This window comes from Cyanistes caeruleus, chromosome 2 (assembly GCF_971803275.1).
Source record: "Cyanistes caeruleus chromosome 2, bCyaCae1.hap1.1, whole genome shotgun sequence".
Taxonomy (NCBI): Eukaryota; Metazoa; Chordata; class Aves; order Passeriformes; family Paridae; genus Cyanistes; species Cyanistes caeruleus.
In genome coordinates this window covers 35866917-35938680 of record NC_141702.1, presented here as the reverse complement: position 1 = coordinate 35938680, position 71764 = coordinate 35866917, and the positions used below count along the sequence as shown (strand labels likewise).

The window sequence follows — 71764 nt, the reverse complement described above, 5'->3', positions numbered from 1 at the left end:
GTAAATGTCAGCCCTAATAATTTATATGTCACAAGTTGGAAATAGTTTCAAGTGTTCTCACCAGGAAAAGTGGTATTTGGGGAGTCAGGAAGAGCTGAGAATCCCTGCTGCATTGCTATGCTCCTTCCCTTCCCTTCCCTTCCCTTCCCTTCCCTTCCCTTCCCTTCCCTTCCCTTCCCTTCCCTTCCCTTCCCTTCCCTTCCCTTCCCTTCCCTTCCCTTCCCTTCCCTTCCCTTCCCTTCCCTTCCCTTCCCTTCCCTTCCCTTCCCTTCCCTTCCCTTCCCTTCCCTTCCCTTCCCTTCCCTTCCCATTGCAGTGATGCAGCTGAGGGTAAAACTTGGCAAGGTGAATCTAATAGTGAATTAAAGTGTAGGAGGCAAGGGAAAGAGGCTGATGTTGCAGCACAGCTAATATGCAATAGCCAGACCTACTTGGGCTGGTGGAGAGTGAGTTGTCAGGATTTTATGTGGCAGCAGAATGGCTTGTTTTGAAGTGGAATTATTGAACTGATTATGGGCGAGTTCTTGTATCTACATCCAGCAAATAAATAGTGCAAATAATGAGCAGCAAACAAGGCAAGACACACACCAAGCCCAGAGAACAAGGAGACAAAGTATTATCTGTCAGAGAGAGACACAAATTGAAAAAAGGGAGTCATTAAAAGAAGAAGATAAATCTGGGGAGGGGAAAGAGTGACAAGGAAGAGAGACGGTGTTGCTGTGAAATGGGAAGCACTCATTTTTTAATGGTATATATCCCCAGTGAACATCATGAAGATACCTGGCTGCTTTGGTATATCTGAGACTGTATGTGTCATGCCATGATGCTGCTGCATGCACCTTTCCTGGTCTGTATGTGCTGCTGCAAGCCTGGTGCATCCCTGTGAGTGATGAACTACTTTCATCAGTTCACACTAAATGTTGAGAATTAGTTGAGCTATAAGCCATATTTCATGTTAGGTTACAGGGGAAAACAGTAGGAGATAGGATTTATGCTCTCTGTATAAATGAACTTCATAAGCTTTTCTTCGCAAGGGAAAAAGAAATTGTATCTGATAAAGTTCTGCACTAACAAAAAAAAAATTAAAAAAAAAACCCCCCAAACATTTCTAAAGTGGGAAAAAAACAACTTTTGTTATCACTGGTGATTAATTGAATTGATGTGTAACTGTTGTTCCAGAGCAGTGGAGATTAGAAACAGTGACAGACTATGCCCTAGTGGTCCCAATTCTTCTATTACCTGAAATTACAGCCCAAAGTAGACTGACTAGTGTGCCCCACAAATTCATAAAAATTCAAGAGCCACTCTCACCAGTCTACTTTTGATAAATTCTTCTTGATTCAGTAACCTTTCTTAATGGAATTTCTCTCTCTCTTCCTCTCTTTTATTTTACCTTTTTTTTCCACTTCGGTCCACACATTTATTATTATCCCTCCCACTCTCCTCCGTGGGAGTGCAGACCTCTGACTAAACATCCATGTTGTAATCTGTACAGGAATTTACTGATGGTGCATGATAGAAGGGACTTAAGGAAAATTATGCATTTCTCAGGTCTACCCTAGGGCACACAAATCAAAAGTCTCTCCTGAACACTATATGTAAAACTGAAAGTAGCTACACTTTATATGGAAATTAGATGATCCTAGGATATAACACAACTAAACATATATCAAAACACAGTGACAATGAAGGTGGAAACTTCTTTTTCTTTAGTGAGGATGTAAACCTCTATTTTGTTTTATTTGTCCTAAAATATGCCTTTTTCTTTGAGGATGAGAAAAAATCCCACTAGGAATATGCATTCACTGGACAGGCTCTAAAGCTCGTGATTCTTTCTTCATTTTCATTTTGCTTTTAGACCACTTTTATTTTTTTACTGCCTTAGGAAAGATATTTAGAATAGTTCATACAGTAACAAATACCTTGATCTCCTATGGACTGAATCAGAAAGGGAAGGGGCTCAATCAGGGAGCAGAGAGCAATATCTCATGGCACTTTTAGGGAAACCATATCTAATTTTGCTTTCTTTTTCTCTAGGTTTTTGCTTGCTTTATAACAAAACCGAAACACAAAGCATAGCAATGTGATATCCTGTACATAAAGCCTGCTGGTTTTCCTCACACTAGCTCCTTCCTGGGGGATGAGCCATTAACAGCAGAGCCCCTCCAGCTGCTGTTGTTGATAGCTGTGCAAAAGCAGCTGCCACATGCAGGCTCGTTGCAGCTGGGACATAGATCGTACAACATCTGGGTTTGTGTCACTTCCCTCCAGGGCTTCTGCACACCTTTCATATTCCATTTTTTAAATGAAATAGAGAGTGGGAGCTGGAGAGATCCATGTATGATTTGTGCAGTGAAAGAAGGCAAAGAGGGACAGAGAAGGTTTGATGCTGAAACCAAGCAGAAGAATAGATAAAAGGAAGACTGTGTTTATTCCACTAGTACTCCTGGATCAGCATTTGAAGAATTAACTTTCTGCATTCTTTTGTATTGTCATTTTATAGCATGAAAAATCATCTCATTTCAAGGCAGCGTAAGAAAAAAAGGAGATGAAAAAGTTCAGCATCCCTTGGGGCTTTCAGTTTTGATGAGCTGATAGATTAACCCAAGTGCTTTCCTACTTGCATGGGTGTGTGGGATCAGATTGCATCTTGCTGCACATCTCGACAAGAGTGCAGTGACACAAGACATCTCATCCATGAAGGCAACATGACACCAAAATAGAAGCAGGAAAGAAGAAACAGCCAGAACACAGAGCATGATAGCTGAGCAGATATGAGTTCAGGCTCCTATCCTGTCACAGCGTTTCTATCTATAAATCTATTCGTTTCTCCATGCCTCATTTGCATAGTCATAAATTCAAAAAGAGACTGGTTTTCTGTCTCACAGGTCCACTATGAAAGGTAAATGATATTAAATATGTAACCTACTCTGCTGCTGTGACACCAAAGTCTATTTAAGACTATTATTAATGAAAAGGAGGGATATTTTATAGACAGTTTCCCTTTGTGTCAGAGGAGACCAGACAGTGATGTTAGACTTCCAAAGGCCAACATGACACTTGAAGAAAACATTTATGCTTTCCCCCAAAATATGAAGAGGCCTTGAGAATTTGTAATCCATTGAGGACACAACTGGAACAAACAAATCACTAGGACATCATTACCTATCTGCCTGCCACTAGCATATATCATGGAAATGTATTTCCACGTGATGCAGGTGATAGTGGTGAGCGTCTCCCTGCTGGGGAGCTGAAGGCAAGGGATTATTCCTCTTTACTCATGACACCACATCAGTTACTGCATCCAGTCCTGAGCTCCTTGATATGTAGGAAAGGCACCAGTAAATGGGAACAAATTCAGAGTACCAGCGAAATGGTATGGGGCACTGGCCCCTCGAGGATGTGCTGAGGGACCTCACTTTCTCAGCCTGAAGAAGAGGCAACTTTGGGGGCACTTAGGAGCCACATATAACTCTGAGCAGGACATCATGATCCATTCTGGAGTTTCTCCACACCTGAATGACTCCACCAGTCAAAATATCTCTATCTTTACTGACAGTAAAGAAGGAAAGGCACAGTCATCTGCAGAAAGGTATTATATATAAACATATAATATGTTTATCATTATAAAATATAAAAAAATATATATTTGTTTGTTTAAAGAGATAACAATTGGAAAAAACCCTGTCCCTACACTGTATCATGTCAGTATTTGAGGATATAGAATAAGACCTGTTCAATGCCTGGGTCATATTTTTCAGAGGCTGATATCTTTGAATTTCCTTTACATGGCAGATGAGATGCTTCCCCTTCAGTAGCCCACACATTTTTAACAGACATCACAAGTGCCACTGATAAATTGTTTTCCTACTGTATTTTCAGTCTTTCAGTTTTGAACAATACATAAACTCTCCTAGTAAAGAGAGAATAATGGCTCAGAGTTAAAAATGCCCCTATTTACTGCAGTGCCTTAATACTGCTGGCATTAGAATGTTATTGTTCACACAAGCAATGGTGTTAAGGAAGTCAAGGCAATAAAACAGAAATCAGAGATGGTGCTCTGCTAATGAGAAGGGAAATACAGGTACCACAGCAAGTCCCTGGCTCTCCCTCCTGTCTCTTGACCAGCTGTGTGCAGATGTGTCTGATGGGTTGAGGAAGAGGTATGGTGACAGAAGAACCTGTTTTTCTTCACCAGAAAGGGAAAGGGCAGCACATGTACCCCATCCTGGGGTGAGCAGCCTGTACAAATCTGCTTGAGTTCAATTCTGGCAGGAGTGCATGGCTTTCTGCAGTCCCCTACCTTCTCCTGCCAGCTTCCCCAGTGTTATGCTCCTGGTGGAGCATAACCCCATCCTGTGGTACATGCGCTGCCCTTTCCCTTTCCCTTTCCCTTTCCCTTTCCCTTTCCCTTTCCCTTTCCCTTTCCCTTTCCCTTTCCCTTTCCCTTTCCCTTTCCCTTTCCCTTTCCCTTTCCCTTTCCCTTTCCCATGCAGAAAAACAGGTTGTTGTGTGCCCACTACACACAACTAACATTGGCTTTGGGTGTGTCCCTTACCCCTCCAGGGCTTCTCATATATATCCCTGCTTATCTCTGTCTCACTAGTGCCACAGACAAAAGGGGAAGATTCACCCATGGATCTCCATGTAGAGGCACATAAGGACTGTTATTTATCACTCCTTTCATGTGAAAACGGCGGTGCGGCAGGGCGGACAAAATCCCAGCTCAGCACTTGAAGGATCGCTGATGCTATCCTGCATCTCTGTCAGCTGCGAACACCTCAGTGTCCTGCAGGATAAAACCATACAAGGGGTGTGCTTACAGTGTTCATTGTGCAGGCTGGGAGCAGCTAGGCAGTATATCATCCTTCCGGAAAATGGCCAGGACAGCAGCTCCAACATCAGCTACCTTGTTGAACAGCACTCTGTAATACAGCAGATGAAATTCAATTGCTTCCCAAAGAGCAAAGCAGATGCCTTCGCCATCATGACCTGTCACACGAAGAATTATAAGCCATGAGCATGAGAAAGATTCAGCTTTCCTGCTTGGCCAACAAAATAAAATAGTCGCTATTTTTGGGAAAGCAAAAGTGTCGTTCTGGGACGGTACAGACATAGTGGTTGCTCAGAGAAAGAGAGGCTGTCACACAGTTTCTCTGCTGGCACTGCAATGCCAGCAGGACTCTCCTCCCTTGAGCACGTATTTGAAGAGTGTGTGGTGCTTGCCAGCTGAATCACAGCTGTTGGTACAGAGAAGATTGATGGGAGGGCAGAGGCAGGTAAGTTCAGCAGGAAACATGACCACTTTTCTTTGCAAAGCAGTCCTTTGCTGTATGAAGGGAAATTATAGCAAGAACAATGAGTAGAAGGGAATCCTGGACAAACTGCAACTGGAATATGGCATCCATCTGAATGAGAAATGGGAAAATAGATCAGGCAAGGAGCAGAGCAGTAGAGAATAAAGTTTAGAAGACATATGAGGGTTTGTTTAAGGCAGGCAAGGAAAGATTAAGGAGATATAAAGGGGAATGTAGGATTTGGCTAGCAGCTGGGAGGCAATCAGGAAGCCTGTAGTGGGTCTGGGAGAGGAAATAGAGTGAAGAATAAGACAAAAATAGAGGGCAGGTAGAAACAGAAATGAAGATATTGCTGCACCAAGTTTGCACAGGCTCTTGTGATGATGGTTACTGTAGTGCCTATGTGCTGTGCTCCCTAACTCCTCCAAGCTGGGAGCACAGAACAGATACCCACATTTGCCCTGCATGAATCCTGCACAGCTCTGCAGGAATTACAGGCTTCTTGGCCTCAGATTTTCACCTCCCCAGTAAGTCCTGCTTATATATTGGCAGCTATGTGCTATAGAGCCCAGGAGCCACTACCTGAAAGGCAATTATTTACTTAATGTTCATAAATTAATATCCAGCTTTTGAAGTCATCTGGCTCTTTAGGCTTGGGTGAGATGCTCTCTCTCTTTTTTTTTCTTTTTTTTTTTTTTTCTTCCCAGTGCACATGAGATAGTGTGGAGCTGTTGATGTGTTTAGTACAAGTTTATCTTGAAGACATCTGCTTATGCCAGGGGAATAGTATGAACTCCCAGTGACCTGTAGAGCCTGCATTCCTAATTAGCTGAGAAATATTCCATAATCAGGGTATTGCCATTTCAATGGAGTCTAAAGATAGAAAGGTCATGTTCTTGTCTGGGGTCACAAATAATCACTTCTGACTATATAGTTTCATTCTGACCTAGAGTTAACCAGGTGCAAAGCTGGTAAGCAGCAGGACAAGATTACACTGTCTCACAGAGTACATCTACCCCGAGGGTTTGCCTTATGTTTTTCAGTCACTATTTTTTTCTTCCAACCTCTAACAAACATGTAGAAACCCTTCAAGCGTGACTGAGTAAATGCTTTGAAACAATGCTGGCTTTTAGGCTGCTTTGCTGCAGGCCATCCGCCCCAAGAAGGTGCAACAAGCACAAAAAGCTGAGAATGTGCCCTCCAGTGACGCTCACACCACCAGCAGCACCTGCCAGCCCTTCCTGCCACTCACTCCCCATTTGCCTCCTGCCCACCTGTGTGTTGGGCTATTCTGGTTATTTTATTTTATTTTATTTGCCCCCTGACTTTTTTTTTTATTCTCCAGAGCAGCATTCAGCTTCTGGAAGCACCCAGCCTCCTCCATCCACTGCACTGCTTCACCACAGTGAGGAGGCAGAAACTGATTTCTCTAAGGGTTTCCACCACATGGACCCTCTCCACCACAGCAAGACTTTGGGCAGGAGCAACTCTGGCACAGGGAACCGTTCCCAGCTTGCTTCAAATTGCTGACTGTAGTGGAAGCATTTCAGTTTGGAGTTTGGCAATGTTGATTGTAGCTTCCCAGAGGAAGAGCTTGGCTATCTGTGGTTTAAATACCCTGAATGTCTTCTGTGGTGCAAATACAGACACAAATGCACTCGGGGGGGCGTGGGGAAAGGTGAATATACCATATATACCAACATAATATACCATAACTGGATGGATAGCATGTGTAGGAGAAAAAGAAACAAATGGCCATAGACAGTAACAGAGCTGCTCACCCAGACTGCAGGCTGATTTGAAGGGGATATCTTATCTTTCCATCTCTCACACTCTCTGACTGGGCAATCTGTCACTACATCTCTACCCTGGAGGACATCAAAAACTGTAAATCTCTGTACCTATGCCTTGTTCCTTCCTCCAACTGAGTTGTTTCAGGCACAAATGTAGGTTAGAACAATTCTCATATGGCTAAGCATACATTTATGTCTGGGAAAAGGCACTCCACTGATTTGATGCCTTTGCCAGAGGGTTTCTCCCCATCTTCAGAACATCTCTTTCACAGCAGGGTCTGAGAATTGGATTAAGTTTGTGTGATGGATCTGTATGGCTTCTCTACAGAGCAGGCTTTCTCTGAAAGAACACCTTTGGTTACAGGAATGGGCTCCCAAACTGGAAAGCAGTGGCACAAAAGCCACCAAGGAAGTGTTCACCCAACACAAGAATATTTCCTAGGAAGTTGTGTGTTGTTGCTGTGGAAATTATAATTACAGTTCAATTAACACTTGAAGATCAGGGTTTTCTTTTTGCCAGCAGTCAGGCTTCCTGGTGTTACCTGCAGGAATCCTGCTGTGGATTTATAAATAGGGTGACATGGTCTCAGACAGATAGGTCTCTGCCCATCCTTCTCCTCATCTCAGCTACATGCAGTCCAAACTCTGTGAAATTCTCCTGGGAGCCCTTGAGAAATGTTCTTGCTTACCAAAAAAAAAAAAAAAAAAGAGAGAAATTATTCTGAAAAAAAAAAAAAGAAGCATTGGTTGGTGAAATAAATTACATTGTAAAAAATCCCATTGGCAACCTCTGGGAAATTCGCAATGACTGTTTCTTTGTCCAGGGTCAGTGCCTCTTTGGCATGTCCCCTTACAGACTGCATATGTTTGCAGATGCTCACTGTTATATTTGTTGTTTTGTTTGCACAGGGAAATAGTATCAGCATTCCATTTTTTGGGTTGTCTACAGCACAGTGAAACTATGATGGCTGACGTAGTTCTTTCAGGAGTAGTATTCAAACAGTGATTACTGGAACTGAATAATTCAGAATGTTTTCAGATAATCTTTGCTTAGGGTCCTGATCTTCCCAAGAAAATGCTCATACTTCATTTTTTGCTTGCACAGTCACAAAGAATTAAATGGAAGCATGACAGCACATTGAAAGCTATGACTATCATAAATCACCTTTCTGCATCATGGCCTCAATCACTGTGTGTTAATAGATATTTGATGGGGGGAAAATGAGTAAATAAGTTTGCTTTGGCCCCATCTAAATTCCTTTTGTTTTCAGTGATAGTCTGGAAAATAGATCTTTGGTAACAAAATAACGATGACAAAAAAAAGTCAAGAGGAAACAGTTTTTAAAGCCAGATATGGAAGTTCTTCTGAAAACCCAGTTGTATGCTTACATAAACAAGGATTCAGCTGAGGTATCTGCACAGTGTTCCTGTCAGGAAACAGCAGTGATGCAAATGATTTATCAAAGCACTAGCCACTACATGCCGTGGATATTTGCTCTCAGTCCACAGTGTTAAAGATTAGAAAAGGTATCTGTTGAATTCATTTGAATAGCAAATAGACTGGGGAATCACAATCTGTTCTCAGCTATTCAATGGATGAAAAAAGTAATTTATTGAATATATTAGTCTCTCAATTCTAGCAATTATTAGAGCAGAGTTAGAGATCTGAAGACAATTATTTCAGGTTCTATATATAATTTCTACAAGCAACCGATAAGTGATGTTAGTGCAAGCACTTCCTGGCTTCTAGCTCAGTCACAAGTAGTTTGTAACAAATCCTCCCCTCTCCCTGTTCGGAGGCTGGCTGACAGTGCCCTCAGCCAAGCACTGGTGTAAGGATTTCAAAGATCAAAGCACGGGTTAGCCACATTATTCTTGTGGAATTAGATTTTTGACCCCTGTTTGTAACTCACAAATTACAGTTATGAAACTTAGTCACCTACGATGCTTGCAAATGAATTTCAACAACCAATTGAACAGCTGAGCTAATCCATATTAGTAAACAGGGAAAGGAATCTTGGACATTTGCATTTTGCATAAAAGCATGACTTAAAAGTACTTCAAGGACAACTGGTAGAAAAAAAGCACTTTGGGGAGAGGAAAGACACCGGAGTTGTGAGCATCTGGTATTTTCAGGACCAGTGTTCAATTTTTGCATAATTTGGTCAGAAATTAAAGCAGGTTTTCCAACCTTCTTATCAAAGAGCTTTTCTCCCAAGTGTCCATCCTCTTGGCAGCCCCTGCATGGAGACACCAAGCTCCCAGTCATCTTTCCCTTAGAAGCCATTTCATCAACTCAAGTCAGAAGCAGCTGGATGCCTACAGAAGAATCTGGAAAGCCATCATTACATGTGGAAAGGAGAGAGCACCAAAGAGATGGTGGATTGCCATTTTGTACTCACCCAATTAATATGCTCCTTCCTCCATTTGCTCTCTTGGTCTTTCCAGTCTCCATAATGCCTGGTGAACAGATCAAGGGGTGGAGCTGAACTGGTTACCGTCACCTTATAACATCTCTCCTATAAACACATAGTACTAGCACAGGCAGAAGGCACTGTCGTGCTGATCATCATCCTCTGAGTCAGCCATTTACAACCACCTTCTCCAGGCTGTCATCTTGCCACTACAAATTCAAAATCTGAGTCAGAACCCAATTTAAACTGCTATAATTAACAGTCCCAATTTAACCAAACCTAGCAGTTTGTCATGTTGCATTCTCTGCATACATCTGAGCATCTTGCATTTGGGCTACTTTGTTCCCTGCTCATCCCCTTCTGCTGCCAAGCAGCTCAGGTCCGAAGAGCATCAGTGGATTTAGGCTCCCATCAGGGTAGAGTCTAACAGCAGCCAAACTATAAAATTCAGCCATGCTGGATTTCTTTGCTTGTTAAAAAGCAAAGTACCAAATGTCACAGAATGGGTGCTGCTGTGTGCTAATCTATAAATACTGATGAGTCAAAAGGGGGTGAAGTTCTGCAAGTGATTTGTCAGTGAAGAAGAGTTATTGTATAATGGAGTGGCCCACTGCAATGAGGCATCTCTAGGGCAGAGAGCCCAGGCTGGCAAGGAAAAAGCCTGGGTGCTGTTTAAGGGAAAGATAGGTGGAAGCATCTTGCTTGTTGGTGAGCCCCAGGAAACTTGCACAAGCCAGGTTTTCTATGTGGAAGATTATTGTTTATCAAACAAGCTAAAACTGAGCACAATTTCCCTTATCATTTCTATATACGCCTGTTGCTAACAAATGCTTTGCTCTGAAGAGGGCTCTGGTCACTGTGGATAGTTTAGAGTCTTCACTTTAAGGGAATTCCCTGCTTTATTTTTGGGGAATTGCAAATAGGTGACTTACAGATTAACTCATGTTTTTGCAGCCACAGGTGATGCCAAAAGTGTGGGCGTAAACATATTTTTGAAAAATGTGTCTTTTTGAGATTTAGGGAAGGTTTTTTCCCCTCCACCTTCTCTCCGTTGCTTCCTTTCCTTTCTCTCAGCATCCAGTTTGAATGACTTATTTGGTCTTTGCATTTTTGTGTTTGTTTTTGCAGTGCAGTCTGGAGGTCACCACTAAGAGGTTCTGGCTCTTGACCCAAGTGCACTGGAAAACCATCCGCTGCCCATATGTGTCTACAATCTGCATGTGATGTGAATGGACTAACAGAGCTAATTCATACATAATTCATACAGCAGATCAGCAGGCAAGCTGGAATAAACTCCATGTCTCCAAATCTGATTTAAGTAACCTATGCCCTAAGCTGCACCCACTCTGCTCTCTCAACACTCTGCTGTGATCTCACTCCATCCCATGGCTTCCTTCCCACTGTGCGTAACGTTCTGTGAACACATCCAGTTGAGCCCACTTCAATGGACTATTTTTTATCATACTTATACATTGCTCTATGTCCTTACTGAAATACCTACATGTCAAAAATTATAGGAATTTTTTAAGGAATCATTGACAAACCCATGACTCCCATGCTGGCTGTGTCAGACATTTGTGTTTAGGTGCCAATCAATGTGTGGTCTTCTCATGACGTTCTCATTATTATTTTAGCTTCAGTTTCTATCATCATTATATATCTTGGGGGAGAAACATAAATATATTTTTGACATTACTTTTCAAATGTCTACAACTGCACATTTCCACACTGCCTCAGGAAAGTGCACAGTGCTCTTCCAATCAAACTGTTGTTCTTCACTAGCTATTATAGAATGTATGTATACACATAATAGTCATATAATATTATAGCTCTGAATATGTGCTTGCATCTGCAGAAAAAATCCGATGGAGTTCCCATTTATACTCACAGTGACCAAATTGAGAAGTAAAAAAATCTTGCTTCATCCTACATCTTTTTACTTCAGTGAATTAGCTTTATTGATTGTTGCAAGTCTTAATTTTAAATTCAGTTTTGATGAAAAAAGTACCTGATCTTTTGCCTGTAATTATGCAAAATATATTTCTATCAAGTGGAAGGAAATACAATTTGTAAAATTATCAATTGCATAATGATTACAGTGGAGAAATATATTCTCTAATATAATTCGTTAAATGGAGGAATTTAATATGAAATAGTAGATTTCCAAATTTATACAAATAACACCAGATGGTGAGCAGCTAGTTTTAATTAAATTAGGTTTGATAATTATAGCTGTTTAATTTTTAGGTTTGACTCAGATTAGAAAGAATGTATTATTTCCCTGTATATTTATTTTTAGTTTTCTTCCAAGGTTTGGATATTGCATTATTCACTGTGGCTTGGAGCATCAGAGAGCTGTGGTCAACTTTCTGGCAGCTGATTTCAGCCAGCCTTGGTTCTGCTTCAGCAATCCAGAGGATGTGGCGTGCTGGGGTCCCCTGATGGGAGTCAGAGGGAGTTTTGCCAATGGAAGTGGGAGGGAGTTTCTCTACCCGAATATGTTTTCACAGGTCAATCTGTGGACTCCAGCACTTCATTTCAGCTGCTTTTGAGCAAAGGAAGAAGCCTGATGAGAACGATGCCTTTGTGGTTGCCACGTGCATTTCTTCACTGTGACTTGCAGTGATCCATTTGCACACACACACGTGTCTGCACTCCCTGCAGTTTGTGTCCTGCAACATTCCCTCTGGGAGGACCCTGCAAGGGCTCCAGCCTGCCCAGCCTCAGAGCAGTAAAATGATGAGCTCTGGCACTGGTACTCTGCTCTGACACACCCTTTTCCACCACTACTGCTTTCCAAAAGTTCCTCTGGTCCTGTCCCAACCTTGAGCTCACCAGTCACTCAGTGACTCCACTGAGCCATGGAAATATGCTCAAAGCTAAAAATGTATCCAAGTCCTTTTTAGAACATGGATGGAGTCCAAAGCCTGTCTCTCAGGACCAGCTCCCTGCTAATCAATGGTCACAATCCCAAAAGAATCACCTCCTGCCTTTGGAACAAGCTGAGTATGATCAGGATCCATATAATCGAGTCCATTGACAGGTTTGGCAGTTGCAGCCACAAGCCCAAATGAACGCTCTCACCATCTTTGCAGGTCACAGCTGCAAAAAGGGTCCTGGCTGCAGTGATGTCTGTGGACACTCAGCTTCTCCCCAGCAGTGGGATGGTGCAGGTTGAAAGATGAAAGAACAGCTGTGGGGCGTTTGCTCAGTGGATGGTCTGATGCTCAGGGGAAAAAGAACTCGTTCAGTGTGACTGAGCTCGTGGCACACTTCTCGTTTTCTTGAGCTGTTAATCCGTCTCCTGGAGTCTGTACACCATAAAACAGAGGTGGGTGCGAAACAAAGAGGTTTGAGTCATTGTATCATCACAGTTCAAAGGCACTCGGAATATGGTAATTGTAATTGAATACTATAATTGTAATCGAACATATAATTGAGAACTTCAGTGTTGCAGTTAAAAGACGTGTTCAGGATCTGCCTATAACTCCTGGAAATCTTCAAATGCTTGTGACTTCCAGCACAATTTTAGTCTGAAAGAAGCCAGCCCAAGGGCTTACTCCATTTCAGATGACATTAAGAAACTTAAAAGTTTCCTTAAATCATCCCCCCTACTTCAGCTTTCTTAGAGCTGGCACTTGGACTGGCACACAGGCAAGGTGGTGCTGTCCTGCCTTCTCTCTTTAAAGTCCTTTTTCTTTTATCTCAGTTTTCTCTCAGCATGGTTCTTCTTCCATTATCTGCCTAGTGCAAATCCTGTCTTCTGCTCTGCTTTCTCTTTTTGTGTGTTCTGAAAGGCAGCCTCCCTGAATTTGGATGATATTGATTATGTAAATCAGCACTTCTCTTCTAGATTGCTTTTTCTTTGTGAACTGGGAGCATAATTTGCAGTCTTCTACCTGATAATTGTGAGGATAATTTGAGCTGTCTCTTTGTGGAGTCATCAGTGACTGTTTTAATTTCCATATGTGAGCAGTGCTCTTCTATTTTTAATTTTTTTCCCAATCCTGCCTCCTTCTAAACTACTGGATGGATTTTGCTGTTCATAACAGCATCACCTGAAGTCTATTTTGGAATTTCCACTGCCAGCAAGATTGAAATTTATCTACAATGTGGCAGGTTTTTCAACATTTCCAGAAAAGACATTATCCCATAACTATCAGCCTGACAATAAAGTTGTCTATCTGTAATGGAAAATTGAGGACTCATGGTCATGTTTTTCACTGCAAAAATGTTTCAAAATGAAGTAAAACAATACCATTTTGTTGTGAATAGCACATGTCTTTCATCAACTTGAAATACCAACTATAGATTTGAAAATTAAAATAATGAGAGGTTCATGACATATCGTTCCTTTATTCAGCATTGAACACAACCCACTTACAAAGGGCCATGTAGTACATTTCACAGCAAATGAGATTTAAGTAATCTATTCACATTGGTTTCTAAAGCATAGGAGGAAAAATAGAATAGGCTATTACTGGCTGTTGTCTCAGAAAAGGTGACCATTGTGTTTTTATACCATTTTAACAAAGCACTGCAAGCAGCTTCTTCCTCCCTGGGTCACATGATATTGGTGTTGGCTAAGAACTGAAAATATGCTGAAGGTTTTAGAAGATAGAAGTAAAGAGGAACTCTGAGCTGAGGCAGAGACCCAAAGGTAGCTTCCTTTGGTGTCAGCAGCCTCTGGAGTTTGCTCCCAGGGCATCCAAAAGCTTCATGGAGCATAGAGGCAGGACATCCCTACAGTGCCTCAGGCAGGACTAATGATAACAGGACCATGGCCCCCTCTTCATCTTCCAATTTCCTATCAGATGCCTCAAGCCTGCCCTCACAGAAAGTCCATGTAGGATATGGCTGTGATTGAACTAGCTTCTTTGGAACTGAGTTTCACTAGGAATTGCACCATTAAAAGAAAAAAAGTCTCCTAAGCTGCAGCAAAAACTAAAAAACTCTCTCAAATTTCTCCACAAGAAAAAAAAAATAGTTAGGAGTTTTATTTTTATAAACCAACCATATCTCCTTCTATTTTAGTTAATAAAATACTATCAAATGCTACATTAACTTCTCTACATGAAACATAGTTTGGAGGAAGTATATTCTATTCCAAATATGTCCAAAAAGGGTCACATCTGACCCAATCAATATGCTTTTTAAAATTTCCATCTGCAAGAGAAATGTCACAGTAATTAGTACGTTTTCATGAAATAGTTCCCTTTGGGCAAACTGGCATTTTCTAACAGGAAAATATTCTGTTAGAAAATTTCAGATCAATGCTACTGTTAACAGACTGCTCAGTTGCACCTGCAAATAAAGTCACACATCTGGGCTCTGTTGAAATCAGTCATGATTCTGTCAGAGGCTTCAAAGAGTCGGGAATTACAAATGTGGAATGTATTATATATGTCTGTATGAATATATGTATCTGTATAATTTCTGTGTATCATCTATCTTTTACATATCTATACCTAGATAATTATAGATCCTGCTATATTCACACCAGGAAAATGACTGGTCTAACAGATGGGAGTCCTGCAGGAAACCCTAAGAAGAGCCAGTGTTGCAGGATAAGAGAGGCAAAGGCATATGTTTTGTTGTAGCTTGAATTACCAGAGAGCTAATCCCCAGGAAGGGGGTATATTTGACCTTCTGCAGCATGGGGAAAGTTAACCTTTAATATTTCTCAATCAACACATTCCAGGGGAAACTTTCTCTTTCACTGCAGTATTAAAAAAAAATAAAAAATCAAGATATCTGCATTTTTAGCAAGCTGTAAAATCTAGAGGATTGGATTTTTTCAGCACCAGTCATGCAATTTGTCAACACTATACTAGCTGAACAGTCAGTCAAACAAGACTCTCTTAATTCTTGAAATGTGGCCAGTTTCCCAAATTTAAACGAAGTGGCCAAAGATGTTTATTTTCATTCTTGGTTAGCTGGCAAATGGTTTGAATGTGATATTAAGCATCATTAGCAACTGTTGAAAGGTGAAATGATTGAAATGAACAAGAAATGCTACATTTCAAAATGTATGGGGTTGTATTGCTCCCATGAGAATTCCCTGATAGATTTAGGGTGTGGGGAGTCAATCCTTTATCATCATGCCTTCCTGCATCTTAAATATTCTGGCATCAAATTGGACACTAAAGTATATAATGCTGGAATATACCACACAAGAAATAATTTAGTGGTAGAGACTTGAATCCTCGCAGGAAAAATTTCAGAAGTAGGTGAAATTGTTTGTATGGTAGGATTGGGGGAAAAAGGCTGTGAATGGCCCTTAAGAGCACATTTTCAATGCATGCAACAATAGCACTAAAACGTGCAGATACAAATACAATAGGCTAAAAAATAGGCTAACAAATTTTCAAGTCATGAACAATAGTACTAAAAAATACAGATTTAAATGCACTAGGCTAAAAATACAGGTACATCCTCCCTGTTAGCAGTGCATAAACACACATGTCTCTGTGTCTCTGTGTGTGAGTGCATGTCTGGGCACGTATGAATGCAGATATGAAGCAAGAGCATCTCTTTTTCTTTGGCATCTACACAGAAATATCGTTTCTCACTCTGTTTCCAAAAAGTCAGTAATTTTCTTTGTCTCCAGCCTGGTACAAAAATCCTCTGAGATTCATTGTCTGTTGTGACCTTAATTCTGTTAGTCATGTCTAGATACCACAGCAATCTATGGGTTAAAGTATGATATACCACATACATCCAGGGAACAGAAGCTTTAACTTCAAATATTCCTGCTTTTGTGTATTTATGTCAGAGCTCCAGCACTGTGCTTTCAGCGGGGAGAGAGGGAGATTATGGGCTCGTTATCTGGGCAGTAGTGTCAGTACTTCAAAAAATATGGGTTTCTCAAGATAGCAGGTTCTGTATATGCTGAGCATCTGTCTATCTATCCCTCAGCCTTCACTCTAAGGAATGTACACATGCATGTGTAAATGAGTATATGCATGAATGTGAACAAATATATACATGTGAATATTTGTAATTATACATTTTGATAATTAGAGTAACTGTACACAAAGCTGAAATAATATTTTGTTCTGGTTGCCACACTCTGCAGATTCATACTGGAAGCCCTTAGATTTGCTTCCTCAACATACCAGACAGAATTGGCAAATGAGGCTTCAAAACATTGGGCTGATTACAAAAGCAGAATCAGAAAGGTTAAAAAATGTTACTGTGCATCATTAGGGCAGCACAACCTATTGAGCATCAACTGATGAGAATTTATTGTGGGAGTTCAGATAGGCACACACCATGAGTGTAAGAGGAATTAAACTGTATGAGAGTGCTCTTTTGTATCCAGTACTCCTGATAATGTTCTCACGTGCTCACAGTAATAACTATGCATTTGATTTTAATTGTTTAGCTGTCTGGACTGTGATCTCTCCCTGTCAAGCACTTGGATTACTTAAATTCACCACTGAGGTATCTGGGTACCCACAGTGAGCATCTACTGATACAGTTTGCAGTCTGTGAACGTTTACCATAGTTCTCTGATCCCCAAGACCATGCTCTGGGATCACAGGCATACAGGAGGGTCTCTGTTTAACCTGCACCAGGAGATGAAAGAGCAAATCTTGCTAATGCACCCACACTCCCTCTGCCTGGCTGAGGGAACGAGCACGGTGTTTTTGTTATAAAAGACTCCACTGCTCGCGTTAGAAATGGCAGCGAAGTAGCCTGAGGGATATGCTTGTGTGTTGTGCTAACAACATATGTTAGATCTATGCCAACATCCTCCTCACTTGCTCTCCCAGGTGCCTAAACTACAGCTGAGACACAGAGGCTGGTGGTACCTGCTCCAAGGGGAGAAGAGGTAAATGCTGGAGACATCTTTCAGGAACAGAGAACATGAGCTACGTGTCACGCATTCGTTTGGTTTCAGAGCTAGCGGTAAATCCAGACCCCCGGTAGGACCTAATTACCTCCCATCTGAACACTAACTCACAAGCTAAATGCTGTCGAGGAGAGATGGGGACTCATTTCCAAGAACACAGGCACAAACACATTTTTATTGGCCATAGAAAGTGGTAGTGTGTGTGCCAATATAGCATGGATGTCTGACTCAGAACATAAAGTGCAGGTGCCAGCAGCAAGAAGATGCTGCTAAGAAATAGCAGCTCTGTGGGACTGCAAACTATCAGCTGTCTGGGGAGACCAGAACTGGGAAAAAGAGACACTGATGATTGAAAACACGGTTTTTTTTGCCATCTCCACAGGTCCCCTTGAGCTCTTCACCCTGCAGTCGGAGCACAGAACCGTGGCAGTGGGAGTGATGGGGTTGCCCCTTCTGAGACGGATCCAAAAACTCTCACCTCCTCTTCCTCAGGGAAACTCGCAGCTACAGAGACTCTTCATCCACATGGGAGTGGAGTGAGAGGGCAGTGTTAGATAAATACAGAAATCCCTCTTCTCCTCAAGGGATGTTCCTGGCAGTGGATAAGACCTCGTGGCTTGGCTTGTCCTCATTCCTGGAGTCTCCTTTAGGAGGTAATCTTCGGAGAAAAGAAAATCAACAGCATTACTGTGTTTTGTACAGTGCCTTGCACAGTGTATCCCTGATGTGACTGGGCTTTTGGGCACATCAGACCTACAGGTAATACCTACAAACAGTAACTGTCTCTGAGGATACGAGTGGGAAAGGAAATTGTCTTTGGATAAAAATAGTTCCTTTTGATTGTGTATTTTCTGCTGGATCTTTGCCTTCAGGCAATGTATGACAACTTGAGGAGCAGGGAATTTTATCCCCTAGGCAATGTTTTATTGCTCTCTACTTTAAAGTCAGTCAGTATTTGTAATTATCTGTCCATGCCACAGGGAACTGCAGGACTTTTTGGGGGAAAAAAGAATGAAGATGGCAACACAATTTCTGACTAGATTTGCAGAAAAGATAACAAAAAAACAGGCTGGTGGGCTTAAATCCCCTGCACAGATTGCGAAGACTTTCTTGTTTTATACAAGTCCTTTGTACCTTATTGCTATGCTTACTATGCAAAACCTATATAGGTGCTAGTGTATGTCATTCTGTGTGTATGCACTCACATATGACCACATTTGCTTATTTGCATATGTGTATGAATACATGCAACATGTGTGGGTGGTGAGAAGCTAAAGGAACATTTGCAAGGTTGACAAGACCAAAATTTGATCCTCCTTCAACCTGATAGGTTTTCCTAAGTGCATGCTTGGGCAGAAGGAGAAAGAATCCCCTTTTGGGCTGAAAGATGCAGAGAGGCTGAGGCTGCAGGAAGATAAAAACCCCAGCTCAACAGCCTGCTGCTGAAGAGTTAACTCAGCAGACTGGGTTTTCTGCTAACACAGTCATGCTGCTGACAAACAGCGGCAGTGTGGTCGTCCTCTCCTCCCTGGCACCCAATGTGAGCCAGCAGAAACTTGCCTGGAGATGAGTGTCTTGAACTCTGCACACAGCATCCTGGCGGCCTGCATCTCTTGCCAGCTCTCAGTGACAGAGCTGACATGGAGAGGCAGGAGAGGGCACAGCTGGCACGCAAAACCCTGCCATCAGCACGCCCGCATCTGCTGGATCTGTTGTGAGCTGTTCACCCAGCTGGGATTTTAATACGGCTGCATCTCTCCTTTTGGAAAGTGGTATTTTTCCCCCTTGATAATAGAGACGTGAAGAAAAGAACAAACACCAAATTAAACGTTTTTAGGGTAGTACATGCGTGTGAAATTTTAGGCCTGTTGACCTTGGCAGGGTCCCCATAAAAAATTAGAACAAAATTAGCGGCATTTATTGTCCTGAAAGGCCGTCAGCCACGAAGGCGAAGGCAGAGGGAGAAGCAGGATCCTGGAGATCCTGCCTGTGATCCTGCTGTGCTCCACAGGTCTGGGTGCAGGATGCTTGGTGGGTTGTGGTGAAATGAGGGGGCGGATGTGTGGCACAGTCATTCCTACGCTTCACAGTTCCTCAATTGCAGCTGCCATCAGTGGGCGTTTATAGCACCAGGCACCCCACACCCAAACCTGCAAAGTGCTGAAGGAGCTTACAGGTGCTGACAGCTCTTGTCACCTCCCGGGAACTGCTCAGATCCACGCAGGACCGGACACACACACACACACACACACCACTCACACATGGCACCTCGCCTGTCGGCTCCTGACAGATTTTTTTATTTCGTGGATGGACAAACAGCTCTCAACGTGACCCAGCAGATTCCTTTTCTTTCTTACATAGCCTTTGTATTTTAGTGAAAAGCCTTAAATAGCATTTCTGTAATCATGCTTTTCTGCTGACCCATATTCTAACACAAGTTCATCCTGTTGGTAGCTGCTTCAGGTTCAGCTTATTAAATCCTTCCTGGGTAGCTGGGAAAGCAGAATAAGTTATCCAGGAGGAGAACCAGGCATTAGGAGCTGGAGAGGCAAGTGTAAGGGATGACCCCTTACCTGGCAGTGCTAGAGCTGAGCCCATGCGCGGTTTGTCTTCTGCTGATTCTTGCAAGCCAGAGCCTCGCACCAGCAGGAACCTGGCTGCTGATTTAAAGGTTGTATGCTCTGCTAGGGATAGGTAAAGGCTTAGGGCTGGTGATGATTTATGAATCCTGATGCTGGATTTTGAGGTCCTTGGCTCTTGGGGTCTAATCCAGGTCCAGAAACAAGTGCTGAGTTCCCTGCACCTCTGAATAAAATCCATCTGGGGTATACCCTTCTTCCCACCTCCTCTCTTGCACAGTATCCTCATGACAAGTTGGAATGCTGATTGCTGAATGCTGAAGATCCCAAGCAAAAATCCCTTTTCTCTGAATCACCATTCCTTCCTCTTAAAACTGGTCACTCTTCAAAACCAGATATGAAATTTATTATATTTTACTTTCTACCAGCATGGGGATGTGGGTGTCAATCCTTGCTGCAAGAGGCTCTTTTATAGGCAAGATTCAAGAGCAGGGTAATCCCCAGGAAGGTGGAAAAATGCAGATTTGAACTTCTGCAGGCAGGAGAGGAAACTGAGCCTGGATTTGCCTCAGCTAGAGTGAGTGAATTCACCACATGGCCAGCATAATATGACCCTGTTACCTCTGTCCCTACTTTGTGCTAAGAACCACCTGGAAAATACATAGTGGATGTCACTGGATTTAAGCACATGGTAAAGGCTGAGTTGATAAACTGTGGTAAGGTACCCAGGGACTTAAAGGTCCTAGAGAATATAGGTGTTAGAAATGTTGCTAACGATCTGAGGCATCCACAGGCTGTACTGGGTTACCAGAATTTGTCCACATCCTTTTCCAGACTTGAACCTTTCCCTATTCATAGCACAGTAATAAGATTCCACTACCAGTCAGTTTTAATAAATCTCATGAAGCTGCTGAATTAAACTTTGGCCCCAAAGCCATTACAGTATAATAAATGTTTATGTTGTAAACTTGCAATCCCAGACAGTATGGTCTTTCCAAGAGCAACATATTTTCTTTTCAGTCTGATAATTCTTCTAGAAGTGTATAAATCTAGAGGGCAATCACGTATTTCTCCAAACAAGGGGTGTATTTTTTGATTCTCCAATTAAAAAGAGATGCTAAATTACAGACCTCAGAATGAACTTAAGCAGCACTGTAGTTGCAAATATGACAAAGGAGACACAGTAACAATGATCAAATCAAAATGGATACATTAGCAGCATGAATCAATTACACTTCTTAAAATATTTCTAAAATAACTGAGAGTGGAAGCAGACCAGTAGACACCAAAAATCCTGAGGAATCCAGTTGAGCTGGCCAGCTGCTCTGTAGTTCCCAAATCCATTTTTTCATAAACTGGGGAGGAAATAATAGAGCACTAAAACCAATTTTTTTTTTTTCAAGTGCCCATGCTCTGGTGTTGCAGAGATAAAATATGATCATTCATCTCCCAGTTTAAGCAAACCAGAAAAAGTCTACTCTGGTTTAAATCTGCTGAAGAGATACCGCATAAGGACAGATTTTAATTTTTCATGAGATATTGAACCAGACAATTAATCTCTATCTTTAATGATTAAGATGTGGATAATATTGCCTGTAAGTCATTGGTGTTGGATGAAAGTTACTATGGCAGCAAAAGGTAATGGAGTATTTCTTCTTGGTCAATTACTTACAGAAGAATGCTTTGCTGACCTGCAGTAGCACAAACAGAACTTGCAAAAATCAAAGTTCTGCTGAGCTTCAGGAGTCCCAGCACTTCAGATTTTGGAAGACAAAATGAAAAACAAAAAAAGAAAATAACACTTTCGGGTTTGGAAAGAGACAAAGGTTCATTCAGTACTGTCTGGGAAAGAGATTAGGTACTTCTTGGAAAGCCAGAACTGCAGCAGAGCATTGATAATTCCCTTCCCCTTCCCCTTCCCCTTCCCCTTCCCCTTCCCCTTCCCCTTCCCCTTCCCCTTCCCCTTCCCCTTCCCCTTCCCCTTCCCCTTCCCCTTCCCCTTCCCCTTCCCTTCTTTTCTTTTTACACATTCATTTCCAATCCAAATAAATCTTTCTCTTCTCATATACTTTTCTCTCAGGAGGTACTAAACATTGTAAGATTTTGAGGCAAGGTGTCTGCTCTGCTCCTGCCTTCCCCACTTTTTTTACAGAGGTGCTACAGGGCTTCAGAAGTCCCTGCCCTCCTTTTGGAGCAGTCCCTTAGTTCAAGCACTGCAGAGACCCCCAGAAGGTGCCTGTGCCAAGCACTAAAGGCCTCTGCAGAGATGCTGTGGGCAGAGTCTGGAGGAGATGTCATATTTCCCCCCAGGAGTGCTAAAATACTGCCAAGGACCTTACCACGCTCCAGAACAGCCAAGGACACAGAGGGCACAAGCGCAATCCGTAACCATATTGGTCCCTTCCGTGCCACGCCACTCCTCGCCTCCCACACACACCCTGCTGGGCTGTGTGCTCATGAAAAGGGACATTACAGACACTTCTTTAATACCTGAATCCCTGAGCTGGACACACAGACGTGCCTGTCATTTCCTAAGCTCTGCCATGGATGGTTAATTGCCAGTAATTGGCATCTGCCAAGAAGCCCCCTGAGACAGGGGCACCAATAGACTTCTGCCAAGGCCTATGTTTTGTACCAAATATCCCAAGGGAGACTCTCGGCTACGTAAAACCCCAATATCTTGAATTTCTCAGAAAAGCCTCCAACACACTGACTGACACCTAGGAGCAGTTAAGTGCCCCAGCTAGTCAAATGTAATTATAAAGTAACTGCAAGGGTGAATAATGTATCACACATCGCCCTTTGAACATATGGACTCGCAGACTCCATGTAATGAGCAATAGTCTGTGTATTGCTGGGATCTCATATAGCTTGGGGAACAGGTTATATATTCATGTAGTGTGATGTGGCAGTGCCTCAGCTTATCTGTCCCCACAAAAACACAGGAGCTGCTGCAGCCCTGCAGTGATGCTGCTGGATGTTAGGCTGATCACAAATGAAAACTGAAATAAACAACCAGTTTTAGATCTTTGTGCATCAAGTCCCTGAGCCCATCCTAGAAACAGGAGGGCTGAACTGCATCTCCATAGTGTGCTTAAACAAAAACTAACACAGATGTACCTCCTCTAGTGAAACAGGCCCAGGGCACTGGCACAAGGACTTTCATGTTTTTCTTGGCATTGACAACCAGCTAGTAGGAGCACTGAAAAGGTTTTGATGTGGATTGAATAGTGCTCTTCCAGACAGTGGCCAGGGCCAGGGATGGCCACAGGTCAGACTGCTCTCATGGCTGGGCACTGTGGGGGGAAAGAATTTCATTACTCTGATTTATGCACCTGGCATTCCACATACCTGTGGATCAAAGTGTGGGAGCACCTCAGCTCAGCCCTACCTGTGCTTGTCTGCTGAGCTCCAATGCCCCAGGTCAGGCTGCTCCACCAGCACAACCAAGAGTATTGCCTCACCTTGCTAACATCCCAATGGCCAAAAAATTATCCTGGAACTGGGGATTTCTGGGCTCAAGTGCAAGCAGCACCAACCAGCTGAATCTGGCTGCAGCGGGGTCTGCAGCCCAGAACAGGCACAGGAAAGCAGGGGCAGTGAGCAGCAGTGTCCTCAGCAGCTGTTTCTCTAGAAGGGGGAGTGCTTGTGGGTTGCTTGTGCTGAGGACAAGACACACACCTCTGTGTCATGCATGGGCAGAGTGACAGCTGTGACAGCTGTGACCCAACTGTCCAGATCTCCCATGGCAAGTAGTCCTGGCTCCTACCCCTGGGATTCGGGATAGGAAAGCCAAGGTCTGAAGCCTTAGCAGTAGGAGCAGGTGGGCTTTCCAACATATACAAGAGTTGGCTGTTACAAATGGTAACCTCAAACATCCATTCCATGGGGAATTCCAACATTTTCCATTCACTGTCAGCATAAATGGCCCCCAGTACTACAATGGCTGTGAAGAAATATAATTGCCATCAGCTGACAGATTTTGCTTCTCTTTTGACTTGGAGAGCTTTTTAGATTTTGTAATTTAATTTTTATATATTAACAGAGCATAATAATTATTTTAATTATAAACAATATCAGATACGGTAATGCAATAATTCATTAGTATTCTAATTGTTAAGCATTACTGTAACTGATATTTGCTTTGGTAATTGGTATTTTAATTGGTAATTGGTGTTCCAAATGGCCATTGGGGTAATTCTTACTAGTGCCTGGTAATTACAATGGAAAATTTTAATTGGTATTCTAATTGGTTTGGTAATTCATATTTGGTTTTCCATTGGTAACAGAGCAAAGTGGTCATTTGTAATAGATAATTGGTTTGGTAATTGATTTAGCAACTGGCATTGTAGAGATTACAAAACACACTAATTTATTAGTAATGTAAAATATGTAATATTATGAAATTAAAGCTAGTTTACAAAACTGGCAACCAAATAATTTCAAACCAAAAATCTCTTACTAAAATATTTAAATTTTAGAAAAATGCTTGATTGTAAGAACTTTTTTTTAAATCCTCTCGTCTTATTAAGGTGTCTTGGCATGTATGAGATCACATACCAGAGGATCAGTCCCATGACTCAGCTGGTCCTGCTGAAACCCAGCCCCAGCTGTACCCACTGGACACCCTGGGCATGGTCTCCAAAGGAACATTTCCTTGTTATCCTGCTTTGAAGCACCCACTCCTGAACTATCACCTGAACATCGCATCAGCCTGCAGATAAGGCAGAACCTTCCCCAAGAAGTGTTGCATTCCAGGGCTGGAGGATCATGTCCAGGTAGGCTACAGTTACCAGTGACCAACATAAGACTCAATGAGACAGGCTTCTGCTCAGGAAACCATTTATTCAATACAGGAATAAACTCAGATCCAGAGACAGAGAGCCCTGAACAGAAGCAGGGTGATGGGTTTTGTGGGACAGAACCAAAGTGGAGTTTGAAGTCAGGATCTAATAGGAACATAGCAAGGGAGAAACTCCAGGGGTTCAAACCCAACCAGAACACCCTGGGCTGCCACCCCACGAGGATCCAGGGTGGATCAACTCTTCCCAGGCTCATAGGGCACATACCCTGAGACAGAAGGATGGAATCCACTCTTCCAGGCTTTAAAGCCACACCTCTCATTTTAACAATGCTTATCTGCCTCCCTGGGTGGGGGGCACCTCACACAAGACTGGTCTGCATTCAGGATATTTAATGCTGTATGAAGTCAGATATGGTAAAAGCAGCTGGGTCATCAAAAAGGTTGTTCCTCATTTCCCATATATTATATATGATATATTATCTATTCTATATGATTAATTTCTATACTGGAGGTCCTTTGCTTGACATTCTGCAATACAGGGAATACTGCAAGCCACTCGGGGGGAAATCATGTTACTTTAAAAACAAAGGACTTTGGAGTGCTGCTATGCTAATATCATCCATGAAAAGACAGCAAGACTAAGATCTAAAGGGAAGAGTAACTAAAATTGCTCACTACAGCCTTTGATGCAAAAAAATACTTGGTTGCTTATATAACGGATGGTACAAATTTTAACAGAGAAATATCCAGAACTGCCAAGACTATTTCTGTCCTATTATGGCCTTTGGAAAACTATTGATTTTCTTTCAGATTCATCAAGTTGAGCATCCAATGCACATTCTTCCTCTCCAAAATGCTTTGCCCAAAGATGTTTGAATATCTGGCTCATTAGTCTGTGTGCTTCCATGATCAGCATAGAAATCCAAGTCAGAAAAGACCCAGCCCTCAGCACTGTGGAATTGTTCCCTCTTCCTCTCTACACTTTTGACTGTTTTATTCAGGCTGGTTATTAATGACTCAGATAATGAATTCCCCTGGAAAACTGCTCAACACCAGTGACCACTACTGTTATGGACTGGGACTGGGATTACATCCAGTTACAAGGAGGAAGATTTCAAGGTGATATGTACAAAAGGAAAACAGAGGAAGCAGCCAAAGGAAAGCTATGAATTTATTACTAAGAGCCTGTGTTTCGAAGTAAAAAAACCCCAACACTTAACAAGTGAGTATAATTTTTGATACTGTGTCTATTTTCAACAATTAGAAGTTAACCTGGACCTTTAACTACAAACCAGAAATTCCTCAGAGCCAGGTGAGTTTTTTCTATCAGCCAAAGGTCCTTCAGAGCGTAGCAGGAGTTTTGGTAAGATTTCAGTTGTTAAGACTGACATTTTGAGGGTATGACCTTCAAATTGTAAAAATTCTGCTTGTAGTTTAACCTACCTGTATTCCAAGAAAAATTTCCTTGTCTCCTCCACTTCAAGTAACAACAAGGACAGGGAATTATTTTTTAAAGACTCCTTACAAACTGGAATATGAAGGTGCATTTCTAACGTAATTTTTGAGATCACCTTTATCCTTCTTAAATTATTTTCAAGCTCTATGTGGATTTCAGAAAAACAATTCAAAATGCTTGTCCCCACTAATCATAATTCAAGGCTGATTTGTAAATCCTTATGTAGTGTTCACAGATTTTATAGTGTGCAATTATGTTTTTCAAATTATTTTCCTTCCTCATATTCTTTTCCTAAGTCTTTTAATTTAGCCAATCAAAACCCATTTATTTCTGATTTGAAAATTAGTTAATGCAAATAAGGCCTGGCTGACATTTGTAAGTCATTTGCAAATGCCCTTGTAGCCTACAGTCCCTCCTCTTGCCTCTTCTGAAACCACATTTATGCATGTCTCTGTGTGATTGATTGGGCATTGGGTACATACTTTGAGATACATCAAGAAAACATGATCTATTGCTGCTGGTCAGTATATGTGCCACATGTTAATTATTATTCACATGTAAGAGTTTTGACTATCTACATTGGAGCTCACAGCAGAGACTCCTTAAAAACAATGATGAAGATACCTTCAGTTCTTCCTTCCTGTCCCTTGTTGGGGTCAAAAACATGAAGTAGCCCCTGTATGCACCCCTGCACCTAATAAAGTCCATGTGCACTATTCTGGTTCTGTATTTTATTGCTGTACTGCATTGCTTCTGGTTCCAACACAAAAATTAGTATGGGCAAATCACATTACACTCCTTTGCTAGGCTTGTCCTTCATCCAGCTACAGCCAGTGTGGGAGGATTTGCTACCTTATTTCTGCCACAAAAAAATGAAACAAAACAACAAAAAAAAGCATGAGGACTGTAAGCTTTATTAAAAACCCCAACACTAGAGAACTACGTTTCTATATTCTCTCATTTTTCATGTTCTGAACTAACCTCTGCCCCAGCCTCACCAAATGCTCACCTTCTGTCTTTTTGCATATACTTTTGAAGTTATTTTAAGCTTGAAGCTAATCTTAAAGCTAGTAGCAGTGCTGGTCAATGATTGTCAATGTTATTAATTTGGCACTTTTTTGTTTTTGTTTTTGTTTTGCTTCCATCTCCTCAAGAGAAACTGCAGGAAAATACAGGACATTTTGGCTTGAATCCTGTCTTACATGTTTGACAGTTTGACCACCAGATAAAAACTCGAAAGTTTATCTCCTGCAAAGTGCATTAATATCATGATTCCAGAGAATGCTCAACATGCAACACTGGCCTAAGGACCACCACCTTTCAAGTGCACTCCATTGCAGGCAATAACACAGCATGAGGATATCACATAGGTTAAAGCACATTAGCTCAGCTACTGAAAGTTGATTTATTGCAGAGGCACAGGGCTCTACATGTACTAATTCAACTTGCTTCTCAGCTAACAGCTGTGACCTTGCAGGAATTGCTATGACTTCTACCTGTGGTTTTCTAGAGTCTCACTACAACTTTAGTGTGTACATGCAGGTGTTTAGGTGTTAACCATAGGTATCCAAGGCCCAAGATAACTCAGAAGGGAGACAGTCACTGCAGTCAGTGGAATTTTCAGAGTATTTCAATTTGCTCCAACTTACAAACCTTTTTCCCAGCCTGCCAGACAACCCAGACACAGCACCTACCAGTACTCAGTCACATTCAGGTCTCTCAATATGGAGGTGGCCACCACATCCAGCGTGTGATTATGAACAACAAAATGATGAGCAAGTTTGCTGCTGTGATGACCCTAAGGAATTGATGTGTGGTTCAGCCTGTACTGAGGAACCAGACACTCATCTTCTGTTCTGGTGCACAGTAGTGTCTCAGTGCACAAAAAAAAGTACTCCAATCTTCCCCCTTCCTTTTCTCTCAGGCCCCCCAAGATCCTTACCAACCTCATCTTTGCAAATGCTCTCATAGTTTCAGGCTGTGCTACAGAAATAAATTACTCCCCTATTTCTGCTGTTAATGTGTTGTGTCCTTCCCGCATCTCCCAGTATCTAAAATCTCCCCTTCCTTCCTGATGAGGCAAGGAAAGTTTTGCTTCATGCCCTTCATGTGTAACAGCCTAGCCTCTAAATAGAAGAGGTGACAGCCAAATGAGGGTACAACATCCACAGGCAAGTGGATAGGGGTGAAAAAGGACGTGAGTAACCAAACAACAATGATGCAGCACCTCCAGTTAGACTTGTCTTTGCCAGTGAGGCTCAGGGAGGGCGATCAGCTATTAGTGGCTTGTTTTCCTTCTTGTCTTCTTTCGGTGTGAGCTGCAGGGTGGCGAGGCAGCTGGTGTGCTGTGACAGCTGCTTGCCATGCTGTTCATAATCGCCCCATTGATACCTTGAGCTGCCTCTGGCTGTTTGTTGTATCCACCTGTTGCCTTTGGTCTGAGCTCCTAAACCCTGTATTTTAAGGGCTGTTGTTTGCCAGTGTGCTCTCTCCAGCCCTGCCACGGGCCCCTGACTTCTATCATGGGGTGAGCAAAACCTTTTGTTTTGGGCCTTGTGGCTCCTTACTAATGTACTATTTCACCATCTCCCACTACACTACTGTCAATGGAAGTAAAAAAAAGGAGAAAAAATAAATTTATGATGATTTTGAGAGTACTTATGTTTTAAGCTCCTATGTCCATGTATTCCCAATATAGGGCTCTGCAACATTTGCCATCATCAGATCTGAAAAGACATTCATCTGCTTCTAAACACTGCCAACTCAATGGACAGATTGATTACACTTGGGACAGGCAATCACACTACAAAATGTTGCATTTCATAAAAATAAAACTTTGGTTTTTTCTCCCACTTCAGCCAAGTTTTCCAGAGCACGCTATCCAAAATTATGCAATAAAAGCACTGTTTTCTGCAAGAGATGTTACTCCAGTGATCATTCTGCATTGCACTCTCCGGTTTCTCAGAAAGGGAGATGTCAAAAGGAGGGCTTTTTTATATAACATGAAGCTTCACAGTGACTTTACACACAGTTTAAATAAAGCAATGAGAAAATCAATATTCAGAAAATACTGAAGATTCAATAGAACAACTCTAGTTTGTCTGACAGTAAAAATCTGAACCCTTCCATGGAGGGTTTGCCCTTGCCTCAGCATGCATGTGTTTATCAAAACATCATGTTCCTGGAGAATTTGACCTTGACTGTGGTTCTTCCTGGGGAACAAAGGCCTACAGAAAAGAAATCCAAAGTAGCAAGTAATACAGAAGCACAGAAACTCTAGATAGGAATGGATCTCTGAAGGTCATCTGATTCAGTCCCCATTCAAAGCAGATGTCACAGATAGTAGCTCCAGGCTTTCCTGGGGCAACTTTGGAGTATCTACATGTTCTCTGCAAAGCCTGTTCCACAGGTTCACCATTTACACTGTGAAAAAAAGAAAAAGATCTTAATTATTTGTGTGAATTTCCCTTGCTCCAACTTTGCCTTTTTTAACCATTTGTTAAAAAAGACTGAAAAAATCTTTATGTCATCTCATGAAGCAGAGAAGGATTTACCCACCTGTTAGACTGAATAACCTGGGAAAATTTTATGCTGATTCCCCAAGAAAAAAATGTTCACAGGATCACATGTTCAATGTCTTTATGTCTGTTCCACACTATCACTTTTTGAACCTGATAGTTTGTTCCAAGCAAGTATGATGGAGTACAGCAATCTCCCATAGATTTCTACAAGTTTGATGAAAACCATTTTGTGAGCAGATGAGAGGGACCATTGTCAGTACCCTCACTGACAAAAAGCTGCAATTTGAACTCAATTGTTATTAGATACCTGAGGATCCACATGGCACAAAAGCATTCTGAATGTCACTGCTAAAAGAAACGATGTGATCAGACAGAGAGCATTGTATTAGTCATCAGAGAATCCAACCACAGGCTATACAGATCCATAGGGAACTAGGCTTCATTAATTCTGCTACTCATGAAATGCCTTGGGTTTTTTACCTTTACTCCTATGCTTCAGCTGAGCGGTCATAAATTCGTACGAGCGGAAAAAAGCTCCTTCATATAATCTCCCTTTATATATCATCCTACTCTTACATGAGGAAAAGAATGGCTAAGAATAGCTGGTCAGATGATTTACTATTACAATTTTCTGTGGGTATATGGGATTTCTGGATGTCACTCAGCTGCCTTTAACAATAGCAAGGACACAATTGTTTCCATAGTAATGCCCATTCCAAAAGGGGTGAAGGTGTGTGTGTGTTGGGGGAGACAGTACAAAGCAAACAGAAGGCACAGTTACTCAGACTTGCATATAGGACAAAAATCAGGCACAACAGAATTTGATTCTGCAACCCTTGCTATAGAAATTCCTTTTTTAAGGTCATCCAATTACACTGAATTCTGCAGAAAACTGACTTAGCAAACATGCAGGCAAAACTCTTTCACAGTTTAGACAACGTGAATAGGTGAGAAAGCCTTATGTCTTTTGTCATTCTCCAGCTGTGAATAATTTAACCACAAGTGTACCACTGCTAATGAGAGAAGACATCCCCTAGTTTGTGGTGACAGAGTAGTACACACTACTGCCATACTATTTGATTTCTTACTCAGTGCAATAGCTAAGTGTGGTCTCGCAGGGCAGCCTCCCAAATAACCTAACGTGCTAAAATAGATGGTCTCTCTGTGTTGCTCTAAGAAAGAGTTAACCAATAAACAATTTCCTGACAAACAAGCTAAACATGTCTCACACCTTTTCATCTAAAAATACCATCTGAGCAGAGAAGTTCTGCTGCTGCAGCATCTGTCAGGGCTTTTCTGTTGCATTCTAGTATTCTTGGTCACCTTAAAGGAAACAAACATTGCAGAAACAAAGGAAAGCCAACTCTGAAGTAAACAATGCAATTCTGACTCTTTTGTCTAAGGTTTAATAGAAAATGCTCATCACATGGTCTCCCAGCTGCAGCAGGAGAAACACCCAACAAGGTTTTAATGAAAATAGCTTCTATAAATCGCTGAGGGAAGGCGAGAAATTGAAGAATTTATCCATTTATCCAAGATGGCTCCTGATGCTGGTGCTAAAAGCTCTGTTATTGACTCAGTCAGTTATATGACTTTTTGAGTTGGAGCCAAAATACAGACCAGCAGAAGAAAAGCTCAGGCCTCAGAAACAGGAAAAGGGAATTGGATCATAGGTAATAAAATAGTTTAGTCCATATCTTAGTCCTTAAATGATACTGCTGTTTTCTAGTATTTTGCAATATGAACTGTGAATCCAAATATTTGGTAGTTATCAAAAAAACATATTTCATTTCTAAATCTCCTGCCCAGGCTGGAGTTCAGCAGGCAGCTTTCCCAACCGCAGAGAATACTTCCTAGACAGGGCTCTCTTAGGGACACATCATGCTGCTGATTATACTTTTGATAAAACATATATTCTGTTCCTTATTTTTTTAAGTGTTTTCTTCATAATGTGAATGCATAGAATGTTTTGGATTGGAAGGGACCTTCTGGTTCCAACCCCCCCCCACCACCACCACGGACAGGGACACCTCCCACTAGACCACGTTGTTTGAGCCCCATTCAGCCTGATCTTAGAACACTTGCAGGGATGGGGGTCCTCCATCGCTTCTTTGGGCAACCTGTTCCAGTCACTCACTGTCCCCACAATCAAGAATTTCTTCCTAAAATTTAACGTAAACCTGCCCTCTTTCAGTTTAAAACCGTTGCTGGATGATCCAGCAACCTTTGCTCCAGGTTACAATGCGCTGCTTTAGCTGTCCCAGCACCTGAAGCACACTGGAGCAAAGAGGCAGACATTAAAAGGCAAGTAACATCCCTATTTTTGTGCTTTGATGTATTACTCCTTCAGCAATCACCTCATAAGCACAATCAAAAATACATGCCTTAAAAAGCAGCTGGAGAATTGTTACATGGCACAGAAACCCATTCCAGGATGGAAAATGAACGTGTCTAACACATACGTTGGATTTCTGCGATGGCTACAGGGGCACAACCTGCAGCAGGAACATTTCCCAACCCCCGCTTCCAAACAGAGTGATGTGAGAAAATCTAACTCTTCTCAACAGGGCTGCAAGATAGGTGGTGCCAAAACACAATTACAGAAGGATTTCTTTGAAAGAAACCCCATCTCACCAGATGTTTCTCCTATTTTATTCCTTGAGTTGAGCCTGCAAGTTGAGCTGCACAGATTGATCCCAGGCTGATCTGTACTCAGAATCTCTCTGCCATTGATATGAATTTATTTTACTGTGGATCCAGGGACACTGTAGGGCTGTGAAATGAACAGTTAATGGTGTTCAGTTCCCCCTTGCTCTAGCAGAGACAATGTTGAATGGGCTTGAGCTTTGTAATTTGGGTTTTGTTGTTTAAACAAGCAGTTGTAAAGCACACATTTGCACCTTTCCCACTTTACAGAGCTCAAAGTACTAGTGACCTCTGTGTCACACAGGTGCCACAAGATCTCAGGTGAATATTCTGAAGTAATAAAACCTGAACTAGAAGCCCTTCTGTGACCAAAGTGTTTTATTAGTAAAAACAAGCATGCAATTCTACGTTTTATGCTGAATACTATATGACACTACATCAAATTTGTGGAAAAGGCATCAAAAAGCTGGCAGAAGCAAAAGAAATAGCCAGACTGTTTCTTAAGGACCAGACTATGATACATCCTGAGGACTGGCACTGGAAGAAGAAAGAGAAGATCGTATTTCTCTTTTGGAGTGACCACATGTTTCTCCTGAAGCACAGGGATAAGTGGTTTCTCCAGACTTACTATGCTTCCCTGTGCAGAACAAACTGATGGGAAGATCCAGCCCGAGGAGGGAGGGGGACCTTTAAGTACAGCTGCACCCATGCACTGAGCAGAGTGTGCTACAACTGGAAAGAGATTTTCACAATCCTCTGGAACCTGTGGTGAGGGATGAGGAAGTAGGTGATGAGTGCATTTTATCCTAGCTGAGGTTCATAGTCATTACAATAGCAACTGAGCTCTCTCCTTCACTCTCCAATAATGGCCTCATTTTATTAAGTGCCCTACAAACACATACACAGAAAAAGTGCCTCCTCCGCACAGCTACATCTCGAACAAACTGGAGCTAGAAAATGTGCAGTTCTCATGCAAACTCGTAATTGTTTCTCATTGCTGGAACTGAACATCTATGCCATACAGACTGATATATACTGTCCCTATTTAAAAAATGACATAACGGGTTGTTTTTATAGCTTGCAGGAACAAGGAAAATGCGAACAAAAGTCAAGAGAGAAAACAAATCTGTATATTTCCATGGAAGAACCAATCTATTTTAGAGTCATCTTAGGCTGTGTTTTCAGTTGGGTTTTGTTTGTTTATTTGTTGGTTTCTTTTGCCATACTGATGAGTGATATTGATTTGCATCTCACAGAAGTTGCAGATACAATCCTATGTCTATTTCCATTAAACGCAGCATTCAGAGCACCCAACATCACTTGGATACTTTCCTGACTTTGATGCCTGTACACTAGCAAAGGTAGAGCATCAGGAAAAAGCTTTGTCATTTTGTTTTTCTCAATTCCTTCCCTGCACCACACAATTTTGTTTATTTATTTGTTTTAGGAACGCACCTTTTTTTACACTTCGCTATGCATATTTATAATGAAAAGATGATTTGTGTCCTCATTACTGCTCTATTGCTCAATGATGAAAAAAACGTTAACAAAGGAAAATTATTTTCAGCTAGCTCATAACATTCTGTGCAGGTGAACAGGGACTGTAAAGAGTATGATTTAATGAAAAAGGTGAGATGATTAAAAAAACCACTAATATGTGTGTTTCTCTGCATTAAGAGATCACTTAGGAGCAGAGCAATGATTTCCTTTGTGTTACAAAAATACAACGCAAATGTTCAAATGCAGCATCCCCAAGGTCAAAGAAGCCCATCCTCTCTAACACAGTATACTCACTCTCCTCCTTGACAACCTCCTTTTTCCACCTGTATCAGCATTTTGTAATTTTCAGGTAGTGGAAGGAAAATAAACTCATGTGTCTCAACCAGCTTTTAGTTCTGAAGGAATGTGCAAAAATTCCACAGAAGGCACTCGAAGCTCTGTGCACTGTTAGTGGAGCAGCTCATGAACATCTACATAAAGCTGCAGACACAGATTCAAACTCAGCAGAGACTCCAGAATCATGATCTTTAAAATTCTCGTAAGATTTCTGCCATTTGCTCCAGAGACCTGCCATGAAGAGTGAGTCAATACCAAGCCACACGGAGCAGAGCACGCAGTGCAGAATGGTTCAAAACACAGAGCCAGTCAGAGCTGCTGGAGCCAAAAGGTGCTGCTGCAAACAGGAGCACCATGCCATGGCCTCACACTCAGCACAGCCACTTCTGACCAGCGTGCCTGAGCCGAGACTAGAGCAACATACAGAGACAAAAAAAAGGAGGAGGGGTCAGCAGACTTCAGCCCAAAGGAACATTTCTAAGACTCCTTCCCCAGGCATCAGCAAATGTGTGACAAGCAACTGACATCAGATCAGTAATTTCCCGTCTCTGAAGCTGGGAAAGCCTGTGTTTTAAAACAGAGGTTTCTCCTACCAAGTGCTCACCAATGTTCTGGCTCTTTTCTGTTATCTTTGTCAGGAGCTGGTAGATGGAGTGTGACACAGCACAGTATCACTGCCATCAGAGCAAAAGAAAAACCCTTGTTAGTACTCTGCAGTGCCACCTTCAACAGAAAAGGCAAAACATCACAAAATATCAATAGAGCAGAAGATTAAGTTCAATTGTGTTATTACTGGTATGACTACTGACACCTGTCAGCAGTAAACTGAGAAGTTTTTAAAAACCGGCAGTCTTAACTGTTTTACCTGTTTCTTTCCTTAATTTGTTGAGTTCATAACCTAAATTACGTAGAACAGCAGCTAAATTGGTTCATCATTGCTCAACTCCAATTTAAAAGGACAAAGCAAGAAGCTGAAAAGAATAATATTTGGGAAACTGGATAGCTTCAGGGAATAGTTAACGATGGGATAGAGAGAGACTTGAATGTCTGCATCACTGGTTTTAATTTGGTTCAGGGCAGTAGTGACACAAAGCCATTACTGTATGAGAGCTAATAGTGGGCCTTTTGTGTGGGATGAGGTGCTGGTCTTGGTCTGTTCTGTCCTGTTCTGGTGGACATCTGCTTTACAAAACCCAGCAGTACATCTCTCACCTTCAGCAGCTGGCAAAGTCAAAAGGCCAAGGTCAGACTTGGGGATGTACTGTACTACCCAAGTTACAGGCTGAAGTGTATTGTGGGGACAGCCCATAACAAGGACACTGCCATGCCTCATCAGTGACACAAACAGCAACTATCCCCTGGCAGCTCAACCCTTCCAAAAAAGACCAACATTTGACTAAATATGGAGTTGGAAAATTGACAAAAGCTCCGGGTAACCCTCTCACTTTCATGCATTCTGTCATTTCCTGGACTGTATTTTTTTATTTGCTGGATGGCAGTAAAGCTGCTCCTGGACAATGAAATTTCTGATTGGGTTTTTATTGTTATTATTTGCAATGTGTTAGTGCCTGCAGGTCACAGACAGGATTATGACTTTGTTGTGATAGGTGCTCACAAACCACTAGTAAGAGACAGTTCTCACTTTGATGACCTTTTAGTTTAAACAGAAAGGTCTGAGAGTGAAGGAAGAAAAAAGATATTATTATTCTTCTCATTTCATAGTGGGGCAGCAACTGTGCAGAAAGACAAACAGCAGTACGTCCCGAGGGGCTGAGCTCATGTTGCTCTCCCTGAACTCAGTGAAAACTGCGGGTGTTCAACGGTATGGAAAAAAAGTGGCCACCATCAAATAACAAGTAAGGAGGAGAACCAGGACTTGGTGGCTCCCAAACTGCCCTTACTTGTTTAAGGCTTGCAGAGAAAATGTAGAAAAGCTGAAAAATCATGTTGCTTTAGGAGTACTTGTTTGTGCTGCAGCAGCACCTGAACTTGTCGGTTTCTCAGGCTCTGTGGTTTAGGGAGAGAAGGCTACCACAGGAAACGGCCAAAGTTTAAAGTCTTGTTTTTCAATCTTTCATCTTCTTGTCCAAAAGAAGTTCTGTTGCAGTCCTCCAGGTGTGCATGGGCAGAATTGTACTTATAATGAAGACCCTCCTCAACTTTCTCCAAAGACTGTATGCCTGGGAAGTGGTGGAAAGGATTTTGTGCACCCATGGTGCTCATCGCTATCATAGCAGAAAAGTCCCCTAAAATGGATAGATAAAGATAAGCCCTTGGGATAAGCAGACAGCCTTCTAAATTAAGAACTGAACATAAGAACAAATCTTCTCTCTTGTTTGAAAATGATTTAAGAAACTGCCACATAACCCTTGTGAAAATCAATCCTGCCAATCTGGGCAGGAGACCGGATAAGTGTTAAAAACTAGTGTATTGGCTTCTTCCATGAGCACACTTCCAAGTGCATAATTTATGTCTTGTTTGATAGTTTGCTCTACCTATGGATGAAGAGAGAAAGTGAGAAAGACCTCTGAGTTTATATGAGGCAGCAGGAAGAAACAGTCTTGATAAGAATGATGGAGAAATCCTGAAAGCAGACATGGTGCTGCAGGGTGTACAAAACTAGTAAGTCATCTTTCTGAGATAACCAAAGCATGTGACCTGATTGTTGTACAGTTTGTTTCAAAGTAAATCATCAAGGTCTCATAAAGCACCTCTGATCAACCTAAATAGATAAATAAAATGCTTAATGGATGAAGGACAACATTCCTGAAGCAGCAATGTTAATTTTTCATAAAAATATAAAATCAAAGTATTTGGAAAAAAATATCTGACTGGGAAGGCAAAAATTTGCGATTTAGAAAGAGCATAGGATCAGCTGGATAATCTCATCTGTTACCCCCTTGCTTCTTCTTCCTGAAATAAAAACTGAGGGAAATCCCAGTTGCAATATGTCGTGGTTTAACCCCAGCCAGCAACTAAGCACTGCACAGCTGCTCACTTACTCCCTGCCCCCAGAGGGATGGGGAAGAGAGTTGGGGAAGAAAAAGAAAAATTCATGGGTTGAGATAGAGACAGTTTAATAGGACAGAAAAGGAAGGGGGGGAAATGGATTTACAAAACAAGTGATGCATAATAATAACAGCAGTAATAGTAACAATACAGTTAGAGTACACAAAACCAGTGATACACAATGCAATTGCTCACCACCTGCTGACTGATGCCCAGCCAGTCTCTGAGCAGTAACCCCCAGCAGCTTTTTCCCCCCTAGTTTACAAAACGAGCATGACATCGTGCAGTATGGAATATCTCTTTGGCCAGTTCAGGTCAGCTGTCCTGGCTCCATGTTCTCCCAGCTTCTTCTGCCCCCAGTCTACACACAGGTGAGAAGCCAAAAAATCCTTGACTTGGCGTAAACACTGCATAGAAACAACAAAAACATCAGTGTGTTATCAACACAATTCTCATATTAAATCCAAAACACAGCAGTGGAACAGTTACTAGGAAGAAAATTGACTTTATCACAGCCCAAATCAGGAGAAAATAGTATCTGGGGTGATCAATCATGCACTTTAAAAGGCAGCTGTGTTCTAGAATTCCATCATGTGGTTGAGAGACCAGCAAAATTCAGATATTCTAGGTTCACTACTTGTTTGAAGTTTAGAATTTTGCTCCAAATCCATAGAATAGCAGAATTCTTACCTCAAGAAAGCTGTGGAGAACATTAATTTCAGGTTGATTGTAATAGCTTTCCAAATTGTTTATTATTTTGCAGTATATAATATAAAAGGAAATATTTTGAAACCAAAACTCATTTTGAAGGAAAAAATTGAAATGTTTAGCTTGGAAATGTCACAATGAGAGGTTCCCACACTGTTGGAGCTTCCCTTCACCGCTTACTCTTTTTTAAATGACATTTTCAGTGCAACCAACACAAGTTCACAAAGCATTTCAGTTTTGACAAGGTTGCATTTTCCAGTGGAAAGTAATTTTTTCAAAGGTTTTCAAACCAGCTCCACTGGGAATAGGTGTCACAGGATTGCAACAACTTTCCCTTTGCAAAATTGCTGAGTTGCAAGCAAGATCCTGGAAGAGGGGCTGGGGTGTGCAAGGCTTTAAGGGTCCCAGGGTGCCCGATGGTTATGAAAGTTGAGAACCTGCTGCTTGAATCACTTCTGGCTACCCAGAAGTAGTTGGTAAACTGCTGTCAATCCTAGCCATCCTGTTGAACTTGTAGGCTGAACAGGCAGTAGCAACTGTGCAGGATTGTAAGGGGGGAAAAAGCCCTCAGTATGTGGCCATGGCTATATGTTCAACCCTGCGATGTCCTTCTCTACCATCCAAGCTTAGAAGTGATGGAAAGAAGGATTATCCCAAGACTGGAGTGATGCTTAGCTCAGGACGGATGCTTAGCTAAGAACATGGAGGTAGGATGAACAGTAATATGTGCCCTTAAATTCCCTCTGAGGGCAGATTTTGTTCTGGCAATGTCCACTTAATGTGACTTGCAGAGGGGATGTGTCCCTCCATAAACACGGAAGGGCAGTTTAACTCGGTAGGTTCACACTGAAAGCAAAAGTACTCAACTCTTTCAAAGAATTAAAAAAAAAAATCTCAGAGGTTTTAGTCCTCTGAGAAGTCAGTACTTTCTGAAATGCACAGGTAAAGAGAAGTCTGATCTGATTTAATGCAGTCCTAAATAAAGTTCTTTTTACATTCCACCACTTCCGAATGACCAAACAGACAGACCAATACCAGAAACTCATGCTGGGCACAAATGAGTTGGCCTTTTTTATCCCTTCCACTTTTCTAACAGGGAGTGCCATTTGAAATTATCTCTTTTCTTGTTAATTTAACGATTACCATCAGAAAGAGCCAGCGGCTGAAAAATTATAGGCAGTAATTATGATCTTGCAGACTCGCTCTGGGACTCGATGCAGGGAAAACATTGGCTTGTGAGAACGAGGCTGTGCTTCTCGGCAGATGCACTTTGGTGGATGGAGCCTGGAGATTTTGGTTGCCTCAGACCTTGAGGGCCCAGCTTGAGAAACCTTCAGCAGGAGGAGTCACTGTGAGATGGCAGGCACATCTTGAGTTGGACACCCCTAAAAATACAGCCACCCGAAACCTTTAGCCATCACTTGTCAAGGGTTGAATGTTTTTTTAACCTGATAAAGAAGGAAAATCACATTTTCCTCCTCCATGCGTGGATGTACCGGTTCAACTAAATGGTAGATGGACCAGTTAATGCCTTTAGACACTATGTCAAATGATAAATATTTATCATGTTTCAGTATTAATTCGTGTGAAGACAAATACATATGTATGACACTGCAGAGGCAGAAACACACGATCAAAGCCAGCTGTATATTACAGTGTTTAAGAACTGGCTGTTGAATAAAGCTCAGCTTTCCAGTTATGCCCATTGCCTGTCCACCCTTGGAGCCATTTCGCCCCTCAGAGATGAGGGAATCCCCAGCACTTCTGAGGGCTACCATGACGGCTGTGGTGTAAGCCCGAAAACACCGAAGGCGGGACTCAGGGGTAGCGAGAAAAAGGGAAATAAATTATGTCAAACCCCCGGTGTTAAATAGGAAATACTGGGACGGGGTAAGGACGCCCCACGAGGGCAGCCACAGCCGCCAACCTCCGCAGCCTCCTGGGTGCTCCAACCCCGCGGCCCCGGGGCGAGAGCGGAGCCGGTCCCCGCTGTCCCCAGGCGGTGCGGGCGGGTGGCGGGGCCGGGCCGGGTCCCCGAGGCGGGGATGCGCCGTCCGCCCCCCCGGGCCGGAGGAGGCGCTGCCTTCCACATTGGCTGGGGGCCGGCGCGCCGCCTCCCCCGGCCCCGCTCCCCCGCGCCCGGCCGGGGGGCGCGGCGGCGGAGCGCCGGCACGACGGGGCTCACGGCCGGGCAGCGCCCACGGCCGGCGGGGCGCGGGGTGGGGCACGGCCCCAAACGGAGCCGCTGTCCGCCGCCCGCCCCTGCCGTGTCCCCCGGTGTTCCCGTGTCCCTCCCCCGGGGCGAAGTTTGGCCAGCGCCGCCTGTCCGCCCCGGTGCTGCCAGGGCCGGGACAAAAGGCACACACTGACACGTGATGGGCGCCGGGCTTCATAAATGGGACCGGAGCGGGGCGGAAGGCGGGGGGGACGCAGCGGCGGCGTGTGCCGGAGCCACGCCGGGCGGCCGGCGGCTCCCGCGCTGCCTCCCCGCGCCGAGGCGGCGGCGGGCGGAGGCGGCGGAGGCGGCGGAGGAGGGGGCGGGCGGGCGGGCGGCACATGGAGCGGCGGCGGCGGCAGGGCGGCGGAGCCCGGAGCGCCGCCTGAGCCGGGCGAGCGAGGGCGGCGGTGGTCGGAGAGGAGGCGCCGAGGGGAGGGAAGCGAAGAAGGGGAGGCAGCCGGGGGGAGAAGTCTCCCACCTCCTCCTTCCCCTCACCGGCACCGCCTCCTCGGCGCTCCCCAGTGCCGGGGTGCCCGGGTGGGGCGGCGCTCCCGCTCCCTGCCGGGGGTCGGCGCGGCCGGAGCAGGCGGGGATCGCGGCCGGTGCCGTGCGGAGGGTAAGGACGGCGCGGGGCGGGAGGGGGGGGCAGGGGAGGGCGGCGGGTGCCCCCCGGTCGGGGGCCAGGGACCCGTCGTCCCCCTCAAAGTTTGTTGGCGGCGTGGGTGGGAGGGGGGTTTTCGGGGAATGACACCGGCTGCCCCGACGGCGGAACGGGCGGAGGGGAGGCGGCTGCCTGCGGAGCATCCCTGCCCGTGATCCGCCGCCGCGTCCCGCGGCGATCGCGACCCACGCTGCGGCGGGGGCCGGGCACCGCGCGGGTCTCTGCCCCGGGCACGGCCCCGCGCCGCCGCCTCGGGCGGCCGGGGCGAGGTGGAGGTAGCCCGGCGGCCCCCCGGGAAAAGCCGGTGGTCCGGGGAGCGCAGTTTGGCTTGGCGAGCCCGGCCGGAGGAGGGGGCACCCGGCGGCCGAGGGGAGCCGGGCAGCGGGCGGGGGTGCGGGCGGCTGGTGGCGTTCTGGTTAACACGCGTCTATTCTTCTGTGCGCGGAGCCGGTAGCCTCCCGTGCTCCCACAGGACCTTGTCTGACATCCGAGGTTTTTCCTCTCGTCCTGACCCGCTGCTGATTTACAGCGGGTGGCGTTCGGTCCGGCTTGCCCGTGCACTTTTCCTCTCAAAACTCTGTCTTTGAGGCTGTAAGCGAAATAAAAGGCGGTTCGCAATTTTGTGCGCAGTGATGTTCCGTTAAAAAATGTCACTTAGTCGTCCAGCATCCTCAGAATATCCCGGCAGGGTTTGTTGGTTGGTTTGTTTTTGTCTGAAATTTGGAAGCCCGGGGGGGAAAGAGCTGAAAAAGAGTGAGACTTTTAAACTTCACGCAGCGTTTGACATGTGAAATCTTCATCTGTTGAGAAATAATTTTGTGTAACCAGATGGGCTTATTTCAAATGGGCATCTTTTTGTCTCAAAGACGTCTGCAAATCTCCACTGAGAACACCCCTGGATGAGGTATGTACCAAGCCTTTGGTAGGAGAGAGCTCATTACCTGATTGCAGTTTGATTAAGTAAAATGGTGTCAGAAGATGAAGTCCACAGTTTTCCTTCTTTCTCTAAAATTGTCATCGCTGTTATTTTCTCTTTGACGGCAAATGATAATATTAACAGTTTTGTCACATGTTTTTTTTTCTTTCAGAAGATAAAGGGGCATATATAACAGAGCCAGATAGCAAAATTCTCCTTGAGTATCTACTAGGGAGGCTTAAAAAAACCCCACAAAAACAGTGTAGCTTTTATAACCTGCTAAAGGTGTAGGAATTTTTTTTTTTCATTTTTTGTTACATGTATCATGTTGTTTTCATTGTTATTGTTCACCCTTTCTTAAAGGAATATGGCATTCTCTGCTGGGGGTGGCATTGCTGTTAAGGCGAAGAATCAGAGCGATACCGAATATGATGTTCAATAACAAAATGTACAGCATTGCAAAAATTACTTGGCTGTGCTTAATTATTTTCGTATTATACCTCATATCAACCACCAGCATGGGTTTTTCTTTCTCAAGAGGAGGAAAAAGCCCTGTGACTATAGTAGGAATATTTATTATGTGGCAGAGTTTATTAAATCAGTCATAAAAGAAATGAACGTAACATCTTTAAACAGTTCAGAAGATGAATGTGTAATTTCTGATTTCCTTGAGGTTAAAATTAGTTTTGTGGCAACGAGTAACAGCTTTGCTTTATTATCTGTTGGTCCTTGGAATAAGAGGCAGAACCATTTGAATAAAACCATTTTAAAGCAGAATTCATAAAAGCAATAATTGTTTGACTGAGCCAGCAGGCACCTATTGCCAGAAGGGGAAAAAAAGTTGGCTAGGTAAAGAAATTTACTTATTTGCTGAGAATTTAGCTCGTTGACCATTCTGTGATACCTAAACTCACAGGAATGGAATCAAAATACCTATAAAACTCAAGGTGAAGGTGGAAGCAGGTTATAGTACTGTGAGGACGAGCCAGTGGATGCCTTTGATCCTGTCTGTTTTCCTTTGATGAATGATATGAGCTCAGTTCCATAAAGGACCACATTAAAGGCTTTTATGCTCTGTTGAAGGACTGACAGGTCTTAGCCAATGCAAGCCTTCCTTTAACTTCCCCTATTACAAGTTTTTGATTGGGCAGCAGAAGTTCAGAAAGAAATAACTTTTTTTTTTCTTTCTTTCTGAAGCCATATTTGACTTTCAGCTTTTATTGTGGCCGTCTCAAAATGCTTGCAGACTGTCATCCCACTGGGAATTTTGGTGCTGAAAATGCTACGCACTAGAGAGGGAGAGCTGACATGGTTTTCTATTGAGTTGAGGAGACTTAAGAATCCAGACTCGTACGTTAATTTAGTATTGCCCAAGATTTTTATGAATACATTGCCATTCTTGATTCTGCAAGTCTCATGCACTGTCTTCTGCTCACCTAGTTTCTCTAATTCTGCATGGTTTAAAGAGAAATTACTGTAACTTCTCAAATACAAACTTTGTGACCTCTCTAGTCATACAGTAACCTACCTAGGCATCTGCAGAATTCATTTTTCTCAATGGTGATTACTCTTCATTTCTTTCCAGATGTCTATTTTGTCTTTCTCTGATAGTCCTCATGAAACAGTAAATTATTTTTTTGCTGCAATTTCCCAAAGAATTTAGGCTATGTAACATGATGAATGTTCTATAAAACCACTCATCGACCATTTAGATGAGAATTTTGAGAATTTTCTCTTCTCTAGCAGCAAATTCAGTCTGCTGATGATTTAAAATTCTTACTGTGGGCGACCCTAGCACTGGGATTTGGCCAAGTTCAAAGCAGCTATGCAGATGGACACACAAGACAGAAGGCAGAGGGAAATAGACCCTTTTAATCATAACAAGGCTGCTCTTGTTTTCTTATCTACAGTGGAAATGCATGCAAGTCCCTTCTACCTAAAAGCAGGCTTGCAAATGTGCCAGAATAGACAGCAAGAGCATTTGTTATTAATGCAAAGTTAAAAATGTGACAACTTGTCTTCTCAGTACTGCTCTGTGTGTCTCCATTTCTAGACTGACACCGTACTGCTGCCAAAAGTGCGCATCTCATCACTGCTGGTGGGATAAGGATTTCCCCCCAAAACTCACACCCTTTGAAAGTGTGTGGTTTTGTTAATAATTACTGAAACCAGCTATGACCTGTCATTTTGAAATGGCTATAATGACTTATAAATCAATTTCTCGTTAGAAAGAACTTCTTCTTTTTCTTTCCGTTTTTCCCGAAGGTGCCATTGTTGCCCATGAAAAATGATTTGGTTTACAACATAAGGTCAGAGCACATTTTATTCTGCCGTTTGTGCCTCATGCAGGGGCATTACGGTGATGCACAGCCCGAGCTCTGTTCTGCCTCTCTTCAGTAGGAGTATCCTCTCTTGGTGAAACTGGTCACATCCAAATTACAGACAAAATAGGTATTTCATTACAGTGCATGTTAGTACGTTGTTCATTTCTTATACCTTGGCTGGACTGTTAGTGAAGGTGGATGTTTTAGACAATTCAGATGTTGTATTGCTTGTATAGATTGAGGCTAGATGGCATCAAATAGTACCTCATTCTGCGTTAACCTCTTTTATGGCAATTACATGTTCTTAAGAAAGGTGTGTTTACTCACTACAGGAGCAGGTCTGTACTGTCAATTCCCTTTCAGCCCTCACTGGAGTAGTTTCCATCTTTCTGCATTTTAGGAAACATTTCAAAGTTTGTGTTTGGGATCTTAGGGGGCTCCCACCTTCCTCTTCTGCTGGCCTCAGAAATCACTGCTCTTAGTCAGTTGTACCACTGTTTTAAGGAATGCAGCACTGAAGTCCAGACTATGTACATACCTGGAATATTAGGTGACATATGTGTGTGTATATATATATATACATGCAAAAAAACTTTTACAGGATCTCAGTGATAGATATATTAGTTTTAGATCCTTGCATTTAGCCAAAAGGGCTGTGTATAAGGGAATTCAGAAGGATGTTCAGCAATCATCTTGCCTGTATTTTCTTGTACCTACACTTGTAGCTTGTCTGCGTGTACTCTAGCACTTGAAATTTGAGTTTATGCATGACATACTGCAGGGTTTGTGAGACTTCAGTTCTTCCTCTAGGCATGTGGTTTTTTTGTTTATGTCTATTTGTAAGTTTATGCATAGAAATATACCTATATATATATATAAAGTCGTAACTCATCCCTCAGTGTATTTTAGCTATTTTTCCAAGTCTGATGCAATATTGGTTGGAGTCTCTCCACAATTTGTTGTTCTGCTACTTGGATATCAAATTCTACTGTAATTCTTTCTCACTTCTCTTCCCTCCCTCTCTCCTTTTTTAAAAAAGAGAAGAGCATCTGCATATTTCAAAGACATACACCATTGCCAAGCAATCTGCTGTAGTGGCTTAATATGCTGGCAAATAATTTCACAAGTTATTTGTGTGTGTGAAGGCAGTATATTTGAATATCATTATATTGTGAATGTAACTATGAAGACAGTTTATCTGAGTTTATTTAAATCTTAGGAAAGGCCTAAGCTCCAGAAATAAAAGAATGTTTTTCATTTTTTAATTGGGAGTGCATATTTTTGTCCTTTCCTAATGCTGGTGGCACGGGACATCACAGTTGCCAAAAGCCTTTTTATCTTAGCTTCTGAGCGTTGCCAATACTTGATGGCCTAAAAAAAGAATGCAGGAGAAGCAGGCTCTTGAAGACTGAGGTAGAAGGGATGTTGCTTTGCAATGTGTTGCTGGCCTTCTGTGCACTTGTCATTACCTGTGAACCTCTTTTTCACTTCTGGTGTGTTTTTCACCCATACGGGTCACTCAATGACTCCATTTGAGCACTCTCTTCCTTTCCACCTTTGATCTCTGCATCCTGTATCATTTTCCTTAAGCAGTTTGATTTTTGTTAATGTCCCTGGCCAGATTTGCTCAGCTAACCTGCATGTCCCCAGCCTGGTCCCAAGTGTCAGTGCTGTCCTTTTCTCTGACCTTACCAAGGATGGCTTCTCGGAGCCCTTTGCATCTTCCGTTGTCGTTTGAATGCAGATCAGAAATGGACTTTCAAAAGAGCAAGTCATTGCCTGCAGAGCGAGCAGTGGATCTGTTCTTTCTGTATGGTGAGATCTGAGAAATCCCACTAGCTATATCCTTTAGCTTATGGAGGTGTCTCTGAAGTTTGCACAGCTCAGAAGAGGAGGGAGGTTTTCTCTCGTGAATTTTCTCCTTCACCTGATATGCTTTCCTCCAGCCTATCACAAAGGCAATTCTTCTCTTTCTCTAAAATCTGTATCCCTGCCTCACTGAGGCACTTCTACTTGGGTCTTCCTTTCTTACCTTTCTACACTTTGCTCCTGTCTCACCTGGAGATGACTTATTCTTAGTATGGGTTCAGTAGTTATCTTTCCTCTCTCCTACCAATCCTTACCACACCAATAACTTAACCCACATTACCATTGCTCTCGGCATCTCCTTGCTATCTCATGATTTCTTTAATTAAAACTTGTTACAGCCAGTTTGTTGCAGGGGGGTGAGAAGGCAGACATACACTCTGTGTGGTTTATGAGAGTTCTCCCTGGAGCCTGATGTTTTTGCTATCTTTCTGTCTCTAAACATTAAGTCTTTTTAATGAAATTCACTAATATTTTCTTCTGCAACAAATTTGTGACCTGTGTTCTGCTCTGGCCATTGCATGGAAACTGTTTTCTAGGAGTGGTTCTCTCCCTCTCTATCTCTTTTCTTCCTAATAAGTGTGGTTTTCCTCCAGTTTGATCCTCTAGACATTATATTTTTCTGGAGACCTTTGACATTTAGCATCCAATGGAGCCTGGTCTTTTTTGTCCTGCTCTCTTTCAAATGACTTCTCTCCCTTAAACTACACATTGTGTACTAAGCTGCTGTTTCTTCCAGGTACTTCCAGGAGATTGAGTGCTCAGCCCCTGTCTCATTTCCACCTGGCTGGGCTTCTCTGTCTCCACTTAACATTTATGTAAACTCTGCTCAGCAATAATTACCTTTACCTTTTGGCATTAGAGAATGGCTGGAAAAGAGGCTGGAGATGACAGGATTTCTGTTGGAATTTTAAAATCCAAGATAAACTCTTTTGTGAAAAATAAAAAGTTTGAGAGTTCAAAATTAACCAGCTTAATGAGTTCTCTTCCATTTTCTTTAAAATGTAAGTCACATAGCATTGTATTAAACTTTTTATATTACCTACTCATTCTGCTTTATTGGAGAAGAAGAATAGAAAGTCCTTTTTTGGGAAACAAGTCCCTAAACTGGAGCTGATTTTAAGCAAGCAGCCAGGTCACGATGGCTTCACTGTTTCTTTTTATCTGAGTCTTTCATACTTCAGCAAGACTCCTCATCCTCTTTCAAAATTCTATCTTTAGATGTAATTAAGATAATAGGAAGTAAACTGTGGAAGATCTTTAAATCCTACAGTTTTACAATCGCCACCTCTGCCTTCCGTCCCTTCTTCCAAAAGCTGGGCAGAGCAGGTAGCTCTAGTGTGACCTTGATGGTCCCCTGGCTGGTTTGCAACTTCAATACTTCACCTTGTCTACAGGACAAACAGGAAATGTATGTATAAGGGGATGTATTTCACAAGCTGAGGAGTTTTGGGTGACCTCAGGAGATTTTTCACAAAGATGGGGCACCTGCCCCTGCTCTTCCTGCTCTGCATCTGTGTGGGATGCAGGAGGTGCACCCTTGGTTTGCTTAATTCAGAGGAAGGACTTCAAGCTAAGCCTCTCATCAGGCATGCAGCCTGCCTTTTGGAATATCAGTTAGTGCCGTTATTTCCAGATGTTTAGCACTCAATCCAGCATGGAACAACTCGAGCAGCTTAGAGATGGGCAGCAGGATGTAGAGGTTGACAGCATGCTCACCTGGCTCACAGAGTGCAAAGTTTTGGTCCTTCCCCTGAACCAGAAGGAGCAGGGCTTCAGCCTTGCTTTTGAATCTTTATGATCTTAGACACTTGTATATGCTCTGGCTGTTTGGGACATAAGGTGCAGCCTCCTTTCCTTTGTACCACAAAATTACCTGTGCTGAAACTGGTACACACATCTTGCCAACTTTAGAGGGAGGAAATAATACTATTCCTTTTAAAAATATTGTCCATCACTGATTAACACCCTGTTTTCCCCCTTGTTTTGTTTTCGTTCAGGTTGTCTGCTGGATGCTGGGGAGTGTCACGTAGGAGCCATTGGCCCACAAATTGGAGCAGTCCAGTCCTTATCCTGCTAGTGTGCAAACGGTATGTTAACACAAATAACCATGTAGCTGTGCCTTCTTGCTAATTAAGGTTCAACTTGCTGAAGATATGATCATGTTACATAAGTACAAAATTGGGTTCATTACTTGCATGCCCTAGTTTAACCCATAGCTGATAGTGCCTCGCTGTATCTGGAAGATAACATCCCTTATTTGCTCCTCTCCTAGCATCTGTGCTCCTTCCCGATCCCTCACACAGAGAAAATTCTGACTGAAATGACTGCAAGTTTTCCTGAATTAGGAGTGACAGCATATTTGCCATTTTTAGCCTAGGAGTAGCACAGTTTTGGAGATGGAGTAGTAAACCAGTAAATAGGATGGGGTAACATTGCCTTCGCATTCTTCTCAGCATGTGTTTTTTTCCTTGCTTGGTGTTACTGAGTCTGAGAGTGCCATTTCTCAGTCTACACATTTCTATCTCCAAGGCTTGGAAACCTTGTTCTGTCCTCGAAGCTGTATTGTCCATCACCATATGGGATAAGGTAATTGTTAGCCATATAAATTTTCATTTTATAGGACAATTCTAATTCCTAGAGGCCAGCAGTTACCATGGTAGATCTCATTTCTCTAACAGTTTTACAGCTGACTGCATGCAAGTGTAAATTACTGCTGTTTCTCCTGTGGGAGTACTATGTGGACCCAGTTTGGGAGGAGTCCCAGTGTACTGGGCACTGTGCAAAGTTATCAGAAGATAATGCCCTTCCCTGAATGACTTAGAATCTTACAAGGTGTAAATAAGGAGAGCGCATATGTATGCAATATATAATGCATATATTTTTATGCATTCAGAAATTGTTTGAATTCTTCTTACTTGTCCTTTAGCCTGTTCTTAATTAACTATGATTATCGTAGAAGAAATGTATAGACATGGAGATCAAAATATTTTCTAAAATGGAAGCTAAAAGGGTTTGATTGTGGATTTCCCTTTCTTGTTTTGATTCCTTTCTTGCAGTGTCAACATTTTTGCAGCTATCAGTATCATCATTGTATTGCTCATAATTACTTTCTGAGGAAGAACATAAATACTCACTCTTTCTATTCAGGCTATTAAAATTGCTTTATCAATCATCCTGGTTTGAAAACTGTAACAAATTCAGCTCTTTTTGTAGACAATGATAAAAACTTTCCAGCTTTCCTTCTATCCCCGAACAGTAGGAGAAGATAGATAATAGCATTTTAATGAAGTCATGTTCTTGTTCCCCAAGTGAACTGGTCTTGTGGACCAACAAGAAGTCTGGAGGAGGTATAATTGTTCCTGTTGTCCTTGATGATAATTTACTAGCCTCTTATGTACTATATATTATTTATTTTACCTGAAGTGTATTTATATTCTGATATCCAAGCATCTTTTAGGGGCTGTATGTAACCACACAGTGGAGGGCACTAGTAAGGCTTTCCCCCTCAACTCTTCACTAATTCTTTCACTTTAAAGGCAGAGCCTTAGGAAGTTGTGTCTTCAACCTTCAGGTGATGTTTAACACCTCACATGTTCGATCCCTGGTAAAGCAGGCAGGAAAAGAGGGCCGAAGCAGTTGAGCACAAGTCACTGCAGACAGCTAAGCCGGGAGTTTGTCAAAGCCGCTCCATCTAGTGGCAGTCACTTTGCACAGCTGGTCTGGCAGTGCCCATCAACAGCTGCTGGATGATGGGAGAAAGGTCTAAAATGGTGCTCATTTATGACTGGGCTGGTCTGGTCTTCAAGATAAAAGATCCTGAAGTTTTTCTCTGTTGTTTAATTCTTATCCGCGGTCATAATTCAGTACTTGCTGTGAATTGCTGCATGCAGTTGTGGAAATACATCAAAATTTTTGAGTGCCAGTGTTGATGCAGCCTCTCCTTCATATTTAATTAATGTTTCAGTCTTTTAAAAGCTGTTTTAAAATGAGTGAGGTAGTAGAGCTCATTTATGGAAGGAATGAAGCTGAGAGCTTTGAAAACACAAAGAAGTTGGAAGAGTGAATTCTAGCAGGGCAGGAGAGTTGGCAGAGTAGGGAGGCTCTCCCTTACTGCCACTCTGCCCATGAGGGAAGCTTTCTGCAGCACACAGCTGTCACTCCAGCCCCATGGAGAGAGGATGAATGGGTGCAGGGGACACTTCTCTGCGGGAGCTCTGAGAAGCCAGAGTGGCTCCTGGAGTATTTCATGTGGAGATGGTCATGGGTCTTGGGCAGGATGGGTTTGGACTGTGTTGAAGCCAGTGTGAAGAGCAGTGTGGCTGGATGGAATGGGGTGTCTGTTTTCATGGGCACTGCCTGCTCAGCACTCCAGGTTTGGACAGAAATACTCAGAGACAAAATGTGTGTGGCATGTGCACCTGACCATATGAAAAGAACAAGACCATTGCTTCTGCCATGTCTTTTCTTTCTATGTCAAATTGTGTAGCAATTGTGATATCTGTGTACCCTGTGATATCTGCAGGACCAAAGGTCCAGTTTTGTTTTCACCAGACTGCTATGGAAAACCTCGCTGATATCTTCAGTGCATTTTAGTAGTGAGCTTATATTGGGATAAGCTAGTATCTAAATTAAAATAAATGAATTTTCTGTAAAGTGTAATTCCGGATCAGGCAAGTGGTTGTTTTACTGCAACTTTAATAAAAATCAACTGCAGCTTGAATAGGTGCATGCACACATACTGCTAGAAATTTCCAATTAGGATATTCCCAGCAGCAAACAAAACCAAAATTAATGTTAGCAGCATCCCCCAAAGCCTAAACTACACTACTAATGAACTCCCAAGTACTCTCAAAGAAAACTCTCTTTGCAGAGACAATAAGGTAAAAATTACTGTAATAATCTCAATGTAAAAATACAGAGGGAAAAAAAAAGTCATTAACATTCAAAGTCACATTTGCCTCTCCTGATCCCGTTAACCGTGTTGTTAGCATAGCATATGCATGTGTAGTGATATTGTCACATAACTCACTGCCACCTTCAAAAGAGCACACAAGAATTCGTGTTCTTTCATTTGTATTTCAAATAAAGGTAGGGGTTGCATGGCACCTAATTCTGAGGTAGTCTGTACTTGACATGGCTCCAGCAGGGACCAGCTACCTCATAATGATTTGTTTGTCTGTCTAGCAGAAGTGCTCAGTTGAATACAATTTATGAAGCTTTCCTCAGACATAATCTTCTCGACATGGGGCTGTGGCTTTACTCATTAAAATGGTTCTCTTTCTTCTGTCAAAAATAAGCTTGAATAGCAGAGGCTACCACAGCAATCTTTACATATTTATAGAAATACTTTTTTTTATTTAGTATTTTTTGGTAGTTTTCAAATTAATAGCACATTCTTCACTTCCGGTTTTAAAATGGTGTTACAACCCCAAGCTTAAAGTTACCAGACTTCACCTAAAGCATATTTTTCAGTAGAGTCATCTTTTCAGCATGTAACATCTGCAAATTCTCTAGGAACAGCTATAAAACAGAAAAGTACCTTCCATATTAGATGATTGCTGTTCATTTTTAATGAATGCTTCGGTGACATTTCCCTCCTTCACTGCTCACGCCCTCAAAATTAAATTCCTTAATACTGTCTGTCTGTCTAATAATTGTTATTTGCTGAGCAAACTGCGTCTTCAAAAGCTGACTCAGCCAGTATATGTTGTGTGTTGCAACTGTCCCAGTAAGGGTTGTTTGTACTCATACTTTTTTGCAGCATTGGAATTGCAGTGTCTTCTGAAGGTCTAAGTTCATATATTCCCTTTAATACTCAATGTCCAGGCTTGCTTTATAAAAGGCAAAACTTTAAAGAGCTATGGAAAAAGTCTTGAGTGTTCACATGCTATAATGGCAGTATAAATATATCATCAGCCAAGGGATCTCTGCTTCTTTGGAAATGCTCATGGTTTCCCATATTTTTAAGTACTGCTATTGTTGTAGAGAGGCTTTCTTTTCTTCCTTCCTACATAGTTTTCATGGGGAAAGAGAACACTGGTACCTACTGTGCATGCCTTCTCTTTAGGAGTTGGGGTGATCAGTACTCTGATTTTGGCAGATAAACTCATGTAGCCTTTCTGACCATTTATTGTCAGTTGTGTAAAGTGAACAGGTTAAGTCAGCACAAGCCTATGTACTGGCATCTAGGATTTCGTGAGTGCAACAATTTCCTCCATACTAAAAGCAAGAAGAAGCTTGGTTTGCTCCTGTTGCTGATTAATCATTGAGATGTCCCATACCAGATGCAGCATATTTGTAGCACACAAGAGGAGTGATTCTGGCTCTTATTTGTATTCAGACCACTCTCATCCTTTGAGGTGGTGGAAGGGGGCCCTAAAGCAGATGTTCAATCCATATTCAAGGCATTTTCTATTGGCAAATTAATATAAAGGAGTACAGCATAACAAGAGCTGTAGGACTTGTCTTGCATGTCGATGCATGCTCAGGTGCTGAAGGAGGGTCCTCTCCCAAGGGAGCCCTGACCAAGAGTTGTTCCCCACAACTAGTAACCATCCATGAGCAAAGACTGTACTTGATAGATCTCAGAGACCACTGGCTACATGGGGTCCTTCTGCTGGGTCCCCCCAGTTTTGAAAGGAACAGAATGTTTTGAGAGTGTCCCCAGGGGTACAAGTTATATTACAATGCTTCTCACAGAAGCAGTGGCTCCTGATCCCTTTTGCCTGGAATTTTAGCCACTGCATAAACTTAGTTGAGCAAACTAAGTTTATCTAGGCAAACTTGAACTGAGTCTTATCCATGTTTATCTAGGCAAACTTGAACTGAGTCTTCTGGTGTGTACAGAGCAGATCACTGATTCTCTCACTGACTTAACAGGGCTGGTCATCTTTTCCTGAAACTGTGGACAGAGCTGGGTCACCTCCCTCATATTGCTCAAACATTCCAGTACCTTAGTTCGCTTAGCAGAAGAAGGAATAGAGCAATCTCTATGTATGAGTGTAATGAAGCTATATATTTATTGATCAAATACCTTGCTAAAAAAATTTGCAGTAGCAAATTCAGGATGTTAATAGACCTCAGATTGTTATAGCAGGATAATAAATATACATAGGCATACTGGGTGAACTGTGAAATTTGGAGTGCATGGCTCTGTCCTCATTGCCTCTGTTGCGAATTTTTCAAAACCCTCAGTGCCTTTTGAAAGAAAAACAATGGAGGTGGTGACTCAGTTTAGTGCTGCCCCTGCAGTGACACTTGGTATTATCTAAATGAAGCAAGGAATATTGGTCTGCAAGGTACTTTGCAATCAGAAGCTGAGAAAAATATCTTTCTGGTGAAGCAGCTCAGAAAGTTTTGATGAGAAATGAAAATTGTTTTCCTGTGAAACACTCAATTCCCCATGCCTCTGTTTTTCACATCACTTCTTAGTGTAATTCAGTTTTAGTGAAATCCAGGTGATTTCTTTCTAAGTGCTCAACCCACCCTGATTTCCCGCAGTGGCAAAGCTAGGACCTGCCCTGAATACCAGAGAAGGGTTGATTTTCTTTGACACAGTTCAGCTAAGTTGTCTGTGGAGTTTGTCTCCCTGTTAATGAAGTCTGATCTCTTCCCCATATAGGATTTCCTCCGATGCGTTTTTTCATCCCCCAAGTATCTCTGAAACCAACAAGACTGGGGTTATGAAGTCAATTCTAGATGGCCTCGCAGATACAACTTTTCGAACAATCACGACAGATCTCCTTTACGTGGGCTCCAACGATATCCAGTACGAAGACATGAAAGGCGACATGGCATCCAAGCTGGGGTACTACCCCCAGAAGTTCCCTCTTTCTTCCTTCAGGGGTGATCCTTTCCAAGAAAAAATGACTGGAGGAGATGATTCCCTGTTGAGCATTATTCCCTCAGAGCAGGTCAACATCACAGAGTTTTACAACAAGTCCCTGTCCACTTTTAAGGATAATGAGGAGAATATACAGTGCGGGGAGAACTTTATGGATATGGAGTGTTTCATGATCCTGAACCCCAGCCAGCAGCTGGCCATCGCCGTGCTGTCACTCACCCTGGGCACCTTCACAGTCCTAGAGAACCTCCTCGTCCTGTGTGTCATCCTCCACTCCCGAAGCCTCCGGTGTAGACCCTCCTACCATTTCATCGGCAGCCTGGCTGTGGCCGACCTCCTGGGCAGCGTGATTTTTGTCTACAGTTTTGTGGATTTCCATGTTTTCCACCGGAAGGATAGCCCCAACGTCTTCTTGTTCAAACTGGGTGGAGTTACAGCCTCCTTCACCGCCTCTGTAGGTAGCCTTTTCCTCACGGCAATAGACCGGTACATCTCTATACACAGGCCGCTAGCGTACAAAAGGATTGTTACCCGACCAAAGGCTGTCGTAGCATTTTGTGTGATGTGGACCATCGCCATCGTAATAGCCGTTCTTCCTCTGCTCGGCTGGAACTGCAAAAAGCTCAATTCTGTTTGTTCGGACATATTCCCCCTCATCGATGAGACGTACCTGATGTTCTGGATCGGGGTCACCAGCGTCCTCTTGTTGTTCATTGTCTATGCCTACATGTACATTCTGTGGAAGGCTCACAGCCACGCTGTTCGCATGTTGCAGCGAGGCACGCAGAAAAGCATCATCATTCAGTCGACAGAGGATGGTAAGGTACAGATCACTAGGCCCGATCAAACTCGTATGGACATCAGGTTAGCCAAAACCTTGGTCCTTATCCTAGTTGTTTTAATCATATGCTGGGGCCCTCTCCTCGCCATCATGGTGTACGATGTCTTTGGGAAAATGAACAAGCTGATCAAGACTATCTTTGCCTTCTGTAGCATGCTCTGTTTGCTGAATTCAACAGTGAATCCCATCATCTACGCTCTGAGGAGCAAGGACTTGCGACACGCCTTCCGCAGCATGTTCCCCACCTGCGAAGGGACCGCGCAGCCCCTGGATAACAGCATGGAGTCTGACTGCCAGCACAAACACGCCAACAACGCGGGGAACGTGCACAGGGCTGCCGAGAGCTGCATTAAGAGCACAGTTAAGATTGCCAAAGTTACCATGTCTGTCTCCACAGACACAACTGCTGAAGCGTTGTAAGTCAGAGACTTCTCAGTGTTGTGAGAAAAGAAATTTAAGTTTAAAAAAAAATAAAAATTAAAAAAAAAAAATCAACAACAGAGAAAACCAAACCCATGGCTTAACGTGTTTGTACCCTCCTGTAATATTTTTTGGTTTGTCATTGTAAGCTGAGCAATGATTGTGTTAAGAGCATTACCGTCAGCCAGTTCTTCAGGTTTTACAATTAGGGATTCTAGCTAAATTTTCACAAGTTTTTCTCAAAAGGTGTTTACTGAATAATAATGTTTCCTGAAAGAGCACAGAGAAAATACCAGATTAGCAATCATTCCTTTGGGGGTGTGAAGAATTGTGAAACCTAATTGAAAAATAACACATCCTAAACCAATACCATCAGATAAGAAAAAACGCCTTGTAATCATGCTGTTCATTTCAATGTGAAATGTATTTCATGTCTGTAAGTAATAGGAGTTTCTGATCTTTTCCAAAAGCAGTGCTGAGTTTAGAGGTTTTGTAAAACGTGTCGTGTCCTGTGAATTGTGTGCTGTTTTATTATGTGTTATTGATATTTGTCTGATTAAACAAAGTGATAAGGTAGAATTCCGTGGAAATAACGTGAAATGTGATATGTAAACCCCATTGAAAACACTTACTGTATTTGAAGAATTCCTATGAGATATTTTGGAAATTTTACACTTTTAGTGGTCTTCTGTGGACTTAGAGGAGAGGCTTTGTGTTCTTCTACTAAAATTATTTCCCCACTACCTTTTACTTTCACATGCATATGAGACTAACAGCAACAGAGGAATAGAGGAGGAATGTGAGAAAGCAATGCACTGGTTCAGACTTTTAAATACCACTGCGTTTATACAGAAGGATGTTTATGGTTGCACAGACTACTGCCCTGCTCTTGGGCGTTGCATGAATACGAACACTGAAAAGCAAGGGTCCTGGATTTTGGCTCCTTTAGTGGGCATCTGGTTTTAAGCCATGTGCTGGTTTTGGACCACTGAAGACAGCATGTGTCAGACTCAATGTGCGATGTTATCACTGTGCAGTCGACGTATACTTGAAGTGTGTCACATTCCTGTATCCCAGGTCTAAGCAGATTCAGAGCCTGAGATGCCAAACTCTCGTCTTCGCTAAAAGAGGAGGAAATATTGTCAGACATTTTCTTATTTTGTGAGCGTGTATATAAATAAATATCTCCGTGTGTGTATGTGTGTGTGTGTGTGTGTATGTGTGTGTGTGTAAGTATACTAACCGGTGTGAGTCATGGTAGCGTAGCTAAGATAGGACACTATGACCAAATGTAACTGTATTTCTTGTTGCACGCTTTGCACACGAATTCTGTTTCTAAAATTGAGTTCTTCCAATTGATTACTGGTGAAAGTACCGTATTAAGAACATCTCGATCCACGCTGAGATGTGTATCCATGTGCTAGAGGAAGCAACCTTTCAGTTGCACTTGAGAATAAAGGGAAATGAGAGGCAGAGAGCATGGAATGAGCCCACACTGACATGCTGTGGCTGTTGATGGTGTTCCTGAAGGCTGAGAAAGCCAGGAATAAATGGTAGTTTGTTTTAAGGCTGTGAGTATTCAAATCCAATGGCTTGCAATGAGGTGCAAGCTCTCTGAAACCACTGACAAGGTTTGACACTACCAGGAAGAAGTTACTGAAGGAAAATAGTGACTGTTCCATGGTGGGACAGTTTATGCAGCCTGGGACTGTCACAAGGAACATGCTACCAGATAGTCTTTGAGGCATGGATATTCTGTGATTCTGTTCTGAGTCATAAGGTCTGGGATCCTCTTCTCTGCTGCCTTGCTTTTTCAGACCGTTCCCTCACCCTTCTGGCTGATTTCTGCCAAAATAGCTGAAAATGCAGCTTTATTCCTTTAGCTGCTTGGCATTTGCTGCAATAGGGGTGACTTTCTCTATGGCACGGGGCGAGTAGAGCCAAATCCATACTGCCCTGCCCCTCATCCTTGTGCTTAGGTAGGGAGAGAGAGGGGGTGACAGCCCTGGCTCTCTGGCTCCCTTAGTGCAGGCCAGAGCAGCCGGCTGAACGAGCACCCAGCCCCTTTCAGCCGTGGCTCTGTGCAAGTGGCTCCAAGTTTAGGCTTGATGAGGGGTGGCATGTTTTAAGATAAGATTGGATCAGGTGAGGTGCTGAGCAACAGCTGGAAGAGCCGGGGGTACTTTCCTCCTCCACCCACCTCCCCTGCAGCTTACCTGTGTGATGGGAGGGCACCACACTCTTGAGGGGCCCACTGCAGTCAGCCAAAACCAGTGGATTGCAGAGAATTGCCAGAGGATGTCATCCTCCTGAAAAGATCTTATGTCTAGGTCTAGTCCATCCTAAAGCAGACCTCTTGGAGAAGTGGGGGAAAGCCCATTTGAATTGTTAAGGGTATTTTAAGAGCCATTTTTGAAACTGTCTTCTTGTGAATTAAATGCAAACTTTGTGGAATTTTGTTGTGCATTCAAGTTCTAAATTTTACGATAAATCATGGGACAATGGGGCTGTCTTGGCACTTAACTTGGTGCTTACTGATATAATAAGAAATAGCATCCTGTGAAATGTTATCGTCTATCATCAGTATCTTCATTTGCATAATGAGTTTTTCTAAAGCTCTGGGAACTGCATCGGTTCACTTAGAACCATTTATTAAAGAGTTGGCAACAATTTCCTTACATGTTGCACACTAAGTAGAGCTACTCTTTCATTAGAAAAATCTGCTGTCATTCCAAGATAAGCTGTACTTACATTTCAGCTTTAGGTATTCCTAATTTGCAGTTGGCTACCTTCACTTAGTGATAGTGCAGCCAAACGATACTGTGTTCCACAGCCACCACACACCATCATCATCACCACCATCATCATCATCGCTAGTTGCAGTTATGTGTGTATGTACCAACTCCAGGTGTCACGTATCTACCGAGAAGACCATCTGTGTCACACGTGTGCAGAGTTAGATTCTCGACAGTCTAATTGTATATTTGTATGATATAATCTCCTCAGTGCTGTGCAATCACTACCCACATCTTGCACTGGCCTTTGGATGACAATTTTAGTGTGTCTATTGTGAGATAGACAGCGCGTTCTACCTGCTGTTATTTGGCTGAATGTATGTAAATAAGTAAAAAAAAAAAAAAAAAAAAAAAAGAAAAAAGTCATCTGTACAACCAGTGGCCTAAAAAGTCTGTAATTGTGGACTAGGAAAATTGTTGAAGTTGCTGTGACATCTCAAATACTACCTTTGAATAAACTGTTTACAGGGTCTCTTGGGATGCTGTTTCACAGTGAAAGGAAAATTTTTCCTTGTGATAATATAAGGTAAAGAAATCAGATTACCTGAGGTTTTTATTTCCAGTGTTTCAAAGTGGAGAACATAACTCTTTATTGTCTGTAAATCTAACATTATTACTTCCTCTTAGAAGAATATTGTATCATTAGATGTTTGTTTGAGCTGGTAACATTCTTGCAACTGTTGCAATATTTTTCATTAGCGACCTGTATAATAGTTTGTACACAAGTACTGTTCAGATTGTCATGAAAAGTAGCTTTGACCATTTACTTACCAGTAGCAGAATAGTATTTCTGTAAGATTTCCAGTGTATTCCTACCATATCATATTTTATTTCTATAATGTAATTAAACTGTTATTTATTCAAGGAGAAAAAGTATTCCTCTGCTTTTTTGTTTTCCAAATTTTGAGATAACTGAGGAAGCCATGTGATGATGCTGCCTCATCCCACGATCTGGTGCTCTACGTTTTGTTTATAAGTTTGTCTGTCAGATTCTGAAACAACTGCTTAAACAACTTGACAACAGGTTGTCAAGCTTTGTGGGTTTTAATTGTACGTTGATATGCTTGAAGGAGGAGGTAGATCATGTATTTTATATTTGTGTATCCAGTACTATGGAGACAAGAGAAACGACAGTTAAAACTGCATCTCCTTCATTATGTAGGCAATGTAGGCAATTTCCCCTTTCCTCCCCTTTATTAGCCAAATGCAATAAATTCCTTTTGCCTTCCTCAGATGCACGTTAGCTCGAAGATGTGAGATTAAGACAAACTCATGTAGTTGAGAAAAACAAAACACAAAAGAACAGAAGAGTGGAATACAAATTAAAACAGTGCGGCCAGCAGCAGTGACAACCTAAATTAGTTATTGGGGGTTGTAAATGTAATCAGGGATGTGAGACAAAGAAAGAGTTAGTCTAGTTTTGGCCAGTGCCAGTTGGGACAGAGTTGATGGGTGTAGGGAGTGGATGATGAAGTGGTCCAGGAGGGATTCATCGAAGCTGTGCAGAGAGAGCAGGCTCAGCCGTGCCACTGCCTATGAATCACATTAAAGTGCTCCCACTGCTGCTCATCCACATATGGAAGGAAGGGTAGAAAAAGCCCACTAAATGCTGTAGAAAGGTCCCTGCCTATTTCAGAGGATCAGTTTTCCATATGACTTAATCTCAGATTCATGTTACTTGGGCAATTTTCCTTCTTCACATCTGTGGTTTGAAAACATCCTTAGGGGATAAAGTGAGCGTGTCACAGAATCATGGAATTAGGTTGGAAAAGACCTCTAGGATCATCAAGTCCAAACATGAACCTCACACTGCCAAGGCTTGGGATCATGGTTGTGTCACAATATTTTTACTTTTAAAAATTGGGTCACTGGTGAATTGGGAAAGTCTTGGCAAAGCAAAAGCAACTAGAAATAAAAGATTAGCTCTTACTGTAATCTTTAGCTGCATACTACATTTAAATGAAATCTGAATACTACTGCTAAAAGCTGTTACTTTCAAAGCAGCCAGGAGACAATTCCCTCTGTATTTCCATGGTCATTGGAAAACAAGGGTTATGCTGCCACAAACCAACAGATCCTCTTGACAGTAACATCTCACTGTATTTTTAAGTCTGTTCTGAACAGCACAAGAGGAAATAATGACAGCTTTCCAAGCAACTGCTTTCCCACACTAGCTTAGGAAACATGCAGGCAAAAAGTGCCATCATAGTTTCAGCCATTAGCATCTCTTATTGTCTCTGCTTTGCTGACAGCTGTTTTAAGAAGTCACAATATCATCATGCACACACATCACCAATAAAACATCTTCAGTTTGTTTGGTTTATTGGGTTAGGGTTTTTTAGTGCTTTGTCTTCAATGAAAATCCAGATTTGGCTTGTAAAATTAAATCATCATATCGGGGAACAGTTTATAATAGAAGAGCAAAAATGTTTTTTTCTGTGTTTAAGAAAGTATAGGGTGGGGAGTATATCTAACTGTTTAGAATATATGTCTTCCTCCATTCTGGTTTTTTTCCATTGGTCTTTTTAGGTAATCAGTATAAAGAATTTTCTTTAAATAGCAGCACAAAATATGAAGCAAAATTGCCTTTTACAGAACTCCTTTAAGATGAGCAGCCATCTAATACTGATCTTTGAAGTTCAGTTAGGAGGAAAAGTGATAATAAACCCAAGGTAATCTTAATGATGAGGTATGACATGTCCTGGTATTGCTTTCCAATAAATCATCTTTTGTATTTAGAGCAGCAGTCACTTTAATGCTAAAGCATTTTAAGGTATTGAATCCTGTCTCCATAAAGTCCCTCAGAATTTTTATTGACTTCAGCAGAAATTGTATCTTACCCCAGGTTTTTGGGCTATCAGTGTGCATTTGGAAAGTGCAATTTTATTCTCCAGTGTATTTGCATTTTCACTGACATTAAAACAAAGATGGGACAGAATAGATAACAGCCTCTATGTTCATTGGGGTTTTTTACCTCCAAGAAAATCTATTTTGAATTTTGGTGGGTCAATGCAGAATCGTAAAGTCTGTCAGGAGTTCAATGGACTTGTCATGTGAGTGAAGGAATTTATTTACCCATATGTGTGCAGATTGGGTGGAGAACATCATGAACAAAGCTGCTCTCAGTAAAGCTGACAGAGTTGCTGCCTGGCTGCATGTGCTGGTACTGTTTTGATGCTGCTTTCTTTCCTTCTCACATATGTGTATGCATGGTGAAAACACTCATTGAATATCTTTCCCCAAAATAAAGTAGTATCTCTACCTATTTTTTTTTGTTTTATTTTAATGATATTAATAATATTTTTTAATATTATTATGGGAAACAATGTCACAACCACTGTTTCCATGAAAGGGAAGCCTCTCCTGCCATTTGAAGCTGTATCTGGATGGATTGAGTCCCAGCATTGTTACATGAACCATTTCTCCTTTTTCCCTGTGGAACTCACTGAAAGTCCTCCCAGGGCTTAGCACAGCAGGGATACTCCACTTTCCATCTAGCTGAAGAGAGGGATAAGGAAAGGGAGCTGGAAACTCCCTGGTCCTTGTTTGTGCCAGGCTGTTCCCGGAGCTGCTGTGTGCGTAATGCCGTGAGAGTCTCTGGGGACTCCTCCACGCTGTCTGTTCCCTCCAGAAAGATGGTTGCTGTGACCTGGCTGACAGCTGAAAACACATCAACAGGGGTGAAGAATAATCTTCTCTGGTTGAAACTCTGAAGAGAAAGGATTTAAGACTTTGCAGTGTAATGAATCAGAGATGGGGATCTGCTGTGTGTCATTTCTTAGTTACAGAACAAGGATTAAAGGTATCATTTTAATAGAGGAATATGGGAAGTTAAACAGGCTATGGATCCATCCAGTAAACACTCCTCCCAAGCCTTCAGAAGGGTAGTAATAAATCCTGTAAGACCTTTTCATCAGCTGCCTGGGGAAAAAAAATATAATAACTGTCTCTGCAATGCTTAACGTGTAAAATAATTCAAAGCCATTTTAAAATTACACACCTACCTGCTACCAATGCAGTCTGAGTAGGCAAAATTAGTAACAGGCATGCTCAGTAAAGCCAAAGTTTAAAGCTTTAGCTCGAATGCTAATGTCTAAATTGAGTAATACTCTCAGTCATGAAAACTACAGTTATCTGCCTCCTTATCTTTTCCTATTTATTTCTCAAGGCGTCAGGTGTTTTATTTATTCTTATTATAGCACTTGCAAAACCCAATAGCTCTGGCAGAAGGAGAAACAATCTCTCTGCATGTGGCCACTGGTGTTGCTGAACTGCCTGCTGCAGCATGTTCAGGGCATCCAGGGAATGTGAAATGCTGATCTGGACAAGGAGGCAAAGAGAGGATGTGCTACTTCATAGCTAGCCTAGGAGCTGATTAAAAAAGAGCAAAGTCTTCTGGGCTGCAGCCCCTGAGAGCTTGGGAGATGCTGGGTGGACACTGTCACAGGGGGAGGAAAGCTCTATATCCAAAGTCCTGCTTTTCTCCCTCTGTGGCAGCAGTTGCTGGGCTCCTTGGCAGGGAGCCCAGTGAAAAATTGCTGTAGCCCAGGGTTAGTGCCCATGGCAAGGCACTTGGAAAGGGACCTGGCTGCTTCCTGCCTGTGCTGAGGGTGAATTGTGCCTCTCTTGAATGTTGGGCTTCAGACCTCAAGTTGGTGTTTAAGAAAAGCTTCCACTTTCAACTTTGGAGTTCCTCACTCAGAATCCTGAAGCTGACCAAAATGTGGATATATGCATACAATAAAAAAACTACACATCTACTGTTCTTAACAGAAAGATTGCAGTAAGAATAGCTTAACAGCAAAATGTCATTAAGGACTCAAAAAAGGCCACATTGTCCACCAATAAATTAGTCATTTAGCCCAAATACTTTTCTATGCAAGTGATATATGCAGGTAAACAATTCATCTCATCTTCCCCTGGGAAAGCTGAGGAACTACTTTAGCTGAGTTGAAGGCTGAGTTGTCTCACTCAATGCCAATGCAAGTGGTTGCAGCTGGTGCTGAAAGGAAAATACAGGGACCAACAGCTGACCTCCTAAACAGATATATAAGCTGTTGAGAGAACTGTTAGGTTCTCTCATCCAAGACATTTAGCCCTGATTTGAAGTGAGTGTCCATCATTTCAGTTCTTTTAAAACTCATTCAAAATAACACTGGCCACTGCAGATGCTGTTTTAGTGTCGCAGACATGATGAAGCTACTGGCTGTCATAAGGTAGGACAGAGGGGCATTGAAACTTAGTGCTGCTCTATGCTTATGCTTTAGCTCTTTGCCCTTTCTTGGTGATTACACAAGGTTTTCAAATAGTTATTTGAGATCTAATCTTAGCTGCTGTGTCAGTTGGCCCCTGGCGAGGCTTAAACCCCTCTGCTGACCAGGAAAGTGTAGACTGCAATCTCAAAAAAGAATATGTCACTTGCCTTCTAGAGAGCAGTGTGGAGGTGGGAATGAATAGGAAAGTGTTTTTCCCAGAAAAGTGAACAATGGCAAGGCATGAGAACATGGGCTGATGTACATTTTCTGTGGTCCCATGCCCTCTGGCAGTTTGTTCTTTCTCTCTGTGCTGCCACCTCCACAGTGCCAGCACAAGTGCTTGCATGCCTGCCTGGTGAGTCAGATCCAGCTGAACTGATCCAGCTAAAAAAAAATTATTTTTTTTTTTTCTGTTTTGGACATACTATGCCTGCCAAATCATGTCCAGACTACATGACCTGGGTTTCAGAGCTGGAAACTGGAGCAAAATTTGTCACGCAGGTAACTCGACAGCTCCATCAAACCTGCTTCCTGCAGTACCGAGCCTGCAGTGGGACTTTCAGGTTCTTGTTTTTCATTGGCAGAATAATCTAAAAATGTTCTGCATTTCCAAACAGGAGCTCTGAGGGAAACTTGAGTTTCAGAGCCCATTGGAGCACCAAAACTGTAGGGACTGTGTCTGTGTCCTTGATAGGCAAAGTTCCCACCAGAGGAATGGGCAGAACAGGTAAGTCCAGCACCCAGCCACATGGCTGATGGGCTCTGCTCATGCTCTGGGCATGGGCTGGTGAATGCCTTTTCACACTGGAACACAACGTCCCAGGGCAGCCAGGGTGAGTGAGGTGATGCTGCAGCAGCCCTTGGGTCACAGGGTGAGCGCCACTTGGCACAAGTGGCCACCTCTTCTGGGGCAAACTCCTCTTGCTGCCTGCTCCAGGGGGTCACTATGGGGAATCAAAGCAGTAAGTTACTGGGAACTGAAGCAGCGTGTTTCTCATCACTGCAGAGAGGCACTGAGATGCTTTGCAGGAGTTGCTGGCCAGTTGGAGGGTAGTTGTGGAAGAAAAACTATGTTTCAGGTGCATCTGCAGCACTCAGGCATGACAACCACCACAACCTTTTCAGCAGCAGGAGCACTTGGTGTCTTTTCATTCCTCAAATTTAATTGAATCCCTATCAATGACGAGCACTTGGGAAATGTTCACTCTTAGAAAAAATACAAGCCAAACTTTGATTACACAGTCCTGTATTGTTAAGGAAAAAAAAAAGAAACTGCCTAGTTCTGAATCAAAAAAGTCAATCTTCTCTAAAGGCTGAGTTGGTAAATAAAACAGGAGGGGAAGCTGCTGTAAATTAGAAGAGCTCCACCACATCCACAAGCAGAGCAATAGAGGCAAATCATGCATGAGTCAGCCACACTGCTGAGCCATGGATGTGTTTACTACCCAAAAGTAATTGCAACCATATCCTTTCAGAGGAGGGCAAAGCACCCCACATTTTCCCTGGGGTACAGATACTCACATGGGAAGCTGGTAGTCATCATCATTCCTGGCAGTCCAGACTGTACCTCTCCTCACATTGACATGTACCTTGTGTACCCTTGAGCCACCCTACCCTAAACTGAGCCAGACATTGCCAGTAATGTATGAGCTTTCTAGCCAAAGAGGATTAGATTCGTAATATTCCCCTTTGCAAGTCACTGAGTAAATGGTCTGGTTTTACTTATATTGCACTTACACCTGGCAACTCATAGTAATAGAGGCTTGAGGTATTTGCAACAGCACAAAAAAAATAATAAAAATTAAACCAACAAAAACCGAAACAAACCAAACCTACAAAAAAAAAATAACCCAAAAACCAAAAATCCCCACCAAAACTCTCAGCCTTTATCAAATAATTCCTATGAGGGGAAAAAACACATGATTGCATTATTAAAGCAGTATTTAGTCTGCAGCTAAAAGGCCACAGAAGCCTTTACTTCTCACTGCTAACTCAGGTCTCCTTAAGAGGCTCGAATGGGATTTAAAGGGTAAGTATTGTGGAATAGTCTGCAGATGAGAGAGCAGAACCCTTAATGCTGCCTTTTCAGGACATTATTCTTTCCATTTGTATAGAGACAATTGCTTCAGCTAACCTGCCTGGCCTGTACCCTAGGCAACCTGACATATTAAAACTGCCTAATCCATCAAACAAATGGTTTGTCCTGGCTCCATCAAAAATAAATAAATAGCTATCCCCCCTCTCTGAAAAACAAAATGTTTCAACATCAAAAAAGCTTCTTCCCTGCCTCATCTTCCCCCCTCCACATTCCCAAAGGGAGAATCTCACAGTATGGCCATGAGGTCTGCAGAAGAGCAATATCTAAGGACTATCACTTAGCACAAGCATTTCTAATATATCCATGAACTCAGGGATCTAGGGGAGAGTTGGTAATGGAACTGGAATATCAACCCCTCTGGTGTGGCTACAAGATTAAAAACAAACCTTGAGGCTGATGACAAGCCATCAGCCTCAGATCAGTCTCGCACAGCACTAAGCATCTCCTCTTCCTTCCCCACTGTCCTCAGCAGCCTCCAAACAACCTTTTCCAGTGCTCCTCACAGGATCTTTGTTTTGAAAATCTGAATTTATTTGCTGCCTTTGATTTCCTGGCTGGGGATGCATATATGGAGTCTGCTAATGAAGCTGAAAGAACACAGTCAAAGCACTTTCTCAGTGCTGGCTGGCACAGGTGGAAGAACAGTGGCCAGTCACTATCCCTGCATGCATGCTGGAAGAGAATGCCATGAAACACTGCACAGCAGGTGCAGGTACAGGGCTGGGGCTGTGCATCCCTGTACAGGCAACTCAGTGTGATGCTTTCCTTGTCCTGTGCTGCCATGAGCCATAAGCAGATCTAAATCCCACCATATGCCAGGCATCCTAAGCCTCATTAATTCAGCATGGTTTGACAGCATCTAATTTCTAAAGGCACTTAAAATCTTTAGCAACCACCATTAATACCTCCATTATGGAGCATAAAGGCTTACGTGCACCTAAATAGGAGCTCTGAGGTGGCACCCTGGTTCTGGGCTGAATAGGTGGACAAGGGACAGCTGCCTCAGCCACCTGTCCTTTGTCTTAGGCTGCAGGCAGGTCTCACCTCCTGCAGCAGCTGCACTGTGTTCTGCAGCAGGCACAATGATGGGTATCACTGGCTGGCCAGGATTTAATTAAACACAGATGGAACTGAGGCAGCCTGAGCCTGATGCAAAGTGCTTCAAGCTCTCACATCTCCTTGGGGTCCACAAGCTGCAAAACCAACAGCACTTCCCAGTCTGGTCATAAAACTTCCTTAAAGCTATTTGCTGCTTGTTTTTTGAAGCAAAGCTTTCATTATCTAGAAGAGACATTTAGAGACACTCACAGCAACTTATCACTAATAAAAATAAACATTAGGTCTGGACAGGCTAGGTACATCAGGGCACATGTTCAGTAGCTGCATCTGCCCTGCCCAAGCACCAACTGGGAGTGGCCACTCAAAAGCCTCTTCTCTGGAACTACCATTATTTGCAGAGACATTGCCAGTTCTTGGTGGAGAAAAATGCAACACAAAAAACCAAAAGAGGTTCTCCATGGTGGGTGCCTGCCACCTCGGCCAAGGGACCATGAAGCAGCATGACCTTTCTTTCCAATCTCCTGATGGGCTGGGAGGGCAGGAGGGAGGACATGCATCTGGATAAAGATTGTGTTACTGTCCAGAGCCTCCTTGTCCTGGGAAGGACGAGACTTAATTTTCAGGCTGTGCTGGACTGATTGAGAAAGCTCACCTCCCAGGACTGGGCCCAAGTGTGTATTTATGTATGACCATGTCTTGATGGCGCCTGGACTGAGGAGAAGAGAGCAGGGTTTCCTCCTGCAGATCACGACCAGACACACGAATGTTATTTCTTGTGAGGGAAATTTGAAAAGGGTTCCAAAAAAGCCATAGAAATGACTTAATGCCTTGAGGATCCATTTTTCTATAGATACCTAGTGTAACATTTGGGGGTTTGTCAAAGAGAAGACTGAAAGATAACTGTCCTGGAAATACCTATAGCTACTGTCAGGCTCTCTAACCAGCAGCAACATGTATAGCAAAAACCAGTGACTGGAAGCTGAAGCCAGGCAAATTAAAATGGGAAATAAGCCATATATTTTTAAGAGTGGGGTTAATTAAACACTGGAACAAATCCTCAAGGGAAGCTGTGGATTCCTCTCTCTGGGGACTTTCAAATCATGGCTGGGTGCCTTTTTAGAAGAGGTACTTTAGCCAAAGAAGCTATTAGGTTCAATACATGGGTAATTGTGTGAGATGTAATGGCCTGTGATACACAGGAAATAAGAACAGATGCTTTAATGTTTCTTTCTGGCCTTAAACCTAAAAAGCTATTCATCTAGATGGGAGCCCTGTGCCTATAGCTGAGAATTTGATCCAAGTCTCCAACTGCAACATTTATAAACTGGTGAAAAATGAGTGTATAAATGCACCAAATAGAATAGATCAAACAATGAATGGGGAGCTAAGGATGAAGAAACACACCAATAACATAATTGATTTCTGTTTTTTAATGAATTATTCTGGAATGAAATGACACCTATAGAAACCAGGACTGTGAAGTAGTAATTTACACTGGAGAAATTCAAACGAAACAGGAAGATAGGAAACTATGTTTGGAGACTGCCAGGTTTCTGTGATAAAATTGCATTGGTAATTAATAATCTCACAGAAAAAAAGAGAGAGAAGAGAGATCATCTGCTACCATGTGTCTATTAGCAGATAAATCCAAAGTGAAAGATATCCCCTGTGGGACTATTTGATGGATTATATTAAATTTAATGGTAATGGAAGGAATACTGTAATTGGAAGATGCTGGAGGGAAAAGATATTGTGGGAGCAAGAGAAGAAGATGCGCTGCTGGTACAGAAAGCACCATGGTATAGGAATGGGCTCAGTTCCTGCCAAACTGCACCAAAAGAGCAGAAGATGCTCCATTTCCCATAGGCAAGGACCAGAGAATGTACAGGATCATCTCAGCTAACATGGAAGCCAATCTGTAATATCCCCAAGGGAGGTACATTTGGCAACTGAAGTGTGGAAAATAAATATTAGAAATGCCAGAATTTTTTGAATCTTCGAGTACATTTCAGAGGAATAAAATGACAAGTTCAATTAGGTTCCTCGAAGCAGAGGAGAGAAACTGATTAATCAGGCATGGAAGTTCCTAAGTAACCAAAACAACTGTGTGGGCTTTCTCCTCTTGACTCATGTTACAGGAGGAGGGTGTATCTATTTGAAAATGGAATATATTTCCACATGCTCTATAAAGGAATGTCCAAACATATCTAGATAGAAAATGGTCCCTATTATTTAGGTCTCTCCAGAGCCTCTCATACATTCTACAAAGCTTTGGAATATGTACAGGATTTTTGGGGTGTTTCCTTTGAAGATGAAGTAGCTTTTAAAAGAATTTGTGGACTCAGTGCTATCATCTCAAAATGGCAATATAAACTTCACAAGTAAACTTGTATTGAGCACAAAGACAACTACACCAAATGGCAACCTAGATTAAAATAAGGGAACAAAATGCTTATGATATTTGAAGTCCAAAGTCCAAATCGCCATGCCTTTTTGGAAAAATTGGCATGCCTTTGCCATGTCAGAAATGCATAATGTGTAGAGCTGCATACCTGCCAATTGTCAGCAGAATAGCAGGAGCTACTGTCCTCAGCCAGTGAAACATCACATTATTATTGCATCTGAGCTGGCTCTTTCCCAGAGCATTGGCTACCATCTCTACCGGCCTCGGAAAGCTGCCTTCTGCAGATGGGCTTTTGCAGAGGTGTCGTACACCTCACCGCTCACGGGAAGAGACAAACAAAAGCCAAGGCGTGTGACACACAGCTGAACCGTGCAAATAATATCGTGCAAGAGGGTGCATCCTGATTATAAAGCTACAGGGTATCTGCAGAGAAATTCAATTTTCCTGTAGTGCTTCTTTCGCTCACTTTGGCTAAATGCTGAGGGAGGGGGAAGGGAGCCCCCACTGGTCTCAAGCCCCTCATGTTTTAGAAGGGATTTTGGGGTCATTTTTTATGTAATTTCTGGTAATAGCGAATTGAATTTGATCACGACAGTGAGTAGGAGGGTGACCAAGGTAGGGCTGTACTCTTTGGTCATGAGCACAGCAGAGCACAAAGCCACTGACACAGCTGCCACGCTCATCTTGTTTTGGGCTTTTCTCCGTCTCCCCGCACCCAGCCCTCCTCTGCACCATGCTCCCGCTACTGTGACACCCGGATGCTCCTGCCCACCACTGGAGCGTGTGGGTGCGTGGCCTCCCAGCGTCACAACACATTTGTGGGTGTTTGTGTCATGAGCAGCTCCGGCAGCATCACTTATAGCTGTGTATCTCCTCGACAGCACCAGTCACTCCAACCTGGGGATCACTGGTTTATTTTTAAGGAATATTCTGTTCATACGGACTCATAGCTGCTTCCCACAGGAGAATGTCTTGGAGTAGGAAACATTCCAAATAACATATGAACTGGGGAGAAGTGAGAGCTAATAGATGAAGCATAAAGCTCAGCACCAGACCCTCACAGTGCTTAACCCTGACTCTGCCAATGACTTGCTCCAACAAGGGGGTTGAGCTTTTTAGCTAATGCCTCTCCCCCCTGCCCCTGGCAGTTATTATAAGAATGAATTATTAATGTGTGTACACAGCATTGATGTTGTATGCACCAATTCATATGTACATAAGTGCTAAACATTATTGGTGGTTCTGTCATCGTTAAAACACTAAACATGCATTTCTGGGCTTAATTGGGTGTGTAAAAATGGCTGTACACAGCCACACTGGAATATGTGAGTCCTGATACATAAATAATTGTGAGGCCATGGCAGAATAGGTTTCAACAAGGGAAAGCCCATCTGGGTTTAACCTTGGCCAAAGCCTGCTAAAAGTACCCCTTGTGGCCTCTAAGCTCCTTAAGGCATCCAGAGAGAATTCCCATCTCAGTCCTTTCCTGATCTGTCCAGTGTGAGTTTGAGCAGAACAGGATGATTATTTCATGTACAAGAAAAAAAAAAAAAAAAAAGAAAATAAATCAAATAAAAACCTGCCCAGAAGGTTTTAAAGTATCAGCTCAGACCCTGGGCTTATCAGAAGTTTTGAAGAGACTCTAGGAGGAAAGGTTGTGGGCTGAGAGTCACCTGGCTTTGTGTGTGAGTCACGCCACCCTGAAGCACATTTCACAGCTTGGCTGTCCTCTCCACTGCTTTACTTGAGGTGTGATATGTCACATCCAAACTTGTGCTAGCCACTAGCCTTTAGTCTCCCTGTAAAAATGTTCCTCTTGCAATATATCGACACTGGCAAAACCCTTTATGCAAGTCACAGAATCATGGAATGATTTGGGTTGGAGTGGACCTTAATGATCCTCAGGGATAGGGACAAATGTCAGCAAGGCACAGCAAGCTCTGATTTGCATTTGTGCAATTTACTGCTGTTTGGTGGCCAGCTAATCTCCACCAGTGCAAATAGCAGCTTTGCCTGTGTGCACTTGGGGACAGTGCTGACAAAGCTCCATCAGTGGCTGTCACCAGTGGTATAATATGGCAAAATCCCCAAACCAAACAAGACCTTAATTTCTCATTGAGTTTTGAGTTTCCTGAAATCTGAAGTTGAAAGAGGCTTACTTTACTCAAGGAGTAAAATTCTCTGGTGAGAAAAAGTAAATATAGGTTCACAGTGCACAGGCTTTCTGCAAATAAACGCCTGAGAATCTCACCAGTGGGATCAGTGTGGTGTAACTGCAACAGCATCTCAGCCTCATCTGTGTTGCAGGACCTTGGGAAAAGCAAGTTCAGCTTCTTCTGATGAACCTGTGTCATCACAGAAATGTTTTCAGAGTACGTTTTTAGTATGTTAATAGTTTCCACGTTATTAAACTGGATCTAATTATGCTTGGTTTGCTAGGAGCAGCAAATCATATTCACAATCGTGTTTTCATTAAAAAAATTATTCCATACAAAGATTTCATTAAGATGTTAATTGCTACCGGAATTATATGCACATAAATAATAAACACGAATACCTACACATTATTAAAAAATAATTTCCACATATACCAAGCCATTTACTTGAATTTGTTTTAGATTTCAAGTGGGAAATAGTGTGTCTAATCTACCCAATGCCTAGAATCAGCAAAATTCATTTTCTTTTATGAAAACATGGCTTTATTTCCTTGTCTGCAGTGTGACTTTCCAGACCATACTAAAAGAATAGATGATGTCCTTTTAGCATCAATAAAATGAATGTGTGGATTCTGTATTTTAACCAAGCAAGGGGATCTCTGAACCTTCAAAGAGGTCTGAATGAGCCAACCATGTCCCTTGCCAGAATACCTCTGAATTTTCTGATCTTTCTTGGCAGAGAAGTCACGGAGGGATGGAAGTGAACTCCCTGTCCCATGTATGACCACCAGCTCCCAGACAGAAAGGACAGCAAGAACTCAGCTGTGGGCAAAATCCTAACCAGAAGCCCTTCTTCCACTGAGGTGGCAGCAGCTCACACAGGTGAGTTCAGTCACATCACAGGAAAGCATCTGTGCTTGTCCCTGTAGGTGTCCAGATGTAATGGCCAGATGGGGTTTATTTTTGGACTCTAGAACGAGAATT

At 42.6% G+C, this 71764-nt stretch overlaps 1 protein-coding gene and 3 long non-coding RNA genes across 7 annotated transcripts; 3 read left to right on the top strand and 1 right to left on the bottom strand.

The window, feature by feature from the left end:
- The first annotated feature begins 17490 nt into the window (after window positions 1-17490).
- Window positions 17491-29237, top strand: LOC147654732 (uncharacterized). Its single transcript, XR_015283017.1, has 3 exons — window positions 17491-18121; window positions 24474-25967; window positions 27356-29237. It is a non-coding gene; the product is annotated as an uncharacterized LOC147654732 (long non-coding RNA).
- Window positions 29238-40613: 11376 nt separating this feature from the next.
- CNR1 (cannabinoid receptor 1) lies at window positions 40614-58681 on the top strand. 4 transcript variants are annotated; one of them, XM_086876508.1, is made up of 4 exons: window positions 40734-40755; window positions 47907-47996; window positions 48439-48495; window positions 53531-58681. In XM_086876508.1, exon 4 carries the CDS (start codon window positions 53592-53594, stop codon window positions 55011-55013), a length of 1422 nt encoding a protein of 473 aa, XP_086732634.1. In that variant the 5' UTR covers window positions 40734-40755; window positions 47907-47996; window positions 48439-48495; window positions 53531-53591; the 3' UTR covers window positions 55014-58681. The 4 variants fall into 4 exon arrangements, with proteins under 4 accessions (XP_086732633.1, XP_086732634.1, XP_023778040.2 ...); XM_086876505.1 differs by lacking the exon at window positions 40734-40755 and adding an exon at window positions 41616-41704; XM_086876507.1 differs by lacking the exon at window positions 48439-48495 and having other exon boundaries at window positions 40614-40755.
- A 1789-nt stretch (window positions 58682-60470) lies between these two features.
- LOC147654731 (uncharacterized) lies at window positions 60471-62887 on the bottom strand. The gene is made up of 2 exons (XR_015283015.1): window positions 61813-62887; window positions 60471-61729 (listed from the first exon to the last, which is right to left on the bottom strand). It is a non-coding gene; the product is annotated as an uncharacterized LOC147654731 (long non-coding RNA).
- Window positions 62885-64280, top strand: LOC147654730 (uncharacterized). Its single transcript, XR_015283016.1, has 3 exons — window positions 62885-63024; window positions 63512-63564; window positions 63681-64280. It is a non-coding gene; the product is annotated as an uncharacterized LOC147654730 (long non-coding RNA).
- The last annotated feature ends 7484 nt before the right edge of the window (window positions 64281-71764 follow it).

Excerpts from the sequence above, each read along its gene's own strand:
- CNR1 (XM_086876505.1), top strand. Across the intron at positions 47,997-48,438 it reads ATCCTGCTAGTGTGCAAACG|GCTTGGAAACCTTGTTCTGT; the intron begins GTATGTTAACAC and ends TCTATCTCCAAG. Across the intron at positions 48,496-53,530 it reads CCATCACCATATGGGATAAG|GATTTCCTCCGATGCGTTTT; the intron begins GTAATTGTTAGC and ends TTCCCCATATAG.